Below are 66535 nucleotides of genomic sequence, written 5' to 3' on the forward strand. Positions count from 1 at the left end.
AACACAGGACCACAGCCTCATTAACTCAAGCAAATGTGTCGAAGACAACAAGCACGTTTGTGTCCGAGAACACCTCCTGCCAAGATTGCACGTTACGTTGGGACATCAAACACAGTCATACGCAGAGGTGTAGAGAATACTGATATACCCTACTCAAGTAGATGTACTGTTACTTGATTGAAATTGTACTAAACTACAAGTACAAGTAAGGCATACGTAGAATACTCAAGTACAAGTAAAAAGTAGCTCAATTAAATATTACTTAAAGTAAAAGTTACTAGTTACTTTCACCCCCACGTTGTTTTTGGTAATAAATCTTGCACAACTGGAACTTCTACAAAGGCATTTGTATAAAATAACACCAATGAATTCAATTAAAATTAAAAGATTCTCAGGCTCTAAGTATTGCTACATTTATGAACTGTGAAAATAGCCTGCATTCAAGGCTGTATTGGCGCTAAGCATTACATTAATTCTGGTTGATCGGCTATGATGTGATGCATTTGATTGTTCCAGCGACATTATTTTTGAATAGTATGTTGAATTGAGGTTTTGTTTATTCAGGCAAGGAAATATTTTATCTCCAGGTGTACATCCAAATTCACCAAGATAGTAAATTGTCGCTGGAACTATTACATGAAAGTCAAGTGAAACTTCAAACGAACCATCAAAGGCAATCAGCAGAACTCCTCTGACAAAGACTGGCAGTTGAAACCTCAACTTAACATACTATTCAAAAAGAAGAAAAAATAAATCTCGCTGGAACTATTACATAGAAGTCAAATGAAACTTCAAAGGAACCATCAAAGGCGATCAGTCAAAACATGTCAAGAGATTAAAAAAATCCTGAAAAACCTTGTTTGAATAAACAAAACCTCAATTTAAGATGCATTTGAATGTTGTCTGATCATTTTATTTTTTTGTAGTTTCACAATGTCTGTAGATCATTTTAAAACAAAAAAAAAAAAAAAAAAAAATATTCACTCAGTAGCGTTTAGGTGAAGAAATGTAACAAGTAACTTTACTTCTTTTAAAATGGACTGAGGTACAGGTAAAATGACTTCGAAATATACTCAAAAAAAAGTACAAATACCCAGAAAAGTAACTCAATTACAGTAACACGAGTACTTGTAATACCTTGCTTTTATACCTCTGGTCATACAGGTTTTATAAAGCAGATCTGAAAACTCAGTGCCAGTGTGAAACAAAGAGTTTCCTCATGGGACGACGTTTAGCCCAAGAGCTGATATTTAACACACTTGGAACACACAAAGTACTTCATCATGATGATGAAAAACAATTTATTTCACTGTAACCCGTCCAGAGTGTAATCTTTCAGACAGTAGCCTGAGCGCTCCATGATTTCCATCGCATGTGTCTGAGGCTGGAGGGAAGACGAGATGAATTGTGATATAAATTTGGAAACTTGGTGAGGTGGATCGTAACTGCTTTCTGCTACTCTGACAACCAAATAAATAGTGAGCTGCTCATTCAAAACAAAGTCTGTTGCTTAGGTGAGCAGTTGGTTTCATTGCTGCATCAAAGAAGGACTGTTGTTGGTTAAAGTCCCATTAGTCTCATTGAAATGGGTCGGTTTGCTTTACATAAGTACTTTTAACCACACCTTGATATTTTAATGTCACTTTTTTTTTAACACGGTGGACAACTGATAAACTTCACTGAAAAGGAATTGCGCTTGATTTGCTGCTTTTTTTTTTTCTTTTTTTTTTTTTAATAAAAAACACATTAAAAGTCTTAATTAATGTAAACAAACAGCTAGCAAGCTAGTTACAACCCTATTACAATAAATTGTTTTTGTGTTTGTTATGATTAGGATTGCCAACCCTCCCTTAAGAAACAGAGTTGTCCTGTATTTGAACAGAAGAACTTTCTCCCGTATTTTGGTGAAAATCAAAACAGATTGTTTGAAGACTGGGAATAATGGAGAATTTTTATAAATCCATAGAAATATCCAATTTCTCACTGAATGTGTTGCCGGTGCACTTTAAAATACCGTCACAGAATGAGTACACAAAGAGAGATACAAAGAAAAGTAAAGAAAAGATTCTGAAAGAAACATTTCAGAGGATAGATATTCACTTACCAAATATATTGTTTATTTCTGTTATAACAGAGATTCTCAAGTTGTGGCCCAGGACCCAAAAAGGTAAAAGCAATAAAAAGATTTAAAAAAAAGCATTTTGGTCTTATGATGAATACATTTTTATTTTACATCTTTCTAATATGGTTATTTTATTTTAACATTGATTTTTTTTTTTTAAATTGGAGATAAGAACTTCCCTTTTTGTTTAGTTTATTATTTTTTTTAAAATCTTAAATTCAGGAAAATTTGTGTTGACTGTACTGTAGCATGACTATTCCTTATTTTCTGCTTCCCTGCTGTAATATTCTGTCATTCTGTATTATCTCAGTTACAAACTGCTCCATATTGTCATTTATTGGTTAATTGATTTTTTGAGTTGCAGTTTTGCACTTGTGGCTTGTTATTTGAAGGCAATATTATTTGAGAATCACTTTATTATAATGTATATTTAAATAAATGTTGAATATTTTTAGGTCGGCATACGACATTTGTTGATGCACTAAATTTGAAATGAGTGCAGGAATCCCCCTACGCTCCTAACAAAACTCTTTTATCTTTCTCAAAAAGTTTACTTGACTGTGACACCAGATTATAATTCCTGACATGTTTAAAATGAAAATATTTACATACAACTGTTCATAAAAGAAAACTGTGTTGCAATAATATTAGACTCTCTTTACCTGACATGGACATTTTTCTGTATACTTTACTTCATCCCAAGAGTTCCCAAAAAAGTATTCAAATTGTAATTTTTTGATTGAAATGTAATCTGTCACCCTCCAGTAACTGATGTTTGAGTGTTGGCTGCGTTAATTGCTTTAAGGTGGTTTATTTCAGTCCCTTCTCACAATACAATTTACTCTTCACATTAAAAGTCCTGTCACACTTGGAGGATGGTCCTCGGGGGGGAAATCTTCCAAATTGAGTTAAAATGTTGTCACTTATTTAGGCAACATTGGATTCTAGACTTTTCAACACAGAAACACAACAAAGAGTTTCCCTGCGAAGCCCAAATGAAGAGTCATTGTTTTTCAGATGGGCCTGCCAAAGTCCATCTGTCACAGAATCTGTTCAAATATTCCGCATGCGATTCCATCACCTTTGATCATTACAGATTGTTGCTGCTCGTCTGTCGTCAGCTCTTACCTGCAAGCTGAATAATAAAGCCTTCACTCCGTAAGCGGCATTCGGAGACGAGGTGTGAAGTGAGTTAATGTCAAATGTCAGTGAGCACAGTCGATGTGTGTGTTTGTGTGTTTTAGTCTGGAGCGCGCGCTTTAATCTTTGAACAGCTGGAGTGCGGAGATTTGTGCTTCCTCATGTTGGTGCAAAATGACACGCACACATAAACACATAGAGAATTAAACAATCAATCACATCACGGTTCCCGTTTGTGTCTCCTGAAAACACAGAACAATATGGCTGTTGAATAAACACACAGGTTTATGAGCTTTAGAATGTTGCCATGCATGTGTTTCTATGTTTTGCCACATGTTGCTGACACAGCAAAATTCTGGTGTATGACCCAAATAAACAGTATGGCTATTTTCTCTCAGAAACAGGAAACTGTGTCCTAAACCTGCATGATTTCATCAGAGAGAAAATGTCACTGCTAAAGCTTTTCTGATGGGGGGAAATATGCCTGGACCATTGGAGAACCAGCTGCAAATGGATCATGTAGAGCAGGGGTGTCAAACTCGTTTTAGTTCAAGGGCAACATACAATACAGTTTGATCTCAAGTAGACCGGACCAGAAAAATCCATGTTTTTGTGAAGGTAAAAAAGCACAAATTCAAACTTAATCCAAAATGTTAAAGGAGACATATCATGCATTTAAGTCCTTCGTTTTTTACATATAAATCATACAGTTGTGGTCTAAATAAAACGAAACTGCAATGCTTGGGTCTGAATTCCTCATTATTATAGCTCTCCAGACCCCTTTTCTACCCCTTTTCTGATGTGCTTCTGAGAGCAACTCGTTTTGGTGCTGTCTCTTTAAATGCAAATGAGACACTTCATACCCCGCCCCCTCTCCAGGTTGCAGAGGTGACACTCGGTTCAACTCCACCCTGTTCGGCCATTTTTGTAGTTTGATAGAAGAGATACAATTATTTAGCGGCACAAAAAATGTTTATTCAGAGGTTATTTACAAAATGTCAACAACAGAAGACATGTCCATCCAGCCTTACATGTTTGAGCCAGAATCTGACCCGGTGGAGCAAGATGAAAATGATGATGAACCTGCAGAACCCTAACAAGTGAGCTAACACACGCGCCGAGCTAACGCTAGTGCCAAGCTAACTTCAGAAAATGCATTTTAATACAGTCTTTTCGGAGACAAAAACGGCAAAATGAAATGACTAATGAAAACTTTAGACTTAAATTAAATCACGTAGGCCATATCATCAAGGATCTAAAACGAGCACACAGCGCTAACATATGAAGACGGTGCAACTGCTAATGCTAACAAAACAATGACAGGGACGTCTTATCACACTTTTTAGCGTTATTTACAGCTTACCGAAGTGCTCTGTTCGTCATCTCCAAAGATAGAAGGAATTGACCCCTCAATCAGACAAAGTCTTTCGGCAAATCCTTCTTTATACTGGTGGAGGTTGCAGAAGCAGTCATCATTGAAGTGCTTCGCGCGCACAAAAATGACCTTACCCACAGATGTGGGTACATTTCCGTGAAAAAACTCAACCAGGCACTTCAAAAAGGTTCTGATGCTGGGAGACGGTGTAATGAAGCGTGTGGGTTTCTACATCCAACAACCGAACATTTTGACTTATCCTCTCATAACTTTGGCATCCTTGAGCTTGGACTACAAAATAAAAGCGAGAAATAAAAATGTCGGATTGCTTGAAGTGTTGGACCTGGAGTCGATGTACTAATTTGGCAGTTCTGCTGCAAATACTGTGACGTTATTGTTCAAAAAACGCAATAGGGAATAGACAAATCGAAACAGATTGAAAAATATGACCAAAACAGATTATAAAGATATCTACAGAGCACCTGAAGAGACTAATTCGAACTTTTCTGTACTTCTAAACACTCTGAATATGCAACAAAATGCATTTAAGGGCTAAAAAAATGGATTTAGCATGATATGTCCCCTTTAAGCAATTGTTTAAAATTCTTTTTGACTTTGCAACTAATTTTCTATATTTCTGCAATGTAATTTGACATAATAAGGATCATTTGTGAGAATCTTCCAGCTTTTAAAAAATAATTGTGATTCACTATCACTGTAAATAATGTAGTATTGCAGCCCCCATCATAGTTTAAATACCACTTTTATGGAAATTTACAAAAAGTCCTGTTTTTGCTGTAATTTCTACTTTAAACAAAATCTTCCTGGGGGCCGGACTAGATGATCTAGTGGGCCGAACTTGGCCTGCAGGCCTCGAGTTTGACATATGTGTCGTAGAGAAATGAGTACCAATTCAGTTAAATTGTATTATTTAATCTCTTTGTAATAAAAGTGGCATCAGACTTACATTTCACTGTTCTCATCCAACAACGCAGAAGAAAGAAAGGAACGATCAAGGAACAGCACAAGTATAAAGGAGTGAAAAGATCTACACATCTTTTCTCTGACCTGAGATATTTGAACTACTTTTGAAGGATTTTTATTGCTGAAGTTTAGTCTCCGGCTTCAAATCATCAGATGTGACATAGGGATTTTGCAGTAAGAGCTCTCAGTGATCCTGAGATCTGATGCTGGCAAAAACCATTGGACGGAAAGTGGATTTGGACGGCGCGCAAAGGAATGACCAAGAGCTAGACGATGTGCACATAAAGAGCTTTAGTTTAGGCACAGAGCATGATGGAATGGTAGAATGATGAACGTGTGAGGAGCAGGAGAGCGAAGATGAAAAGTAAGGTCATTGTAATTCCTTGGAGGGATTAGTGCTATCTTTCACAGGGTTAGCCACACGCCGACTAATGCTAATGTAGACCTACAGTGCATAGATACACACAGGATTTAGCCTGATCCAGATATAATCATATCACATATAATGCTGTGCTCATGACTTCTGGCAGCATGTATACTGGTTTCTTTATGATATTGTGTGTATGTGTGTGTCTTAGAGGGAGAGAGAGCAATGGAGACAAAATGAATAAATACGTACAGTATCTGCTGTTAGATCATGCTAATCCTAAAGGAATGAGAGATCTCTCTCTCTTTCATCGCTTTCTTTTCTATCAAACCACAATAAAAGAAAATGTAAAGTTCTGAAGTTTATAGACAAGTAGGAAATGTGGACAGCATGTGTAGAGAGGGTTGACTGAGGTAAATGTAGACATGTGATAAAGGATGAGTCATCAGTGAGTTGGAACAAATGACACTCCCAGGGTATCTATCACCGCTTTGCATTGTTTTATGTTGATTGTAAGAGAAGTTGACCATGCCGCCTCTAGGCTATAAACAGGGATGGACACTACCTTGGTCAGACTGGAGTATTGCTTAAACAGTGTAAAATGTTTTTCCTTGTCTTTTAGCTGCGTTCGGCTGCGTAAAGCTATCTATTGCATCAGAAGGGTTAATGTTTATTTTATTTTTTTATTTTTTATTTATGACTATGAAATTTCTACATTACTGTGCAGGAGTCTTAAAGAGATTATCCACTATTTTTTACAAATCTGGCTTAAAATCTTTGAAATGTAAGATCTATGCTTAACAAAATGCATTATTATGCACCATAATCATTTTATTGCCTTTTAAAAATTGGACTACTTTACAGTTTAAGAGCCTGTGTTCCGTCATCTTGAAATCACATGATTGATGATGTCACAAGGCCCCATTTGCCTGTAAACAGCTCATTGTTTTCTAATGGAGTGAAGCATTCAGCCTGCTTTTTAACTCATTTAGCAGCTTTTTCGGTCAAAACACCAACTCGTGCTGCTTTGGGTTGATCTAAAAAAAACCAGGAAAGGTTAAAGATCCTGATGTAAACCTCTATTGTTTACAGAAAGAGGATAAAAACTGTTGCGACGCGAAAAAAAATTTTGTGAACTAGGGGACGACAGTTCCTTATTAAATGAATATGGTGCATGATAATGCAATTTGTTGGGCATAGACCTTCTAAAAAACTTTTAAAAGATTTTAGGCCAAATTTGAAAAAAACAGTGGATGATCAGAATCATACTTTATTTATCCCAGGAGGAAATAACTTTGTTACAGAGGCTCAAGAAATATAAAAAATTAAAAGACGGAACAATAAACAAAGAAAAAAAAAGAAAAGACAAAAGAAAACATACTTCATTTAAATGGCAATTTGTCTTCACGTCGTATTTCTTATTATCATAACAAAACTCAAAGCTGATGTTTCCCATCACACACGTAAACATTTGTTGTTCTCTAATTTGATTTTTAGAAACGTTTTCTGATTAATGCATGTTTTATTATAAAGTCACAGAGGTGATTCACATTGTTTTTCCTGCTTTCCATTGTCTCTCAGAGGAAAGCATGTTGACATGTGCATCCACTTAGATGTACATTTTACCAAGGGAGGGAAAATGCAACGGTTTAGCTGGAAGGCAGCCGAGACCTAGAAATACATGAACAGATACAGCCTATCAACATCAAATGACCACACACACACACACGCACACACACACACACACACACACACACACAAAACATATACAGAGGCTGCCGACGTGTTGGTGAAGCGACACAAACAGGAAACTCTGCAGGATTTCCCACAGATCTTTCTCTTTATGTGGTTGATAGTTGGTAGTTTAAGCTCAGCCACACACATGTAAACAGACAGAGAGAAGCTGTTTAGGATCTCCATCAGACAAGTATGAACGTTTATTTATCAAGCTACGGTGAAAAATAAGACTCAGATTTTATGTATGTTTACAAAATATGTTTTCAAAGTATCCAAATTAAATTTTCAAGACATATTTGGAATATGGTGATGGGTGGCCAATGGGATTTGGCCCCGTCACCTCAGTTGTGTGCTGATGCCAAAATGGTGATTTGACCCAAGGAGATTAATCAAACTGAATTCATCAAAGTAAACTTGTGCAGGTTTTATGAGATCATCGAAGCTGTGTCCACTGACCCATAGGCCCTATTGCCCGTCTGATGAAGAGCACTCTTTGCTCCAATCTGTTGTCAAAGAATGACCTTTGAGGAACCAGTGGAAAACTCCCTGTGGCCAATGCATGTTTGGATCTCACTAATGCCGTCCGCTCTGACAAACAAGCAACGAGTTCACCCATCTAAGCTCTGTGTTTGGAGAGGAGCAGAAAGAAAACAAGTATTTTCTGTGGAATTTGATTTTGGGGGGGTCAAATAGTTTTTTGTTTTTTTTAAACCCAACAAAAAAGTGTTGTTGACAATTTATTGGGAAATTGAAGACATTTAATCAAGTGTCAGTCTTGTAGTGTGAAGGCTCAGACTAGTCCAGCCCTCACAATGAGATTCTTTGAAGCCAAACTTGGTGTTTCAGTGGCTGAAGAGCTGCCTCACATAGATAGATGGGGATTTGGATTTTATCCAGCTGCTCTGATCTGATGCTACGGTTCAAGACCATTTGTGATGGATTAATTGGTATAAAAAATGCTTAGGGGTCATTCCATGTCATTACTCAAATAACCCACACCATTTCACTACAGTGAAAAACGAATAAACAATAAACGATCATAAGACACAGAGGCAAGTTACAATGGTCTCATGATTTTCAATATCTGCGAGTGGTGAAGTGACCCAAAATTGGGGTCCAAAATAAGTTGTATAAAGAAAAATAGTTATATCCCAAGAAAGAGTAATCTTTATACTATAAGTTAAAACAGAGATTAGATTTTTTTTCTCACATTCCCACATGCAGTTATGGGCCAATGAAAATAGTAAAAAAAAAAAGCATTTTTTATTTTTTTTATTTCAAGAGACTGTCACCCAAGAACCAATGCATATATCTGACTGATTTTAACAGTATATGTACATAGCTGAAAGCTGATCAAATTACAAGGAGCTGAGGCATATGCAAAGTGGTTTACTGAAGGACCAAGCATGTTTCAGCCCCAAACCACGACAAACTTTTTTCCAATTTTGAGGGGCTGGCATGTCCACCAGATAGGATGTATAGCAGATATACTTTGTATATTGAGAGAGTAGGTAGAGTTGTAATACTATACCAAATTTCAGTTTCCTATGTGATGTAGTTCCTGAGATATTGGAAGCTGAAAATGGAAGAAAAATAAGGATGCACGAAATTCAACACTTACCCCCCTCACTAAATTGTCCATATCTTAAAAAGTATTCATCAGATCAGATTTTTTTTAGACAGAAGTGTGTGAGATGTCCTGAAAATGTGTTGAAATTACATGTTAACTTAGTGTAAGTTGGAATAGGCTCCTGGATGAAGATGCGTTTAAGAGCAACCATAACGAAACCATTCACATTTCAATCCCTAATTTGATAATAATCTTAATCCTCACTGACACACATCCCTCAGTCCAAGGATGATAAGCTATACAGTTGCTGAACATGTTACAGCCTCCCTCTCTGTCCAAATCCATAAAGCTTTGACAACTGCTGTGGAAAGGACACGTAAATCTCTGGGCTGGACTCTGGTTATGTAACAAGCCACACTGACTTTCATTTTTCTACCTTTAAAGGATCATATGATTAAACTGAGTCAAAGTGGAAACACAGTTCACAGATGGGTTTTTTTTGGGGATATATTTTGTGGCTTGTGATTCAGCCAACGAGGCATTTCTCTTGATCCCCATTTTTCTGCTAAAAGCCCAAATCACACACAAGGCAGCAGAGACGGAGTAACACTTCTGAAAAGTCAATATAATGTGGTCATGAGGTGTAGCTTTGCATATGTAACAGGATTATTAGTGAAAACATCTGCTTTACACAGATGTAAGTAATGCAGATGTGCAGAAAACACAAACACAAAACAGCAGCACAGTAACACACATAAACAAACAGCTGTCCTCCTCTCCTCATCACAGCACACTGACACTTGGCCAAACAGGTATTAGAGGTCCCCTTTAGCCCCAGTGTGATCACTGACACACGGAAACACTTTTACACTGAAAGAAAGACACACAAATCAAACAAATGTACACATGCAAACAATTTTATAGGCCCCCACACACAGCTCTTCATCACAGCTCTTCCATTATTTGTGCTATTGTTCCTATGGCTATTAATTAGATGGTTATTTGTAGTTTAGTTTGTTTTTTCTGAAATATTGGAGTGAAAACTGAAATATTATGTATGTAATATTCCATATTACATACAAATCAAAGTTACATGACAATGTTTGCATCAGTGAGTTTTTATTTTGGTATTTCCGGTGAATTTGCATATTGGCTAAATATTTAGTTTCACCCTTGACATCTGGATTTAAGATTTAGATTTAGATTTAAGATTTACACTTAACATTTGGAGTTAACATTTAGATTTAAATTTACCATTTAGGATTCAGATTTAGAGTTAACATTTAGATTTAAGATTTAAGATTTAGACTTAACATTGACATTGTATTTTTACGAGAAAAGTAAATATCACAAATTTTACAAATATTGCTGTAAATCAGGTCAAAAGTAACAAAAAACATGGTATGTTACTAAATGTTGCAAAAAGTTGCTGTTTATTTTAGCATGCGCAACTTTACAATCAATGCTCCATAGTCATTGTTATTGTATTTCAATGACTTAATGTGCATGTGTTTTCAAACAGGTTGCTCTTAAGAATTGATCAGTTGATCAGTTTATCACAAAGACAACAAGCTGTGGTTTTGCAGGATTACAACTCTAAAGCTTTAAACATCTCTTTGTATTAACACAGTTGATTAGTGGCCCATCATCACCTCATTTGCAGATGCTGACACATCAAACATTGTAGTGTGTGGATTTCCCTGCTGTGATGTGGTGGCCTAGTGGTTAAGGACAGCGGGTTGGTAATCGGAGAGGTCGCTAATTCGAGTCTCACCCGGGCCAACACTGTGGGATGTTGAGCAAGTCCCTTAACTCCAACTCAACTTCTCCCCAGGTGCCCACAGTTGGCAGCCCACATCTACCCCCCCCCCCCAGGGAAAATTGTTAAAAATGCAGAGAAGAATTTCACTACGGTGATCAATAAAGGTTACATTATTATGTGCATACAACTTTTACTAATCAAAAATTACAATAACATTTTTAAAATGCATATAAGTCTGTATTTTTTTTTTTACTAAAACTCACGTTAGTTGTACACAAAATAAATCTCCTATCTTGCATGTGTGATTGGTTTAACATCTTTTTTTTCCTATGTCTGTAATTGAGGGTTTTACTAATTTATTGCATGTGGATATCTGCAGATGTGGTCTGCAGGCTATTTCATTAAAACGACAATAAAATCATTGGTGGCTCTGGTGATGTTATTCCAAAATATTGCAAGTTAAAGAAACAATTTTGTTGCCACTTATGTAGGGCTACAGCCATTGCTGATTCTTAAGGCCTCGAGTCATATTTCTTTCATCCTGGCAATTCATCCCAAAAGAATACACAGTGCTGGAAGTAATTCAATATACAGTAATGAATACTCTGTTAGAAATAGAACAGAATGTGATAGAGAAAATTGTATCAAAGCATGAATCACATGAATGATCACATAATTACATAAAAGTCACATGAATTTCATAAATGTTTATTCGTTTTTTAAATAAAACTCCACACTAGGTAACATCAACCCAAACTAAAATTAGATTTATTCTGTTGTTTTGGCTTTTTGGGGCAAATCAAAGACACTGTTGGTACAGGTACATACATATATATATATATATGTATATATATATATATATATATATATATACGTATATACCTGTACCAACAGTGTCTCCATAATTGGTTGAGTCATGCTTTGCATTATAAAGTGTGCAGAATGTAATTTTAGTTATGCATTTGCATAAATAAATACTTTTTTTTAAAGCAAACATTATCTTGAAAATTATCTCGGGCTAAATCACACTGACAATCCTGGTATCAAAAACCAGTAAGCCAGTAACTGACTTGAAATTTTAACCGGTTCAGTGGGTGTGAATAATGGCATTATTTTCCAAACTGTGAATAATGTTGTGGAGGCAGTGGCACAGTTCTGCATGTTCTGTGATATTAATGTGGGTTATTGATCCCTTGTGTAATTTACTTCTGAGGTACTTAAAGCTGCTGGATGAGGAGGGTGGATGAACGGCGTGATTGAATTCTGATCTATCTGAATGTGTACGGCTCTCCAAAGGCTATTTGTGTCTCTTTATGATAAAATATTATGAGTAAAGTTTTCCTGACGAAGCAGAGTTGCAGCTCAGCTTCAAAGACTGCAGTGCTTAGGATTGACTGAGTCTGTAAGAGGCATTTCTTCCTCTATACACTCTTATAATCATCTCCTAAAAAAACATTGCATAATATGTAAATGGACTTGATTTTATATAGTGCTTTATCACCACACTGAAGCAGTCTCAAAGCGCTTTACATATCAGCTCATTCACCCAATCACTCTCACATTCACACACCAGTGGGACAGGACCGCCATGCAAGGCACTAGTCGACCACTGGGAGCAACTTAGGGTTCAGTGTCTTGCCCAAGGACACTTCGACACATAGTCAGGTACTGGGATCGAACCCCCAACCACTCGATCAGAAGCGTCTACTGATCGCTTTGATGTTTCCTTTGAAGTTCACTTCTGCGTTATAATTACAGCAAGATTTGTTTATCTTCTTTTTGAATAATATGTTGTGGTTTCATTTATTCATTCAACTGTTCCTCAGAAAATCCACTTTGATCTCCTGACATGTTTTGACTGACAAATGCTAGTCTTCGTCAGAGGCGTCTGCTGATCGCTTTGATGTTTTCTTGACTTCTGCGTGATAATTCCAGCGGGATTCTTTATCTTCTTTCTGAATAATATGTTAAAGTTCCATTTATTCAAACAGCCCTTCCTCAGGAAATCCACTTTAATCTCCTGACAACTATCAGTCTTCTTCAGAGGCATCTGCTGATCACTTTGATGTTTCCAATGAAGTTTTCTTGACTTCCATGTAATAACTCCAACCAGATTCTTGTGTCTTCTTTTTTAAATAATATTATTATTATAAAGTTGAATATTATTATATTACTGAAACCATCGCTTGTTAAAGTGTTTCTCAAGCTATGGAGCATCAAACCTATACCTGAAATCAAGTACTACAGTTTAGAAAGTGAACTGGAGTGAAATAATTGCATGATACGAACAATGATCAGAGTTATGTGTCTTGATTAAAAATTGATGTTAAAATCAAGGTCACATGCACGCACATGTGCAAACGATACTTGAACAGCTTTAAGAAGAACACTGCATTTCTCATCTGGTGACAGGAAACAGAGGGATGCTACACACGCACACACACACACACACACAAGTGTACAGTAAAAGATTTATTGCACAAAGTTTGTGGTTTGAACTTTCAGGTTCACTGAGAGACTTGCCTTTACTGTACTAGTCAAACCTAAAAAACAGCCTCTGCTTGGGCCAGCCTCCACATTGAGAGACATGCACACAAGTAAAGTAAAGGGATTTTTCTTTTTGCATGAACACCTGTTCGTTTATCCATGGCCTTTTAGATTTAGGTGCAATGTGTGCAATGCATGCAAAAGTGTAAAGGGTACATGTGACCGTGGCAGAGGGGTCGTCTTCTGATCAAGAGGTTTGTGGTTCGATCCCAGTCTATACATGTCTATGCGTCGAAGTGTCCTTGGGCAAGACACTGAACCCTAAGTTGCTACCCATGGTTGACCAGTGCCTTGCATGGCATCTCACCCACTGGTGTCTGAATGGGTGGATGAGTTGATATTGCAAAGCGCTTTGGGACTAGTTCGGTGTAGGCATAAAAGCGCCATATAAATATATAAATCAAATAATTATAGATATATAAATCAAGTCCATTTACTATTTTACCATTTTACTGATATGTCCTACTCATATAGAAGTACTGTTACTTGATTGAAATTGTACAAGTACAAGTAAATGTAGCTCAATTAAATAGTACTCAAAGTAAAAGTTACTAGTCACTTTCCCCCTTCTGTTTATTTTTGGTAATAAATCTTGCTATGGTTCCCTTGCATACAGTAAACATCTCATCTATAAACTTAAAAAGAAGAGATGAAATCTGTTAATCAAAATGTACAATTATTTTTGAAAAAAATAACACCAATGAATTCCATTCACAATTAAAAAAAAATGATCAGGCTCTAACTATAGCTACATTTATGAACTCTAAAACTGAGAAAATACCCAGCATTCAATGCTTTTTTGGTGCCGTGCATTACGTTTAATCTGCTTGGTCGGCTATGATATGTGATGCATTTGATTATTGTCTGGTCGTTTTTTGTTTTGTAGTGTGCATGCTGGGGACTGATTGTGCATGAGTAACAAGCACTGAAAGCAAGGACACTTCTCAGAAGTCATTTCTTACTTTGTGAATCCAAAACTCAGTGGGCTGCGAGAAACAGGTCTCTGTTATGCAAATTTAAAAAGAATCTTTGATTACGAGTTAAGAAAAGAGTCTGATATATGTCTGAGCTTTCAGAAAATCAACTAAAAGCTCAAAGACAGTCAGATGGGCAACAAGGAAGAGAACAGAAGACCATTATCCACTCACACTGTGACAGATTCTTATTTAGAGCAGAAAATATTGGTTTTGTGCAACTGTCTGGCAAGAGAGAGAAAGGAAGGGTGATGAGAATGATAGACCGCAGAGAGACTGAGTGAAACAAAGGAAAAAGAAAGTCAGACAGATAGGAAAATAAAAACAAGGCAGACACTGGAGAGGGAGGGAAGATGGGAGATGAAAAAACGCTATTCTGCTGGTGGACTGAGGTTGAGAGGGGTGGGGTGGGGGGTGGGGTGGTGTTGGTAATGGAGACTGTGGGTACTTTAACATCAAAGAAGGAGAAGGGAATATGAGTTTGACCCCTGCGGAAGAGGCCAAATGAGTTCGACCTCCGACATCTGTAAAGATACAGTTACTCCTAAACGTCTTTAATAAATAGTAACACTTACACACAAAGTGAAAGAAGCACTGACAACGTTATCTGTCACTGTCGCTTTCCCTGCTTAATCACTCTGCTGTGCACGTCCTCATCCTCTCCCTATCTCCCCTCTGTCCCCTTGAAACACAATTATTCTGCTCAGCTGTTTAGTGAGAAGAACAGAATCAACGCCATTAAACTGAAACACACAGAAACACTTTGTGTGAACATGTGTAAACATGCGTGACGTGAATAACGTGGTTAAGATTTTAAAGAAACAAATATATGGAGGTAGATTTTAAGCCTTAATTATTTAATCAAAGAAAATTTTTACAATATTAAAAAAAAAAAAGATTCAATCAAAAATTCAGACTCAAATAATTGCATTTGAACACTTTTTTTCTTTGATTGAAAATATAATGGTTTTTGATTTAGGTGATTTTTTTTATTTTGAACATGAACATAACAGTAGTGTATTTACCACAATGAGAAAAGAATATTAACAATATTAATAAAAATCAATAATCAAACAAGGCAAAGAGATAATGAATGGTTACACATTTTGTTTTTAATTGAAAATATATATATTTTTTGATTGAATAATAAAGACACAAATCTACTTCCATACAAATGCTTTTTAAAGCCATCTTGTCATGGAAACACCAAGAAGTTAGTTTAATCTCTGAATGACCATTTAATATGTTGTATTTTATATTATGCTAATTAATTTCACTTTTTCTTGCTGCTTTTTAAGGCTGTCGACAGATTGTTATCATGTCTCATTACCTTTCACAAAAGGATAATTCATTTAATTATTTTTACCTCTTTGAACATTTGTTAATATGTTCTGCTCTATAAAAAAGGTTATTCTTACATATTTTTCCTAATGTGTCCATAGCAGAAATCATTGATGAAGTGTTGTTTTGGTTTTTCCTATAATGACAGTTTTTGGGACACATGAACTTCTGGAGACCAAGTAGCTAATGATTTTCTGATCCACTAAAAGCACACTCACGTGTCACGGGATACTTCAGTTATTTTGTCACAGCTGTGAATACGTTAACCTGAGTTCACAGCTCAGAGAGACAGCTGGAAATACTTGACAAAAACACACAGAAAACACCCCAGAAGAGAAACATGCACTAACATGCACTGTGGACGCATATGCACCAAAGCAAAGGGTCGGCATGCAAACATGTATGCATGTAGTGCAAATAGTTTTACAGATGTCTCGTTGTGGGAAGATGAGTTATTCATCAGTCTGTGCGGTTGTGGCTATAGATCTGTTGAGTGAATCAGCATGGACGGACGGTACCTGGACGGCCTGCTGTATGATTCGGTTCGTCTTCTTTGTCTCGATATGACTAGACTGTATAAACGAGTCATTTGTCCAAGGGAGGCCTGCCACAGTTTAACCTGAGCACTCGCCATCATGAATACATAAGTACGGTGGCTGGGAAGTGTCAGGTGAATGCAAAAAGGTCACAACACAAATACAAAATGGTCACAACACGAATGCAAAATGGCCACAACGGAAGTGTTTCCGACGGACCGGTATTACAGACGGACACGTTTCTGGTGGATGTTTTTAACCCGCCAGAACAGAGAAGAACAGAGAAGAAGACATCGAAACATGTATGAAAGTAAGTGAAAATTGATTAGGATACTCTTATATTTTTCATATTAGCCTATCATATCATAATACCGGTCCGTCGCAAACACGTCCGTTGCGCAAACACTTCCGTTGTGGCCATTTTGCATTCGTGTTTTTCTGTAAATGCATTCACCTGACACTTCCCAGCCACCGTACATAAGAAGCCAAAGCTCTGAACATATCTACAGGAAGTACAGCTTTTTCCTTTTTTGCTCACTTATTTATGTTAAGTTTCTGGAAAAGAAACCAAAAAAGATGAAAAAGAAAAAGCTAAATATATTGTGAGACAACTCTAAATAGGTGGAGTTGTTTGTGTTTGTGTGTGTTTTCTCCCCCTGCAGCACCTGAATGAGCATTGCTCTCAGGTGTGAGGGGGCGGAGTTACATCTATAAAACTGGTGAAGACCATCCGCTCAGTAGCTCCCATCCCTGCCTTGAGATTGGAGCCACTTGTTGCCTTCTTTGTGTCTTCATAGGTTGTGTTAGTCATTTAGATGTTCTGTTAAATAAATGTTGTTTGCCCGCAATTCCCCTTCTTGCATTTTGTCATGAACCTGAACCAGTTGTGACAATATAAAAACAACACTCATTGCATGTTTTTTGTTTTGTTTGTTGTGCTACTTGGAACAGAAATATGCTTCAGATGGATGAAACTCTCACACTGAATACAGTTCTTGTTGCCCTGGTGAAAGACAGAGGACTATATCAAGATATTTATCGTTATCAGTGGCGCGATAAAGTAATGGAGTGACCAAAAAAGCACCACTTGGTGAAAAATAGTAGCAAAAGCCTTAGCTCCATGAGTATATCAGAGCCTGTGGTCACGTGACTGCCGTAAAGTGAAACATTCTTCAGGTCAGATGACCTAGCCAACGACGGTCCGTCTTCTCCAAACTTACATGGGCGATATTTCAAGAGGAAAGCCCTGCTCGGAGCATTGATACCGTCAAGCTCTGTATATTGGCCTGAGGAATCATTTAAAATAACTCATATGGGTCAACTCTTTAGGTCACAAAGTCAACGATGTAGCTTTAAAACATTCTGAATTATTGACAGTCTGAATAGAAAAGAAGTGAGCAGGCTAAAGTTATGAATGACTAAAAATTTACCGAGAGCGATTTATCACTCTTTTCTTTTTTAGCAGATGAAACCTTTAAAAGAAAATCCTTACTCAACTTTTGAAAATCCTTCCTAAACTGACCATTGATGTGCCAATTGGTTGCTAGCATTGTGGCGCTAGCCTCTCACTATAAACATTGCTGACAGTCTGGGAAGGTTCACTGATGCAGTTCAGATCTACCAAGCATCTGCACCTTCTCCACTAAGTGACAGCCGGCTACCATTACAACTTTAACAGTCAATTTAATAGAAAGCCAAACCCTTCTTTAGCCCATGACTGCAGCGCGTTTAGCTCTCAGGATACGCTTGTCTGTATTCACAGAATATACAGCTGAGGCAGCACAAAATGGAAAGATACAACAAACAAAAGGTTGAAGATGAAGCAGGACCAGGAGATACATTTCACTCTGATTCCCTTCACACAGGCCCCTTAGCTTTTTTTTTAACACAGCAAAAGTGCAAAAAAATTAAGAAAATTAGGACCCAGTGGGAATTCAAAGTAGCATAAAATTCTTTTCACACAAGCCTTTGCACAATGACTTTTTAGCACACGGGGTCACATTGCAACCCCAATTAGGCCAGTTTCTTTTGTATTTGAGGGGACGTTGTGACAAGAAGCATGAGACGCTATAGGGAGGAAGCTGATGGTAAAAGGAGACGACCACAGCTTTGTGCCTGCAGCCAATGAGGTTACAGAGTTCAAGATGACCAGCTTTTTTCTTCCGAACATCAGAAACAGTTCACACCCCACAAGGAATCTGTGTGCGTGTGTGTGTGTATGCGTTTGTGTGTCATTTATGCTTCTTATTTTTGCAGGGACACAAATCTGTTGAAGCGATCAGATATTGGGTTAAAAGTATGGGGTGCAGAATGTAAAAACTCGGTCACTGTTTCATAGCTAACGTATTTTGAACATTTAGCTCACTTTCCTCACATTTAGCTCATTTTTTTTTCATTTGAGACAAATTCATTTAAACCAACAGGTCGCGGGGGTTAAATCTAAATGTTAAATGTAAATGCTAAATCTAAACCTAAATGTTAAGTTGGTGGCCGAGTTAGAGCTAAATGTTTAGAAATTATACAGGTCAGTGCCTGTCGATCACGAGGCCCCACAAGCTAACATTTATCTTTACACTTGGCGGCCAAGTGTAGATTGAACATTTAGGTTTAACATTTAGATTTATTTTTTATGTGAACACATTTTACCAATTTTATTGAACATGCTGTTTTACATGAATTTTTGTCTCAAATGAAGAAAAAAAAAAGCTAAATGTGAGGAAAGTGTTCAATTTATGTTGGCTATGAAAAAGTGACTGGGTTTTTTTGTTTGGCACCCCATACAAAAGGGATTCTTCAAAGTGTTGAAAAATAAATGTTTGAATGTGTCAGGGTGCGGTTTTAAATAACACTGCTTATTGTTAGGATTTGGAAACGTTCCTGTAAATCAAAGCTAATTATCGTATCTTCTGAAGTGACAAAATGTGCATGCGTGAGAGTTTGTGTATGAGAAAAATCTTTTGTTGGAGAGCCAAATTTTCTCCCCGTCCAACAAACATCCTTAGCCAACAGTATTTTGCATAATCTCCTTTTCTCTTCTTTTTATCTCTCTCATTCTCACATAGTCGATCTGCTTGAGGAAACTGCTCTCAGATTCAGACACAGATACACACACGCGCACACGCACGCACATACTCAATCGTATCTCGTCTGCACAGCCTTAGAATAACAATTTTGATTTTATCAATCCTTCACCAGGAAAAATGATTTGAAATGAACAGGTTTTGTTGAGCATTAGTGTTGCTCATGTTGTATTTCCTGGAAACAAGTTGATACATCCCTCCGTCTTCTAAACCCAGGTTCAGGGTTGCAGAGCATTGTACTAAATCTCACACAGAATACATCTGTTGGCCCATCAGAGGCATGCAGAGGCTCCTAATGAAATATTTATTTTCAGTCCTGCTGTTCATTCATAGATAGTAAGACCCCATGTTGGTTTGGGCTGAGCTGCAATGGATTTAATCGAAGTTTGACTCTTTTAAACATAATTTAGTTTCATTAACATTTTTGTCAAGCACATCTGAAGACGTTTGGTGAAATATTTCTACTTCCTTTGTTTTAACCGTTACCGTCCTCCATACATCAGGGGGATCCACCCTGTCCCCATTCAGAGATTACTTCTGACCTCATTGAACACCACACCTCATCCTTTGTTTCCACAAAATGCATTTACGCAAATGTATTTCTAAATATATAATATATAGCAAAAAGTTCATTGCTTATTGTTACTAGTTGCATCTCTGAAGACATAGATATTTTGTTGTACAATGACAACATGGAAAAAATGTGTTCTAAATCAGAGCAAACTGTACATATTGACATGTACAAGCTATTGTTGCTCCAGCTGCAGAAGAGCGTTCACAGGCCAACATGTAAACAACATGTAAATAGAACAAGAAGGGAGGAACTGAGTGATGGGTGGTACTTGTAATTCAAAGAGAGGCTCCAGGGGTAACACATGACTGAAAAAGGTTGGAAAACACAGACTATGTCTATCTGCATTTCATACACACTTTTCCTTAAAGGGGTGATAGAGCCTGTCCACACCGACACTCGTACACCCTGGAGAGGTTACTAGTCCACCTCAACTTATTTCATCACTACACCTACCCTTTTTTTTTTATTGTGACAGAAAACCACCGTATGATTCTGTGAGAACAAAGGAAAGAGACTTAATTTAAATGTTTCAAAACTTTAACCATTTGCTGCAGAGACACCTTTTTATGTCATGACAAAAGCATTTGAGACCCCGATATGCAACATGTTAAAACAATACGCAAAGCATCACCTTAGATGATTGGACTATATAATAATAAGATTTAATTACTAATTTGTTTAATAACTGTCATTGAAGTCCTTCATATGAACTTTTAGTCTTCACATACATGTAATATCCCTATATATGGGCATCGCTATTTTGGAGGTTTTAGTCAGTCTTTGAATATCATGTAGTCATCAAGTCAGGATTACTCTTCATATTTCCACTCCCAAAGAGAATCTTTGTAGAAATGTCATTTTAATCCAACATTTTATATTTTAGTTCTTGTTTCTTCCAGTTCCTTGGATGGTATGGAGTTATTCTTAACAAGACCAGGAACCAGTGGATGAATTTGGACATTGCGTTTACCAAAAAAAAGAAATGGAACTTTGAAAATGTTGGCCTGTGCACGTATGGATGCTATTCTCGGCCATCTTACAACAGATAAACACGTCTTCCAGCTGAACAAAGGAGACGCGTTAAAATGGGAAGCTACCTGCGTCCCCCAAATAATCCCGACAAATAACACATTTTCTAATTTAATGAACAAACAGGGAACAAGTAGTAACATATTTCTTGATAAATCAAAAACTAAATTAAACTAATCACCTGCATAAAAAAATAGGTAAAAGTGCAGTAGTTCAAAATACAGAAAATAAAATAACATTGTTTGCAATTTGTGCCAAAAAGCTTAAGAAAATAAAAAAAGGAAATATATTTTTTAAGTTAGCTATTAAGTTTGTCTATTGTTCGGCTTCACTTCACATGACGACGTAAATCATCTAAATAATTGAATCCTCTTCTAATTTCTGCTACATTTTTAGGCTTCTTATCGTTACTTTATTTGTGTGTAGGTGTTTTGTTTAGTGTTAATGATATTTATGGACAATGAAGAAAGGACTTCAACAAGATTGTCATGAAATGTTAAACGCCCTCATGTTTGTCACACCCCACCTGTCATACCTCCATTCCCCACCAAGGGGGCATGCAACACACTTTGAGAAGCACTGCTTTAAACTCGTAAAATAAGTTAGTTATTTGAATGCTGCACTTCCTTGAGTAATAATCACTGTCACAGTTTGTCAAATATGTCAATCTCCACAAGCATGAGTTTAAAGTGCTTTTTATTGCAGTTGTAGCTTTTCATTCCTACTTGTTTAGGTTACATATAATAGTCTTAGAGTTGAGCTGTATTCAAAATTTTACTTGAGCATCCATTTAAGCATTTATAGTGTATATCACACTGTAGATATTTCGGGGAAATTGTTTCCTCCGCTCTTCTGGGTCCAGTTTACTTCTGAAACCAAGGCTAATCAGCACAAACAAACTCACCAAGGCGTTTAAATAATGAAAGTGTTGCCCAAAAGTCTTTCCTGAAGGCAAGGCTTTTGTTTTTAATTAACCAGGAACAATGCTGACCTCAGCTGGACCGAGAGAGTTACTGCTGTTGTTTATGCAGAACAAGAAGAAGTCTGCATCAAAGGCTGAATAATGTAGAAATTCTCTCTCAAAGGGGAGCCCAACACAGCTTAGAGTCTGAGAAAAACAGACGATGCAATGTTTCCACAGGTAGCTACAGAGTAAGTATCATATGGCAAGAGAAAAGAGGCAGAAAGCAAAGGAGACAGATGAGCAATAGACAGACTCCAGCATCCCACGCTTAATTAATTAGAGAGAGAAAACACTGTGCTGCTCTCAGCTGCCAGAGAGAGACATTCAGGCATCTTTCCCCACTATACAACACACCCACACTCAAAAGGCCAGGCACGTGGAAAGAGATGCATGTGCACACACAACTGAGTTCTACTTGTCACAGAATTTTAGATGAGAGAGAAAGGAATGGGCGAAGTAGCCAGAAATTCTAAAAAAACAGGAAGGAATGGCCAAAAAAAAAAAAAGAAGAGGAGTGGAAAGGATGAAGAAGAGTAAGAGTGGCAATGAGATCAGACGAGGTAGAGATAGATGGTTGCAGAGGAGAGGAGAAATGGAGTGTGAGATGGAGAAAAAAAGAGAATTATGCAGAGGGGAGGAGGGGAGTGCTGAAAAAAGACACACGCACACACACACAAAAGTGTAGTGAAGTGTGGTGGAGAGAGGAGAGAGCAGTGCAACAACCGGGCAGATGAGAAACGGAAAGAAAAGAGAGCAGGGACACTGCGACCTCACATGGTCGGCTGCGTTGATTCTTTGAAGATCATCCCAAGGTTGTTAGATAAGAGGGACCCCATCCAGACACAGGCACGCAGGAGAGGAGAGGAAGGGAGGGGAGGGTGAGAGCGAGGGGTGGAGGGGTGGGGGTGGTGGAGGTGGTGGTGGTGGGGGGGTGATAGTGAGTTGACTCACAACAAGAGTAAGTAGAGAAAGGACAGTGCAACAGTGACAGGCAGTGATGAAGACCACAGAGAAGATGATTCAGTGACTCAACACAACATGAGGATTCAGCACTGCAACACATGCATCTAGTGCACACTTGTCAAACTCAAGGCCCGGCCCTTTAGAGCAGGGGTTCTCAACCTTGGGGTCAGTACAAGATACTGGGAGAGGGTCGCCTTCAATCAAGCTAAGAATATTTTTTCACAAAAGGGAGCCATATTTTTGCCCCTTTTAGTGCATTTTTGCTACATTACTCCCGTTTCTGCCACTTCTCCATCCAATTCCAATGCATTTTCCCGCACATTGCACTTTCCAGACATTTTCGGCATTTATAAACCCTTTCCGCCACTTTTCCCACCTAATGACGCATATGTTAACCCATTGTCACTTTTCACCTCTTTTCACCATATTTCATGCTTATTTGTGCCAATTACATTCACCATTTGCCATGCCCATTATTTGCGAGTTTAAAGGAATTGTTCCTATTTTTAAATTACATCGGTCCCTGGCACCTTTATTTTGGGGGTTGCTAGCTGAAAAGGTTGAGAATCACTGCTTTAGAGCATCAAATCCGGCCCGCTTGAGAAAGTGAAAATGACAGGAAAAAAAAACATGAAACATTTTGTAAATTACCAAGTAATTCAGCTATCTCAGCACTTCTGAATACAGAAATTCAATTTATTGCATTTATTACAATATTTGCAGAGCTCAGTTTTCCACTTCTTATATCGTGGCAGTCATTTTTAATCTCAAATTGTTGAAAGAAATCTCAATTTTTCCAAAATCTGGCAAATTTTGTTCAAATAATTCCACAAAATTTCCCCAAATCAGGGAAATTTAAGTGAAGTTCCTGCAGTGACTGATATACTCATATACTTTATCATTTATATATAATTTATAGGTGGAAATGCAATCAATTAGTTTTCATTCCCACCTCAAACCTTTGGCCCCTGAACTAAATGAGTTTGACATGTCCCCCTGATCTAGTGGGTGAAAAGCTGCTGAGCCAGGACCTGCATGCATCGGCTTTATAGGAGACGTGTGGGTTTGCATAGAGGACAGCCAGTGACTGTGGCCTATAGTGATTAAGTGCTGTAAGCCTGCCAGCCAATAAACAAGCAGACAGGCTGTGTCCCATTCCTTGATGAGTTACCCTTATCGGTTACCCTCCTCTACTCCTTCCATTCATCCTTTTCTTTTTTCTTTTTTTTTTACTCCCTACTGCATTATCTACTACATTCTTCCTCCCATACGTCCCATTATCATTCATCTCACATCCTCATATTCTACTCTTGCTTTCAGTATTTCAATACAAGCTGCATTCTCAGCTTATCTCAGCCTCCCTTACCTCCAACCCCACCTCATCATCCTTATATGAGTCCAGGGTAAGAAACAAGCAGGGGGATATGAAATCCTCAGGAATGTTCAGTGAAACACAGAGAAAATTGCTCACACCAGGAATGGTAAAACTCAAGCCAGACAAAGCAATCAGCCATTACAATATGACCATTGATAGTTGAAGTAGCAACAATTTTCAATACACTATTAGGGAATCACTCAGTTAATAACAATTGCAATTATTGTTATTCTGCATGTTCTTTTTCTAAGTAAATCCTACTTCCAATGTGCAAACAATTGGCAAATTTCACACAAAGGTCAAGTCCCATGCCAGATTGCCTCAGCTGCAAAAATAGTCCAATAGTCGGTGCTACAGCAAGCCTCTAAAGTTCGAAATTGTGAAAGTACACAACAAATCAACAATATATGCTACAGATTTGCAACTTTCACCAAAATGTCACCCCGATTTTTCAAAAAATTTTTAAACTTTTTAAATCGATCTCCTCCCACAAATTTTGCACAATTGACACCAAACTTGCTACAGCACATCTTCAGACTGTCCAACGCAAACGATGCACGTAGGTTTGTGATTTGTCAAAAATTGAGTACAGGGCATCAAAATGTTTGACTGTAAACAGTGTTGTAAACATATATTCATAAGTTCTTGCTAAATACAATTTTATTAAAGGGAGAATATATAAAGAGTGGGCAGTATTGCAACTTGGTTAATGGTAGAAAAGAACAGGGAAGAGGGAGTTGTTAATTTTTTTTAAAATTGCTAAATTTTGGAGTCACTGTAGATTGTTTAGAAAACATCGGAATTCAATCTCAAAAACTGAAATTCTTAAAGAATTTTACGTTTTCTCTCATGTGAACAATTGGAGTTAATGTAAGAATGGCCTTTAAACATTGTTTTTCACTTACGAAGCCAATAAATCAATGTTAAAACAAATGACCAACATCTCCATGCTGTCTAGATGCAATACGTCTATTTATTTTTTTTTACATACATGTAATTTTTTCAGCTGCTGTCTGGTTTTGCCTAAAATGGCCCGTCTTTAAAGTTGATGTGAGAGAAGCAGGGGAAACATGAAGATAATAACCTTCATCTAAATGGGGAACACAGGGCGGAGTTAGGTGGGGACATGACTGAGGGATGAACATGAGGTCTTATCCAGCCCATTAGCTACTGAGGATCCAACTGAACAAGTTAATGCTTGTTCTGATAGAAAGTCATCAGAATGCGCCGTGCGTCACTGTTTGTGATTCACAATATCAGTCCGTCTGTTCCCCACTGTTGTCTGCAGCAAAATTACATTCGGATGGACTGCCTTTATTGTTTTTTTCAAACTCTACTGTCCTCCCGGGGAAGGTTAATGAGTTAGTTGATGCTTTGTTTTTGGCCCACAGAGTTGCTAAATATCTGTCTTCCCCCTTCTGTTTTGGTTGTACGCTGTGCCTGGGGCTAATTAGCATGTTATTCTAAGCAAATAAGGCCGTTACCACACTGATTTACCTCAAAGCATCACTGGGTTTAAATACAGCCTCACACAGCTGTCAGCATGGTGTAAGGCTCTCGGTTTTATTTAAACAGTCCATTTGTTCAGTATCTTGAAGGTAAAACATAGGCAATGACGGCGCGTGTAACACAAGAAGAGACAGAAATTCCTTCACCTGTTTCATGTATTATTCAGAATGGAAGCATTCAGACTAAAAAGAACAAAAAAAACAGGAGGAGAACTGGATGTGAAAAATTTAAACTGTGGTAAATTGCTTCGTTGATCAAATTGATGTGCTTGAAATATCAAAATGCTAACATCTCCTATCGCCCTACAGATCAGGGGTGTCAAACTCATTTTAGTTCAGGGGCCGAATACAAAGTAGTTTGATAGTGGGGATGCAGATTTTAGGCGGGAAAATGAGCTATTTCAACATTAATGACAATACTCAAGCAATAACTGACAGATATCAGTTCCTGGAATATTTTCTCTTAAAATTTCATTGATTTTGTGACCAATTTTTTTATTAAAATTGGGGAAATTGTGTGAAATGATTTCAGGAAAATTTAGTTCTTTGAGCAACTTGATATTAAAACTGACTGCAGTCATGATAAAAGCGTTGGAAAAAATGCAATCCTCTAAATATTGTAGTTTCACTGAATTTGTGTATTTAGAACTTAAGGGCTGAGATATTTACATCTGATAAAATTGTCATTTAGATAAAAAAATTGTATTTATTTATTTATTTTTTGTATTCTTTAACTTTCCCCTGTGGGCCGAATTGGATGGTTTCGAGCTTTTCTTTTAACAGACATGCTGTGAAATGCATGTTACACAGGAAAATATATCGATTTATGTTTTAAAAAGGATTATATATGTGTGTTTGGTTGGTTGAACTCTAAAAAAAAAAAAAGTGGGTCGCAATTTCATGACCGCGGCAAAATGTGGGTCCCAGGTGAGTCCAGTTGAGAACCCCTGGTCTAAAGGGCCAGATTTAGCCCCCAGGCCTTGAGTTGATCCCCATCAGCTTCACTCAGCCCTGTGTGCATGTTTGACATTGGACCAAAAAAAATTAAAAAAAAAAAACACCTGGTCATGTCTTGAACTTGTGCTGTCTGATGTGTTGCCTCTTCATAAATCAAATTAACTGCAGTTATACTTAGTTAATGGGATTTGAACGGGGACACAATGTAAGAGACATCAATCTGCTCTGGAAGTCAGCCATGTCTGTGGTTCTTTCCCATTTCACAGGGTTTCTGTGGCCAGCTGGCAGGGGCTGCTGCTGCTCCTTGATTTACAATGACCCCCCCCCCCCCTCCTCCAGGCCCCCCTGTTTTGCTGCAGTAGTGACTTCAGTAATTGTACAACATGCACACAATAGAGCACCACCGATGGCAATCCATAGAAAGCTGGTTTAAAAAACTAATTGTGAAGTTAGAGTAAAAAGCTCATTAGCTTCAGAGAAAGGTTATACACAGGCAAATTAAAAGCAGCCAGCAGTCAAACGGAATAAAGCACGTTTAAAGCAAAGACCTGCAGGTTATTTTTAAATAGATCAAAAAGAGCTCCTTCCTCCTTGTTCACAGTCTTTGTCTGCTTTGTTTTTCGTAATAACAACGAGGACATAAGAGACATTAACAAAATCGTAAATTGTAAAATACTGATATTTTTATTCTTCAAAAAATGCAGCAGAAATGTTTAATGCTTGACACAATCCAGCCACTCACTGAGCAGTTATCTCCATTATGAAAAAATACTCAAACAACCGTCAAAACGTCTTCTTTTTTTGTCTTTTGTAAAAGATATTTGTTCTTCTTTTTTTCTTTTTCTTTTTTTTTTTGCTTGTCATCCACAAAATGTTCAGCTTCTTCTGTATTCTGTTGACAATGAACTTAAGTCTCTGAATATGTTACCTAGGATGAGAGGTTTGTTAAATAGGCCTCTCTGTGACGAAGCTGCATGTAGTCACACGAACGCTAAAGGGTTGAGACACGAGACGGGGGAGAGACGGGGGAGGGGAAGGAGGGACAGGGTCAGGTGGGACGTAAAAAAGTGTTCGAGCTTCAAAGCCGAGCCCAGATTGACTGAAGTCGAAAGTTGAAAATAATTTCCTGAATCATAACATTTTGTAATTCCAGCAAGATTCTTTAGTATGTTAAGGTTTCATTTATTCAGACGACTGTTACTTAGGAAATCCACTTTGATCTCCTGACATGTCTCAACTGGTCGATATATTCTCAGAATCTTGATGGGATTACTACACGGAAGTCAAGGAAACTCCAAAGGAAACATCAAAGTCATCAGCAGACGCCTCTGACAAAGAGTGGCAGTTGACAGTCGAAACATGTCAGGGGATCAAAGTGGATTTCCTAAGTAACAGTCGTCTGAATAAATGAAACCATAACATATTTAACAGATTGTCATTATTGTCTTAGGGATGAAGGCTTTGTTAATTAAACGTTTCCAGCCCGCCTCCGTAATAAACCCAAGGGGTGAAAATGCTTGCTCATGTTAATATTAAGGCTAACAGAGCAGCATGTTTGGAGGCGTGTCGTACCTTCATCGCTAAGCCACTCACTCAATTACAAAGCTGATCGTCTCCTCCTTTTCTCCACTCAGACGACACCTCATTAATCACATCTGAGCCCATGTGATCAACAGTACCAGATTCTGAAAACTGGAACATCACACCTTGGCTTTAAAGAGGTGCAGAAGGCTTTCAGTCAGCATTAGATACTTCAATCATGGGCTGTTGGTGAAATAGTGTTTCCCATGGAAGAACATGAGACATGAAGGTCAGACAGAGAGAGAAGCACATCCTTAATTTTCCTTTTTTTTTTTTTTTTTTTTTAAGGACAAGCTGTGATGTAGGATCCCCTGAATCATCACCACCTGTCTGCCTGTCTTCCTGCCATCACATTTATAGTGGTTAGGTTGGGTTGGTTTGTTCTTTTTTCACATAAACTAAAGGCAGGAACACAAAGGGAAGGACAGTAAGGAAGGGTTAGGCTCAAAGGGCTCAATGTTTTTTTGGCTGGTGCTCAATCATCAAACCGCTATTGTGTTATGGACACAGTACGAGCTTTTCGCTTTGTCATGAAACAGGATAGATTCAAATGCGTCCTCCACGTCAACCACTGCAGAAGTGTGTAAATCATCCATCACGGAAAAGACTATGCAAAGCAAATACAGCTTTCAAGTAAAAGTACTGTGTACTGACTACAAATGTTCATCATAGTTTAAGTTTTATTAACGAGACTATGGCTGTGTTCGAAATGTCATACTAAAGTACTACTCATACTAAGTCTGACGTCAAAATGAGTATGTAGTGCGTTCCCATTTGGTAGCATGGAAAGATTTAATATGCAATAAATACTCGGATGTACACTAAATTGGGACATTTTTCAAGTATGCACGGTAGGCACACTAGTCAATCTCAACCGCCGCCCCATGATGCATTGCGAGCGGAATGTAAAATTGTCATGAGACCGGCTTCAAGCTAAAAATCAAACATCTTTTCAAAATAAAAGTATCTCTTCTTGTCTTTCATTAGTTTTTAATGCTCGCCCTAACCCTAGGAAATGTCATCATGAAATGTGTTTCTGTGAGTTTTATGAATCAAATGACCACATGTTGATATTCTACTTGGCCATTGGTTGCCTAAAATGTTTTCAGAACTTTCAAAAGTGGCAATTTAGTCTCAGTGTGCTTCCGGTTTTTGTCGTTGTAGGTTCGAAATGCATCTTGGGAAACTTGGAAGTATACTTCAGTGGGAACAGTCAGCATCCTAATTTTCCTAACCATACTAATAGACAGTGACATACAGTCAGGGTAAGCAAGGTAGGCAATGCCTACCCAAGGATAAATTGATATTTTGATTATTTGTTTTAATTATTAATTAAAATTAATAATAATTTAGTTTTCAATTTCCAATAGCCTACAGTACTTATAAGTTTGAAAGTGTCAGCATTTTGTGCTTTTCATAGCCCAAATGACTAAACATCACTATTTTCTGGGACGGCACAGACGCTGCACAGTCTCACTCTGCTGTAAGGCAGGAAGAGGCCACGCCCTCTCCCAAAAGCACAAGGCTGCTCTGCCTTTGACCCTCATAGCCTGTGTTTATGTGTTTGCGCATATGCAGTCAGTTCCCCAATATACTTAAAAAGGAAGATCGCTACGCTGCCTTTAGACGTAACCGTACTATGCTAAATGCTATACGTACGTTCACACTGCATTAGTGAAATGATGCAGCGTGGCTGCTGTACGTTCTCTAGCTCAAATCGGAATAACACTAGAGCCAGGATGACAGCACTAGAGACGATAAAGACACTTTCTTTTGAGGAAAAAAGAGAGCTTTTAAAAGATGGGAGACCAACACCTGAGCTACCAGATCTTCAGCAAAGGAAAGGTCAGAAAATTGTTGGTACTTTCCACAGTGAATGGTACAAAAGAAAGGATTGGCTTTGTGAATGAGCCTCACTGAATCGGCGTTGTTGTTGTTGTTGTCATTTTCTCCGTGTTTCTGTGTTTCCAACACAAACAACGGATGCGCTACCGTGTCATGGGATATATTTTGTTGGGAGAGTATGGAGGCTGCTATTAAAAAATTGACTATGTTTCTTTAATGGTGTTTTACGATGTTGATTTTGTTTGATCAACACTTGCCAACCGAAACATACTAAATTGTCATTGGGGTTGACATTGGTGGTCTCGATTTGTAACGCCACGTCACTGCTAATAGAACATAGTAGACAGTATATACTCATTGAGTTATAGTGTATAGTACGGAGTGTGAGATTTCAAACACAGCCTATGACTATTTAAATAAAATTCACCCTAATGAAAACTGAAACAAATTGGTATTTTCATCAATTTAAAAAAAAAAAGCTATAATGTTCACATGAAATGAAATCCAATTAGAACTAAGTTTCTTTTTTTGGTAGGTGTCAAAACTACTTTAGCTGCATGGAAGGCAGGATAAGCCGGTAAGTAATCCAATAGGAAGTAAGCTGATTGTGTTTATGGACGTACACATTAAATCTGTCTGTGTATATATACAAATATTAATAACATCCCATATCAGGTTGTTAAATGATGTTTTAATCTTTAAAAAGAATACATTAACACTTATGCTTTGTATTTTAGTCGACTATATCTGTAACCAATTAGTCGACTAAAATCTTAATGTTTTTTATTTTACTAAAACTAGAATTTAAAGCTGAAATAGTTCAGAATTTTGAGTAAAACCAAGTTGTATTTTAGTGAAAAACACTGACAAAAACAATTAAAATGAACACTGGTACTGTGTGAATACTACAATGGGTAAGAAAGGAACAGCCAGCCTTGCTTCAGGACATCTATACAATTATATAGTAATATTTGAAATGAAAGCATAATGTGGTTAAATAAGTCATGTTTATGCAAGAGCAGTAAATGCTATAAATCATAATATATCGTCTGAATCTTTCCATTCTATTTACAAGAGTTGAAAACACAGCTGGTTAGAGGCCCTTCTTTCAATTAAAATACATTTTGATCTCATTGCTCACTAGTTTTGTCTTTTTTTTTTTAATCCATCTTCCTCACGCTCCAAACTGTTAATCCCTTACATTCGCTCTTATTTTTTTCCCAAAATCCGACTTCCTCTGAAGCTAATATTGCAGTTTGAAATCTATTTTCTTCCCTTTCTGATTTTTAAAAAGCGTCTCTTTTCTAAAATCGAAGTTGTCTCCCCTTGTATTTGCTCGATCCTTGGCAGAGGGGGCCTAGTGATCTTCAAATGGGGAAAAAAAAATTGCTACATTCACATTTCACAGGTTGTTCAAGTTGACATCAACAGTCTGTGTGTGTGTGTAATACTTCTGAGCTGCTAACTCCAGCTGAACCTGCTCTGATGCTCAGTACCTGAACCTTTTCGACACAGTGCTCTTCTCTTCTTCTCCGGAAATAGAAAAAAAGCAGACTTAATATCCATCCAAAGCAGATGCGGGAGACGGCGGAGAGATGTCTTGGCTTGTCGTCTCGATCCGGTGATACTTTGAATTATTGTGTCTCCTTAAATCCACTTTGTCCTTCTTTCTTCCGACATGCAACACACAGCTGTCTGTCTGTTCATCCTGTTACTGGAAAACGTCTTTCTTTTTGTCTCCGTATCGGTAACAATCCTGTAGGGTAATTAGTAGAGGTATTTAGGTCTTTTGCTTTGACTCTTCGTGTGTTTGTGTGTGTGTGTGTGTTTGTGTGTGTGTTAATATGCGTGTTTTTGCTCTATTTCTGTCCCTATGTGTGCAACCTGTTGTGGTTATACGCGTGTAGTGGAGTGTGTGTGCGTGGAGATGTGCGTGTGTGGCAGGTGTGTATTACTGTAGGGGCTGTGATGTGTGTATCCCGGATGAGGGTGCCCCATTCTCATGCCCACCACCGACGCAGGTGTCATGGGTGTCATGGGCGTAGCCGGAGTGACGGGGTGTGACCCGGGGGTGACGGGCAGGGATCCGGGGTTCAGCGAGGTCATGAGGGGGACGTCGTCGGGCGAGCGGCGCAGGGTGAGGGTGTAATCGGGCGGGCAGGTGAGACGCACGGTGTCCAGCGTGCTATAGATGTCCTGAGTGTCTAGGCCGTCCAGGGCGTCCAGGGTGTCCAGGGTGTGGTGGTGATGGGTGTTGTTCCTCTCATCTGCTGAGGCGACATCACACTCCAGCTGCTTCACCTACACAGGTCAAAGGATAAGAAGAGGTTTGTACTCTGGTTGAACTATTTCAGTGGTTCTCAAACTTTTTGGCTCAAGTACCCCCTTCTCTAACGTTTGAATGCAAGCACCCCTTTTGTCCGACTACAACATTTTGCCCTGAATTCTGTGAAAAAACAACAATAGAGCATAATGATGCAATGAAAGAGTGATAACACACATTTGTAAAGAATCTCATTTTGTAAATGAGTGGAATTAAACAGTATTTAGTGTCTCCTGAACACATTTATTGTTTGTCTTTAATTTTTATTGTTATTCAGTATATATTTCTCTTATTTGGTGTGTTTTTGTTGTTGTTTTGTGTGTTGTTGGTATTATTTAAATTATTTTCTCTCAATGTGTGTGTTTTTGGTGTCGTTTGGTTGTTTCTTATGTCATTGTGTATGTTTCTCTGTTATTTTTGTGTATTTTGAAATGATCTTGTGTATTTTTCTCTCATTTAATGTGTCTTTGTTGTCTTTTTGAGTGTTTCTGGTAATAGTAAGTATTTTTCTCTCTGAGTGTGTGTGTTTTTGGTGTCATTTTGTGTATTTTGTTGTTGTCTATTCGTTCTTTTTGTGAGTTGCTGGTAATATTTAGTATGATTAACTAAAAAATAAACATTATAAAGCCCCATATTCTGAATGCTTTCATTGCCGTACCCTCATTTGAGAAACACTGAACTATTTCATTGCACAACTTCTTGTTCTCTGTCAAGCCAAAACCCAAAGATTAAAACATCAAATAAAATCAAGGAGGAAAATTAACCATGGGGGGAAATTCTATTTACTCTTAAACATGTACTGTCATTGTAAGCACTATATATAAGCACTTTGTGTAAGTGGATGCGGTAATGCACTTTATATACCTGTTTTTATTGTACTTTTACTAGCTTAATCTTTTTAATCCCTTCTCCTGCCTGCCACGGAGACTGCAGACGAGAAGTAGCTCCAAAGCTATAATCTGTTGCAGTTCATTTTTGGGCTTCATTGATTTGATAAACAAATAAAAGCACAGAAAACAACAGCTCGGAGGCTGTGCATCCAGATGTTTTCTCTGTTGCACAGGCTGATTGAATCTTTTTTTTTTTTTTTAAATCTATGTCTTTAAACACACTGTTGGAGTTTTGTTTCTGTCGGCAGTCTACGGAGACCGGATGCAAATTCTTTGCCCCTTTTAATTATTCCAGTCAATACAGCTGCGATAATGACGACGGACCTAATTTGCAACTTTTGAAAGAATTTGGGTGAAAGTTGCAAATTAGAGTGGCCAAAGACAGACAGAAAAATTGGTAAAAAGGGTTCAAAGTGTAAATATTGGCTTAAAAGTGGTAAAGATGGGGGGGGTTGGGGTAATGTAATTTAAAAAGTAGGAACAATTACTTTAAACTGGCAAATAACGGGCATGTCAAATGGTGAATGTGGTTAAATTGGCAAAAATAAGCATGAACATGTTAAAGAGGTTAAAGTGACAATAATGGGTTAACGTATGCAACATTAGGTGGGAAAAGGGTTTATAAGTGCCAAAAATGTCTTGTAAGTGGAAAAATGTGCAGAAAGACACTGAAATTTGATGGAGAAGTGTCAGAAATGGTAGTAATGTAGCAAAAATGCATTAAAAGGAGCAAAACTGTGGCAAGAAAAAGTGATGAAAATAGGTTAAAATATGGCAAATTGTTCAAAAGATATCCTTAGTTTCTTGAAGGCATCTGGTGACCCTCTCCCAGGGTCTCGCGACCCCAAATGGAGTCCTGACCTCAAGGTTGTGACCCCTGTTTTAGAAAGTTGTAGAGCTACTAGAACATTCTCTGTCTTTTTGTCTACTTTCAGTCTCAATTTGGGATGAGCATTTACCCTCAAATTGAATCCAGTTCTAATCAAATTCAACATAACGCTACTATTTGTCATCGGAATTGCTCCTGATTGAATTTGAGTGATTTTCCGGCATTGTGCCACAGGCACAGCCAACATTACAAATATATATTTCCAGTATAAATCATCATGGGCCAACAAAAAACCCAATAGCAGATTTTTTTTAAGTGCAAGAACAAACATTCAGACAAAAAGCAAAAGAAGCTAACAACACAAATAGTAAGACATTATTTAAGCAGCTGGAGCACTGAGCTTCATTTCTGTACCTCAAATGCCAATTAACAAGATTCGTCAGCTGTGAAATAAATCAAACATTTAGCACTAACTGTGTGGGATTTCAAAACTGACGCAGTGAAACAGAGTTCAGAGCAGGGAACGTATCCACTGGATGAATTGGAGGCAGTTGGAAGCAATTCAGGCAATTGTGCAACGTTTACACAGGCTTTAAAACACCCACACTAATCACACACACGCACACACACACAGTCACACAAACTGATATCATCTGCTGATGACAGCCTGTGTTTGTAAGGCTCTAATGACGGCTTTTCTACTGGTAAAAGACAGCAGCGTATCATCACATGACCTCAGCTGACTTAAGGTTATTAAAAGTCAAATAACAGAATGGCTGAGTATTGAACACATTTTACCCTTGGGGTCAATCTGACCCCTGGGATATTTGCCTCCAGAAAATGATTTTCAGAAAATTGCTGACCAAGTTTTTTTGTCAGGCACTTTGTTTATTTGTTGAATACATAAATAACGACTTAAAAATTAACCTTGAACTCCACTATCAGGTCAAACTTTTAAATTAGAAATAATTTATCTTGAATAGTTTTCATCCAAATCTTCTCAAATTTACTGACAGCATTGATGACCACAAGAGTATGAACCCTACCGGGTGTGGTGATGATATGAGCTTTCCTGCAGCGCCACCATCAGGTCAAAGAGTTAGTGTTTCGTGAAAATCTTTTATCCACATATTTTCTAATTTGGGGTGCACATTCATGACTCTCACAGAATTCACTATATTGATTGATGTTGGTGACCCCCCGTTCCTTTCATAAACACATTTATTTACTCATTTTGATTTCTTTTCTGTAACATTTAGGGTTATTCATTATTAAGTCCTTTGTCTCACACACACTCCTCTATGTCACTTTCACTGTAAAAGCATTTTACACTGCTAAAACAGCTTGGGGTCAATTTGACCCCAGAGGAACACCAAAGCTTGCAATATGTGTTCAGCATAATGGGGAAAAAAATAACCCTGATAATTTTGTGCTTAATCATATGTACCCATCAAATTAGGAAAAGTCAACTATTATTTTTGAATGAGAAAAATTAAATGGGGTCAAATTGACCCCGAGGATAACAGGATGGTTAAACTATGTAGCTACACGGTCTGCTCTTCTCACCTGTAGCGACATGAGTCCCTCTCCCTGCAGGTGGGCCGCCACATCCGCAGCTGTTATGTCTCGTCTTGGGGGAGGAAGAGGACGTGGGCGGCGGTGCTCCAACCGCCTTTTATCTTTCTTGTAGAGAAGAGCTGCAAATGCGAGTATATTTAGAAACAAGAGCGACGCTCCCACTGCAATGGTCACAGACAGTTCAGTGGAGTAATCTTCAGGGGGGATGCGTACTCCGTCTTCCTCTCCACCTTGGCCCAGGGCGGACTCAGGTGGCTGCTGGGTGCCTCCTTGAGAGCCCGGGTGTCGTGTGCTGCTGGGGGGCCAACCTTTGGATAAGCGCTTGGTGTAAGAGTAGGGGGTGTCGTCCTGTGGAGACGGGCTGTGGGTGAAGGAAGACACCGACTGGAGGAGCTCGTTAACATGATGCAAGTGTGGGACCAGCTGGAGCCAGAAGGAGATCTTAGTGGCTCTGTAGTGATCTCTCACGCGGGGTTTCAGTCCAATGTGGAGGTACAGCTGCTCCTTTGGGGTGTATTTAGACCAGGCCACCTCCTCAAAGCGATTCGGTTTGGTGTGGATGAATTTAGTATCTTGAGGAACTGGCTGATTCGGATCACTAGAAAGAAGAAAAAAGGTCAATTTGTTAACATTTTTGATGCATTTAAATTTCAAATGTATTTATTTAGAAAATAAGCCCCTTGAGATCAATCATCTCATTTTCAAGGGGGTCCTCAAGATTGCAACAAATGACGGATACAGTAAAACAGACAATAAATAATTACAAAATACATAAGGAAAAACAACAAAACACAATATACACACACATACACAAACACACACACACTTGACTGCAGTTCATCATATTATATTTATATATATATACACACATAAATAAAAACATATACACACATACACAACCTATTGTAATTTACTGTGTGGGAAATTCTGAGAGTTTTAGTCCAGGCTTGATACTTTGTTTTATCAGTAATTATTGTTATTTGTCATACTTGTTCAATTTGTCATTCTCTTTGTTTTTAAGGCCTTTTACATTCTCGGTTGCCTTTTAAAATTTGACCAGGAACACCAGATGAAAACTAGCTTATTAACTCTGGCTCATTTACCACATGTCTGTTTAATAATGTTCATTGTCCCTTTTTAATAATCAATAAATCCAAAACTTCAAATTCAACATTTAATCAAAAAAATCAAAAAAAAAAGGAAAAAATTATAAATTGCAGCTTGAAAACATTTTTATGGTCTCCAAAGTATTGCTGCACTCGGAACCCAAAAAAATCGGACAGAACGTATTGGAAAAGTGCAATAAAACGGCCCTTGAGCTCAAGATGCCGACTCTGGATTTCGGGTAGGATGGCGGAGCACACTGTTAAATGTAAACAGTCACTTTCTCCTCAACTTTTACTCGTATGAGTCGTCTAATTTGGTGTTTGTGTAGAATAACTTAGCGGCATTTCCATTCCCACTCTGTTCATTTGAACACCGCTCTGCGTAAGTAGTAAGTGATGCCCATATAGTTCAATGCATTCTTTCTACAGTCTATGGTTCAATGAGGCATGCAGGATTCCCTTCGCTGGTGTGTTCAAATCATACTTAAAGTATATGATGTTTCTCTCTCTCTCTCTCTTAGGAGAAGGCATTTTTGCACCTCAAACAACATAAAAACAAACATCAGCTTGCTGTGGCCAGTCTTGTTTTCCGAGCTTACTGAATGAAACGCATTTACCTCAGAGGTTGAAATTGACAACCCAGATTTTTTCGGGTTCTAAGTGCAATCGAACACAGCATAAACACGACGTTTGTTGAAATTTTTACACATTGCATAGTCCTGTAAACAGTCCTGTACTTCATTCTCACTCTCGTGGTTTCTTGCGTATTTTTCACCATGCAAGGAGGACAAGGATTCTCTTGGCACCAGTTTTGTTCTAGTTTGTTCCCGGTGTTCTCCGTGATATTTGAACGAAGTAAAAACACTTCTTTGCACTGTTGCAATTCCCCATCCCACAATGCAATGTGCGAGAAATTTCAGCAAGTGGAGTATTCACCGTTAACTTTTTCCTTTCTTTTTGAAGTAATAGTATAGTAAACAATAAATAATAATTAAAAAAAAAAAAATATTGGGGGTAGCAGATTTTAAATTACAAAGACATGCTCATAAACATATACCGTACTAATAAACAATGACTTCTTGAAGATGAAGCAAAAACCTGCCAGAACTAGTAGCTCAAATTGCAGTTTGAAATCCTCAAAGCTTGCACTGTAGGTTTTTATCATGTCATAATTTATGTTAAGACCTGACTGCTCTCTTGGTGCTAAAACTGTCAATGTTATGAACCAATTTATGATGACGAATGCGACTTAAGGACTTCCGAAAGAAAAATGCCTGAAGCTCAAAAACAGTCTAAAAACACAGCTATAAAGAAGCAGTTGGCAGGTACTAGCAACATAGTGGCTTATCATTTTGCTTCAGTATTGAAATAGCACTGCGTCAATGAACGTGCCAGACCACACCTAATTTTAAGGTCATCACACACAGGAGCACTTGGCCTGTTTCCTAGTTTGTAGAAGTTGGACGTGCCAGAAAGGCTGATGGGAAACTAGCAAAAAACACCCCAGTTAGGCATGTTTTAGGCATCAAAATATGATGTTAATGTCTTCATTTTTTGTCCTGGTTTTTCGTTCTATGTCATTATTTTTAACTCAAATGTCAAGAGTCTCTAACAGAGGGACTGAGAACTCTCTGAAGATATGTAGTTTTACTCAAACTGGCACATCAAACATCCCCACACATATTTTCCAATCAATATCAAAACGGCACAAATCAAACTGTTAGCAAAAAAAGTTTTTTTTTCTGTGCACGTAGTAGCTTTGAGGTGTTTCAGCTGTAGATCATTGATTTTTGTCTATTTTTCTGTTTCTAAGAAAAACATCCCCAGTAATACGCAGCTTCAACTCCACAAGTCCACACCATGTGTAACCATAAAACTGTTCAACGTCTGCATTAAAGATGAATGTGTGCACCGGGCACGGTGAAAACACCCTGAAAAATCACCTCTCGGACACAGGCGGACAGGCACCGCTCTGTTGATTTACAGACTAAATTTCCATCTGCATCTTAAATTTTGTGAAGTGAAACAGTAGCACATCTTCACACGCTTGCCTGTTACACTCCATGTGCTCACTTGTCAATCAACTCCTTAAGAACATCACAAAAAAAAGCAGCAAGAGGAGCAAAGACTAACTGAGACACACACACGCAGAGATTTTATACACCTACACAGAGACTTACAAAATGTACATCAGGGAGCATCACATCTCCTGCGTTAAATTGAGTTGTTGCAAAGTGCTATAACCATCTTAGGGAGCCTGAGCCAAGAGTGATCTTTCTTCAAAAAAAAGACTTCCGCTTCATAATTAAAGCATATACTGGTGAAATCTGCACCTCCTTCTCCTGGCGTGGTCCTCTTCTGCATCTACATATCTGCTGCAGAAATGGCAAAAAAAAAAGGCATGATGGGCTAGAAAATGCTAACCTAATGCAATGCGGCAGCTTTAATGCATGCTCATTAAAGACAGTTTCTTCACATCACAGTCAAAACACGTGGGAGCACTGTCCTCATTCTTTTTTATGCTGTGAGATTGCAAATAGAGCACTGTGGTGATTTAGATCAAGTCTAAACTGCAGATGTCTCTGCAAATCTGAGGAGGTCTCAGTGGAAAGAGCCTCAATTGGATTAATTACTTGTAATTACTCACTTCCAGCACCGTAGAATAAAGGGTCCACCAACAATTACTGTTATCTTGTATATCATGCCACAGTGGAAAGATAAAAGCTTCTCCCATCAGTGTGATTTGTCAGGTTTGTTGTTTTTCCAGTAAAAAAAAAACAAGATGTTTCTGAGCTCTGTGTTCAGGCACTTGTTTTAATTCTCCAGTAATTAACTTCAAAGTCTTCTTGGTTCATTTTGGTTTCTGCATACTTAACCCGAACAGAGAATTTTATTCTTGTTTCGAGAACAAAGTTTTTATATTGGCTGCAGTACATACTCGTGGGAACTCGTGGTGCAAACCACCTCTTAGCATTTGATTCACGTCGTCCCAATACCTGAGCTGTGGGAACGAGGCGATAACAACAGACGGGGGTTTTTCAGTTGATGGAAGAAAACAAAGCACTTGAAATTTGCTGTCCCCAGGTGCGATGATGCCAGGGAAGAGGGAATGAGTGGTGGGACGAGAGGAGTTTAGGTGTGGGCTGTATCGGGAACACTGGTGATCACTATAATTGGTGATGCATCGTGGCTTTATTGGTGTCATTTGTAGTGGTTGCATTAAACCAAACAGCAAATCAATACAGAGCCACAGACGTGTGCACAAAACACTACTTAATGGACAGGAAATAAGTATAACGTGTGCACAAAATTCTAACTAACAATATAAATATTAATCCTGGTGGTTAGCGTAGTGAGTCACTGTAGCAATGGCAGATGTTAACAAAGAGGACCAGGAGCTGAGCTGCCTTTGCCGATGCCGTGTTGCTTTTATTTTTGTTTTGCAACCGTCAAAAGTGTTACTATGTGTGTGCGAATGTGTCACATGCATAACAGCTGACCTTTCGGTGCAAAGTGGACTCACTGCGGCTGTTGTAAACAGGAAGTTATGAGTTTTCACATGTTGTCTCTCAATGGCTGTGTTCGAAATGACATACCCGGATGTATACTATATCAGGACATTTTTTTAAGTGTGCACAGTGGGCACACTAGTCATACTCAACCACCCCATGAGGATCGCGAGAGGAACATAAAATGGTCCTTGGACCAGCTTCAAGCTAAAAGTCAAACATCCCCTTTTCAAAACAAAAGCATCTTTTCCTGTCTTCCATTCATTTTTTAACGCTTTTTTAAAGAAGGCTCTTGTTTTGAAGTTAACCAGAAGTTTAGTCAGTAGCACAATGGCGGGTCTCCGAAAATCTCCGAAATGTGTATACGCTTTATGTCGCTTTAATGGGGTATCAATCTTTCACCAATGAATAAAAAAAGCTACATGGCATATACCGGTATGTACATCAGGTATTATTAATTACTATTTCATGGCCCTGAATTAGCGTTTTGTGCGCCTGTCATTGCTATTTCGTAGCCACAGTATATAGATTTTTTTTTATCATGTCATGTCTGGGGCTCCGTAAATCACAAACTATCCTGACCATACATTTGTTTATTCAGTTTACAACAACGTGGTTCACAGACTAAAGCCCCGCTTAGAAGATGTGGGAAAAACAAGAAGTAAAACCTTCACATTTTTGAGATTTGATGATGTTTTTGTCAACATTAGAAAGTTTTTGGAGCCGGTTTAAAAAGGAAAGAGAAGACAGAGAAGATTCATCAACCGAGCGCCCTTGGATCTGTTCCTTTTGGATATTGCCTTGGCTATCCCCAAGGACTTTTTCAAGAGTAAGGTCACTTTAACTTTCTCAGCCTGAGTCCAAGAAACTAAAAGCTCTGTCAAGATTTGGACATGACAAAGAACCTGCGTGAACACTAGGCCAAGATTAGTCTGGAGTGCTGCTTCATGTCTGAATGTTTGGTCATTTTTTCTAAGATATCCAGTGATGAAACTGTTGCCATCAAAGTCACTCCACAATTTTCTAGACATAAAACAGAAACTAATTTACATATTGCATAAAATCCAGTTTTATCCACAGAACAAAGTCTGAAACGTTCACAAATGCTGTTCAGTTAATATAAAACAATTATTCATAAATATGTCAGACTTCCATCCACCTGAATTGTCATCAGGTCTAATTGAGGCAAATAGTAAAAATGTGTTTGAGGCTGAGATCTGCCAAGTTTTGTTTTAGGCTCTGAATTAAAGGACATGAATAAATTAGGGTTGTGTCACAAACACAGACGAGTACAGTATGAACACTTGTCATTGATCTAATGTCTCACTCCTTTTGGTTTTTCACACACTTTGTTCAACACTCCAAGTATGTTTAGAAAAAACCTTCAAAATTACAAATTTAACATTAAATCTAAATTCTGTTATCTTAGTGAAAGCAGGGAACAGATGAATAGCTGTCATGATTGGTCAGTCATTTCCAAAACAGCCTGTAAAGATGTCCATGTTGGATTTGGCCAAAAAAACCTCTAAGGGCAAAGACGTAATCCATGTGTTTTACTTTACCAGTTTAAAATCTAATTTACATCATATAATTACAAATTAATTTGGAAAAAAAAAAAAAGATCCTCATTTGTCTAAACTTAGAAAAACAGATTCTGCACATGTTTTTTCGCTTTAAAATAAAGACAAATAACACTTCAAAGAATGTTTTTCAAATGAGATGAATAAAGCTCACCCTGTTTTGGCAAAATTGGTCCAGTACGTCATCACCACTGCACTCAGCATCACGTCATTTTTAGAGAAATTACAGTTGAACAGATCAGTGGGTCCCAGCATAGGCACTCCGAACACGTAGGGCACCTACACACACACACACACACACACACACACACAAACAGAGAAAGGATTGCATTAATAGAAGGCAACAAGAAACCAAACTGCCTCATATGTTTCAGTAGCAAACCTGGCCTTAGCTATCATTTTATCTGCAATTTCCACATCTATGTAATCCAATATCCCTCTCAAATTCAATTAAATGTAAAACATACACCTCATTATAAATGCACAACCAAACCTATATGAACAAGAAAAATAATAGAAAGACCAGAAATGGTCGAAAACATCCCAAAATTGAATATTCATGTCAGACCTTTAAGGAAATTAATTCCAAGAACATTGTGAATAATTTCAGGCACTGGGGGCTTTGCATTGAGCAAGATGAGCCGACCTATATAAAGCAGCCTCTAAACCTAAAGAATTACTGTGACTCATAATTAATTCCCATTTTCCCATTACTCAACTCATAATACTCCATTATTACTCAAATTAGCTCCACTCTTCTGAAGAATATTCCCTGGTTGCTGATCTCATCCCATGAGCCATTGAAAAACATTTTCAGCTGCCACTTCAATCCGTCTCACCTCATCGCCGTGTGCCGAGTCTGCCCATGGTGGTGTGGCATCACTTTGGCAGTGATGGTAAAAAGAGTAAAAGTAGGTGGGAGATCCATACTGGGCGTGAAGGTCGGCCGTGGCAACGGCCGGCGCCACCCACTGGTGGTCGGTGAAAAGCGCAACCAGCGTCTTTCGGCGAGTTTCTGCGTTGTCGCGATCTGCCCAGTCTGTGTACATAAACCTTTAAAGAATACAGCAAGGTTAGCCAGGAAATTGGTTATCAAGTTTATTATTTTTTATACAATAAGCCAATTATTACAATGGCTTATTAAGGCCACATTAAAATAAAATAAAAAATCTGGCCACTACGAGATTAAAGTTGTAATATTTTGAGGAAAAAAAGTTATAATTTTTAGGAGAATAAAGTTGTATCTTAATAAAATCGTAATTTCATGAGATTAAAGTTTGAAGGGTTATAGGTGTTAGTTGCGTTCACTTCAACACGGAATTCTGAGCGCTATACAATTACGAGTTTTTTTAAGATACAGGTTTCTTCTCATAATATTACGACTCTATCCTCAAAATATTACATCTTTAGTTTCCAAATATTATTACCTTAATCTAATAAAATTACGTCTTTATTCTCCTAAAATGTAAACTTTAATCTCCAAATATTACAACTTTAATCTCCAAATATTATTACCGTAATCTAATAAAATTCTGACTTTTTTCTCATAGAATTACGACTTTATTCTCATAAAATTACGACTTTAGTCTCATAAAATTACGACTTTAGTCTCAAAATATTACGACTTAATCTCCAAATAATATTACCTTAATCTAATAAAATTACGACTTTATTCTCAGAAAATTACAACTTCTTTTTCAAAATATTACGACTTGAATCTCCAGATATTATGACCTTTAATAAAATTACGACTTTATTCTCAGAAAATTACGATTTTAATCCCGAAATATTACGACTTTAATCTTGTAGTACTCAGATTTATTTTAATTTTATTGTGGCCCTAATACGCCGTTGTAAAATAAGGATATTTATTCCATACAAATCAGTACGAACATTAAAAAAATGTTGCTAAATAGATGTTTCACTAACACAATGCTTTTTTTAGACACACATCTCTTGCTGAATACAAGTAAGCGCTTCACATTATTATCAATATCAAAACAGAAAACAAAACAATTGGTATTGATTTTTTTTTTTTTTTTTTGGCTACAGATAAAGCAACACTCAAACACCTTTCTGTGCAACACTCTTTGTACTCATTCTGTCACCACGGCTGCAAAAGTGACTTGGAACCTTGAAATATGCAAAATGGTAAATGGTGCATTTGCATAAAACCATCCTCTCAAAGGGGTTAGGGTTAGAACTGAAATCAGGTTACACGAAAATACGTAATTACAGTAATTTATTGCACCACCTGGTTGACACACTGTGTAATTAGACAAACAGGTGCATGTTAGATTCAGGCTCAATGACAACGTCTATATGCTATACGTGTTTGGGTGGAGCATGCAGCCACGCTGAATTCAGCTAAAACATGGATGTGTTTTGTTTCACATTCATCTATAGAGGATGAATTATCATTAACAATACATTTTTAGCTGTAATGTCAGCGAAATTAGCTGCTCACTTGATGAGACAACAAAATTTTACAGCGTCAAATCTGCAAAGGAGGAAGTTTGTGGATACGTTTATAGCAAAACATGAAGGAGCTGCATTGGATTAGTTCATGTTTAGGAATGAGCTGCAAAAATGGTGTTTGTTACCGTTCATTGTGGATGTTATCTAACATCAGCTCACCTGGGATCAGTGTTATAAAAGTCCTTTTTGTGATTTGGTATAATAATACTATTCCCTGCACTTTAGTATGAAATGCACCTCAAAAAACCCTTCTTTGAATCTCAAATCTCTGTTTTAAAAAATATAACGTGTCCAATACAACTACCACCACAACCCATATATTCTATGCTTTGTATTTAGCATTAAATACCATTTTCTTGTAGGTTTTGCTTACAGTTATCGTGCACTATTCTGGCATACAGGGTACAATTAGCATAAATTATCCATTGGGGCTGTGACTTCCAACCAGGGGTCTATTAAACATTTATCAATTTATTCACATAATAATAGGAGAATTTAAATTCCCACCTATTACAGATGCCTATTTTTTAAAAAGTAAACATGCACCACACAATTAATTCTAGCCATCTGACAATGAACTGAGTCACGATACTGTAAACACACTTTAAAAGGCGAAGCTAGAAATCTAAAATACAGCTGAAAAACATCTGGAAAACATGCATAATGGCTGCAACGCCTCATTACTGTTCATGTAACTCCAGTGATTCCCAACTGTGGATACACATACCTTGTCAGCAGGGGTTTGTAAAAAATGCAATATGCATGTATCAGGGGTCTCCCTGCTCCTCGCATTTGAAATTAATGAAGGTGTCATTGTGCAGCTTTGCAAAAAGCTTGTAAAGAGCCTTTTCTCACAATCAGGCGTGTTAGGGCTAAACAAGGAGGTACTTTTGGTGTCCCAAAAAGGATTAGGAGCTACAAAAATATTAATAATGGCTGAAAAACACTACTTTAGTGCACAAATGACAGAGAAAGGTTTCTCTTTTGTGTGCCTTCACTTAAGCTATCACAAAGGTTAATATTAATCCTGTGTAGCACATGCCAAACTCAAGGTTCGGGGGCCAAAGCCGGCCCTTTAGCGCATCCAATTCAGCCCGCAGGAGAAAGTAAACAGTTGTAGATATCTTAGTTTCTCCAAATACACAAATTCAAATATAACTCCACCATTTTTTTGCAGGGATCACAGTTTTCCATGCTTGTATCACATGATAGAAGTCATGTATAATCTGAAGTTAACAAAACAAGTACTAGGTGTCCCGATCCGATATCAATATCGGTCCTATATTAGCCTGAAAACGAATATCGGATATTGGATTCAAATTTCTGGATTTTCTGATTTTTTTATTTATTTTATTCAATTCACTATTCAATAGAATACTGTAGATATTGTGTTGAAGGTTAAAAATTATGCAACCAGATGGTTAATAATAAATGGGTCAGTTTTTCTCATACCCACTGTTGCTGACTATTGTTCTCTGTTTGAGTAACATCACTTGATCAAGCCTTTTCTAACATTCCACACTACAAAATAAGTAATTATTTTTTATTTTTTTTAATTAAAGAAAAAAGAGAGGAAAAAAAAAAAGTATGTATGATTCATGCTGATATCGGATCAATATGTATCGGTCGATACGCAAGGTTGTAAAATCGGTATCATATCAGAAATGAAATCCACAAATTATTCCATCAAATTTCCAGGAATAAATCTAATGTGGTCACACAATCAAGGAAATGTAAGTGACGATCCTGCAGGGATTGACATATCTGTCACTTATTGCTTGGATATCGTCCATGCCTTACGTACATGAGTTTGACACCCCTGCTGTACATGGTATCTGGGGTCTGCTGGTTCTCATCATATCGGTAACACTTTGCTTGAAGTTTTATACATAAGACGGACATTATGCTGTCATTATCTGTCATTACCATGAACAATGTGTCATGAAGGCGTTAAGCAGTCATTAAGTGTCATTCGTTAAATGATGACACCTTTGGAGCTAGGCATTTTTTGGGTTAGGTGGAGGGATCTAGTGGGGTTAGAGTTAGGTAGGAATAGAAATGTTTAAAGGCATGGGCTACAGGAACCTCTCCCCCTCCCTATAACAGTAGATTTAAAATAGTAAAATAAAAATTTAAAAAAACAAAATATCTAAACCAGGAATTAAAATACAAAAGTTTAAAAAAAAAAAAACCCTCCAATAAAACAGGTCTAGAACTCAATAAAAGAGGAGAGGGTCTGCAGCTTCCTGTAAGAATAAAAATCAGATTATCGACCCACCCAATTGAAACATAAATAATTTAAATATGATATAAAAGATAAAGTGCTTATACCAAGATGTGCAGGAGGGGGTTGGGGAAGACCAGGGTTCGGGAGTATCTGATGTTAGCATTAGGCATGGGGAAGAGAAGGTTAGGGTAAGTAAAAATGGGTTAGGGTTAGGGTAAAGAAGAATGGGTTTGGGTCGTGGGGAAGGGTAGTTTAGGGTAATGGAAAATGGGTTAGGGTTTAGAAAGAATGGGTAAGGTGTGGGAACCTGGGTAATTAAAGGTGGGGATGGGGTGCTTGCATCATACGTTAAGGTTAAGGTTAAGGTTAGGGTTAGGGTTAGGTGTAAGGGTAACAAGGGTTAGGTTTCGGGTAACGAACAACACTTAATGCCAGCCTTAATGAAACCATATTCATACTAATGACAGGTGTCATGTCATAATAATGACAGCATAATGTCAGCCTTTATGTTTAAAACTTTAAGTAAAGTGTTACCATCATATCTTACATCTTGGGTGAACTGTGCTCACAATGTCAGTCTATTTCACCAAATTGTTATTTCACACATTCCCACAGCCACTCACCTGATGCTCTCTCTCAGCGTGTCTCTTCCTTCAGGGTATCCATACAAGCTATCAACAAAGTCCGACACAGCAAAATCAAAGTCTTCGGCAGTAACGCCGTCCTCTGAGTCCACGATGCCCTCCACAAACTTCACGCCCTCGCCCTGGTTAACCCCGAGCATCACGTCGTAGTTCAGAAACTCTCCTTGCTCCATCAGAATCTGGGGGTCGTCAGGTATAACGTCGCCATCGATCACCGGGGCGAAGGCGGTGTGATACTTGGCCGGGGTGATGTTCTGCTCCACGAGCTCACGATAACTGCGTCCCTGGAGGCAGCCGACGAGTTGAGCGCTGTCGTCGATGCCACAGCCCACCCTCTCACCAAGCTGCCTGGCATACTTGCTTGGCTGGTAGTTGACAGCCCAACTAGCTAAAGCGCTGCCGCTTTGGATGATGGCTCTGTGAAATAGGTCTGACACACATGAACACACAAACATGAATACAAATGTGTTTGTATAAACTATACATACATACACAGAGGCAGTCAAATGCATTTATGAATCTGCCACGCACCCACACACACATATGCATGGATGCACACAACCATATGATTGCACACTGGAAGGTTACACAACACATTTGCACTTATAAACAAATGCAGAGGCACAGGAATGCGCTGAAGTCAGAGACATGCATTATTTAAATATGTGATGGGTCAACGTTTGGGCCTCAGGTTGAAGTGGAAAAGGGTGAAAAGTAAAAAAAATAAATAAAATAAAAACAGATCTGCTCTTAGCCGCATGAATCACTAACTGGCTCCATTATCACACAACAACATTTTAAGCTAAAGCCAATAAATTAAATATCAGCTCACTGGAGAAAGTGAAATGCATTAAATGTTGGTGCTTTCAAGACCTTCATCTGCATGTATAAAATCTGATCCATATAAACCTATCGCTCCAATGTTTTGATGATTAAATCATTTAATTAACTCTCCTATTATCCTTGTGGTCAATTTGACCCATTCAGTGTTTATCATTCAAACAATATTAGTTGACTTTGTTATTTGCTTCATATTCCATGACCGTTCCGAATCAGATGGGTACAATTGATTATGCATAACATTGGTGTTCCTCTGGGGTCAATTTGACCCCAAGCAGTTTTAGCTGTGTAAAACGTGTCTGTCTGTGAGTGGTCCATGTGTGACCTTACATCTCTACACCTGCAGGTGTAGATTTGATACTTTTGAGTAGGTACATGGCAGGGGTAGAGTAGGGGGGGGATGGGGATATTCTCATGATAACTTTCCCACACCATAACCCCAAATAGATCAAGATATGTAATTAAACATGTTTATGATAGGAAAGGGGGGTCACCAACATCATTCAATGGGGTTCATTCTGTGAGAGTCATGTAAGTGCACCTCAAATTAGAAAATATTTGGTTGAAAGATTTTTTTTGGCCTGATGGTGGCACTTAGAGAACAGGTCAATGTTTCATTATCAATGGGTTATTTATGTATTCAAGAAATAAACAAAGTGCCTGACACAAAAACTTGGTCAACAATTTTTTGAAAATCATTTTTTCTGGAGGCAAATATATGTGGGGTCAGATTGATCCCAAGGGTAAAGTCTGTTAGTGATATTTTAGGGAATATTAGGAGGGTTAAAAACAAGGATGTCATTGCATTTAAAAAGACCAAGAAATCCTGAGCTTTTAAGATATGCCAATAAAACACATTTACAGAAAACTCCAATGGCTTATTAGCTCATTTGAATAAATGGAAAAACAACTTACCCTCTGAGTAATGAGACAAGGTTAGAAGGCTCACACAAGAAGCTCCAGCACCAGAGCCAAACACTGTCACCCTGCCTGGATCCCCACCAAAGGCTCCAATGTTCTCCTTCACCCAGCGCAGAGCCTGGATCTGATCAAGCAAGCCATAGTTCCCTTTGGCTGCCTGGTCTCCTGTACTCAGAAATCCTGCAAGCCCAAAGAAAAAGAAACAGAAGTAGAGTTGGAAAACAAAAAAGTAAAAAAAAAATTAAAATTGCTTTAATCACAAAATAAATGTACAAATATGCAAAGCTAGGGAATGGTTTAACTTTGTGGTTCCCAAACATTTTCTTGTCGTGATCCCATTTTTAAATCACAAATTTCTGGTGACCCACACTTTTTTTTCTCTAAAATTAGTTTACATTCATATTTGAGAAAGTGAAAGTATAGGATACAGTTGTTTGAGATTGTATGTGGTAATTTAATTGGGAAAAAAAACCCCTATAATGATAGTTAAGCTTTCTACCTCATCCTTCTCTGTATATATATTTCTATGTATTGTCTTTTTAAATGTGCAAAATAGATAAAGAAAAATAAAAAAGTAAATACAATTTTAAACATTTAAAAAAAAATTTAAAATTTTTTTTTTAAATGTAGAAATTTAAAAATATAATTTTAATCTTTTTGTGAAACAAAATTATTACTAGTAAAAGAAATGTTTTTTAAATTTACTGTATTTTATTTTTTAAATGTAGAAATTTAAAAATATAATTTTAATCATTTAAAATATATTATTACTAGAAAAAAAAAATATTCTTTAAAGTTAGATTTTTTTTAATATAGATATTCAAAAATATAATTTCAATCATTTTTTTTGTGTGTATTATTACTAGACATTTCAGGCAGCCTCATTTTATTTCCAGACGACCCCACATGGGGTCACAACCCTAAGGTTGGAAAGCCCTGGTTAGAATGCAAGGTATGTATTAGCAGTTTTATTTTGCACCTAACTTCATCGGTTTCTTAACATAGACCAAATGTAAAAGCACATCTTATACACAGAGACACACAGGCCTTAGTAATGCATTAAAAGTTCCCACTGCAGCTGTCCGTGATTGCCTTTACCACAGGCAGCATGTAAACACTGAGAACACTAATGGCTCACTTGAGCACAAAATATCTCATTACTGCACAAGTTCATTTCTATGAACCCCAGACATCAGACTATAATGAGCAAGACAGGCATAAGTAAGATAGTGTATTTCATTAGTTTGGGGCCTTTTGTCAGGAAGCAAAAAGAAAAAGAAAAAAAAACATCCTTAGGAGGATGACATTTGGATCAGACCCAGGATGTCTTCATACACTTATTAGTGTATCATGTCCAATCCTGTTATTTTAGTGTTTAAATTATCATGCAGTGTTACTTGTGCTCCAGTTTGAAATTGTGTTACACTAAAATTAGCTGAAAAATGTTTATATGCCTAACTGTACATATATGAGCTCACCTTATGCATCTGAACAATGACGATGGAGGCGATGATGATGGTGAAGAGGAGGCGGAGGAGGAGAAGGAAGAAAGCACCTCTTGAGAATGCGTGATGACCATGATGATGATGATGGTGATTATAGAGATGAGGAGGAGGAGGGGGAGGAGGAGGAGGAGGAGGATGGCATCAGCATTCAGTAACAAATGTGTGGGAATGGCTATTATTTGAATCATAATGGGGATTTTTTTGGCTGCTCTTCCTTCTTCAAGGTCATCGCTCTATAGAAAAGTGTCTCACTTTTTGACGGCCACTATATGTGTGCCATTCCACATAATTAGGGTTTAATAAAAGCCTTGGGAAACTAATTAAAGGCGTCTTTTTTTTTTTTTTTTTATCTTTCAGTGTGCATTTAACATTCCTGCACCCCATTTTCTAAAAACCTCCTTTTTCTTTTAATCAAAAACTGAACCTCATCTAAAATTAATGCCTTTTTCCCAAGAAGAGAAATAACTTTTAGAATTTTGATGTCGTGTGTATTTAGAGCAGTGGTTCTCAACCTTTTCAGCCGGTGACCTCCAAAATAAAGGTGCCAGAAAGACAGAGCCATCTTTAAGAGGGAATAAAGGGGAGAGATTTTTGGGGGCCATCCACAAAGTCATCAAAATGATGGTTCATTGTTCTATGAATCTGTGATAATCACATTTATTTATTTATCTGAATAATATCCACTGTTATCCAGGAAGTGTATTATTATTTGGGCCACAGTATATAGTCATCTAAAGGATGTAAATCCTTGTTTTAATCAGAAACAAAATGGATTAAAATTGACCAAAAATGGTGGAAAAGGTGGTGAAATTGGGTTTTAAAACCACAGAAAATGGTTAAAAGTTGCAAGTTAGAGTGGACAAAAAGTGGTAAAAAGGGTTCAAAGTGTCAATATTGGCATAAATGTGGCAGAAATGGGGGAGAGAGAGTTGGGGTAATGTAATTTAAAATGTAAGAACAATTACTTTAAACTGGCAAATAATGGGCATGACCAATCGTACATGTGGTTATTTTGGCAAAAATAATCATGAAATATGGTGAAAAGAGGTTAAAACTGACAATAATAGGTCAACATATGTGACATTAGGTGGGAAAAAGTGGTGGAAAGGGTTTATAAGTGCCAAAAATGTCTTGAAAATGGAAAAAAAATGTGCAGAAAAGGCATTGAAATTTGATGGAGAAGTGGCATGAATAGGAGTAATGAAGCAAAAATGTCTTAAAAAGAGCAAATATGACAAGAAAAGTGACGAAAACGGGCAAAAATGTAGCAAGTTTGGTGTAGTTACAGGAAAAGGCAAAAAATAAGCAAAAATAGGCTTAAATTGTTCAGAAAAAATATTCTTAGTTCTTGAAGGGATCTGACGAGCCTTTCCCAGTGTCTCGCAACCCCAAACGGGGTCCTCACCCCAAGGTTGAGAACCCCTAATTTAGAGAACAACAAAGCAAATGCAACTAAATCAAAAATAATTATCCAAACTGTGCCATACTTTCCATATATAAATAATTTGCATGCATTAGTCTATTCCACAAATTCATGAAGGTCCGACAGCACATCAGCATTAACTCAGACCACTAATGATATAAACACACTTTTCCTAACCTGATGGCATATTTGAGTGAATTACATCATATGAATCAGTGAAGAGTGGACGACTTTATGCCACTTCTTCCCCAGACCAATGAAATATGTATCCAGTGGACTTAATCAATATGAGGACAAACTGCACAAATGAGTCCCTTCCCATCCTCTCAGCAGCTGATTGTTCATAATATACAGTAAACCAGGAAAGGCTTTAGTGATTATTAATGTATTTTTATGTTTTTTTCAACCCTTGAACTTTGCATAGCTGTTAATAAAAGAAACCCATGGGGATCAGATTTTCACTGTGCGGAGAGTCATGGAGGTAAAAAGGATCAGATTAGAGGCTATTCTAGTAGAAGCGGGGGAAATGGCCTCAGGGTGTTTATTTCCAAAGGGAAACCCATAGCAAGGATGTTTTTATCCCAAGGAAGAAAAAAAAACATCATCCAGGCACAGAAAAACAGAAATGCACTTTGGGTAAATAAACAACTCGTTAATAACTTCCCCCGTTTGTAGCTCTTCCGAGGATCAAAAAATCCAGAGAACAAAAGCAATGTGTATGCGTTTTTTTTTTTTTTTTCTTTAAATGACCAGAATAAAGATGAAATGTTTTGTTGGAAAATAAAAACGTTGTGTTTTGGAACACTGTTGTATGCTGAGGGAAAAGATTGGAAATAAAGATGAGAAGCAAGAAGCTGGATATTTTAGAAGTTCAAAGACAATTGCATTTACACAGCACAAATTGCATCACCTTGTACTGTAAACCTTATGATACCAAGCCCAACAAACAAATAGCAGCAGAGAGAAAACACTAAATATAATTTATCGTTTGTAGAATCATTAGTTTTTTGACAATATTCATCCAACTGAATCAATTAAAGAATAAGATACCCATGTTTTAACAGGGAATGCAATTGATAATCAGCATTTAAAGCCTTTGTAACATTTTGTAACGACACAAACAATGACATGCTGATGTGATCACATCATGATTGCATTTCTCCTCTCTGTAAGCCACGACATAAATGAAATACTGTACGGTTGTTCTGTGACACAGTCGTGATATCAGATCAAAATGGCAGTAATTAGAACTGATGCTGTTTTTGCCCAAGGCCAGATCATGGGAACGAGTCATTTTAGATGTTTTCCACTATATACAAACCCGATGGCTACATACAGTGTATATGGCTTTCTAAGTAAGGGTGTAATAAAAAATCAATTTGGGGATACATCGCGATATTTCACCGCACAATTATCATATCGATCCAAAAACTGTCAAAATAGATTTTTTTCATCCTGGTTTTAAGCAAAAATAATTTAACATTTTTCTAATATATGCATTAAGGGTATAAGAAAAAATAAATTTGGCAATATATTGTGATATTTCACCACGCGATTATTGCATCGATCCAAAAGATGTCCAACTTAATTTTTTATTTTTTTACCATGGTTTTCAACAAAAAAAAAAAAAGATTTAATCACGCTAACATATGCATAGCACGTCAACGCCCGGTCACTAGATGTCAGTGAACCACATTAAACCTTGTTAAACTACCTCACTCCTCTATGCATTTTAGCTTGGAAGTTAATTGCACTTTATTTCTATAAAAAAGACTGGGCTCTTTGATAGATGTTAAAAAGAACCTTTAATTACATGTTTTGGGACCATATCAATCATACATTTCCATGGTATTTTTGTAGCAAATGGACGTAATCGTGGGCTTCCCTAACTCATCTAAAGTGTATAAAATATAAAACTACTAACAGTAGTTGACTCTATTAACTAAAGGTGTAAGAAAAAACTGATTCTGCATTATATCGCAATGTTTCACTGCACAATTATTGTATTGATCCAAAGAATGTCCATAACCATTAGATTGCAAACATAACCTGCAAATGCCCAGTCACTAGGTGTCAGCGAACCACATCAGACCTTGTTAAACTACTCACTCCTCAATGCATTTTAGCTTGGACGCACTTTATTTTCACAAACCATACTGGGCACTTTTATGGACGTTTCTTTTTTCTTAAAAAGGATTTAAGAACTTAACAGAAGAACTGTTGTAGAAGCAAAAGTTAAAGCTTTTTGAAAAATGGAATTTGACAGTTTGATAAACACACCACCTGTTTTTGATATTCGTACTTGAATTACAGTTTGTCACCATTTATTTGTTCTCGCCAGTTTAAAATACATGAAATAAATTGTATTTCATACAATTTTTTATTTCTAAAGGTGAAATTTGTAATTATAGATATCACGACATATCACAATGTATACTGTATTGTATAGTATCAGGATATGTCGTATCCTGAATCGAATCGTATCGTCAGATTCCTAGTAATGCACACCCCTATTACTGGGATAAAAAGGACCATACGTCCACTTTTACTGCACACTTGGGGTGATGCCAGTAGAAACCAGTAAAATACAACAGCTTTCCAATGGCAGATAGAACCGATATGCAACATATATTACTTTACCGAGCACTCCGAGGCGGTAGTTGAGGGTTATGACAATGACATTGCCGTAGCTTGCTAGCACGCTGCCATCCATCATGTTCCCTGTGCCTTCTGTATATGAGCCACCGTGGACATAGACCATCACAGGCCGCTGACCCCCCTCCTCATGGATGTCTGAAAAAGAGAGGGGAAGATGGATTGGGTTACAAGGACGGACAAACTGACAGTGTTCAAACCATCAAGGTTATTATAACACGGACCACTGCGTTTATATGTGACTATATATGCACACACTGTATTCCTGGTTATGTACACGTTTGCATCTAAATAACCACATGCCCTATTTTTATTATGAGATCTTTCACCAAGCGTACAAACACACACACACACACACTCAGAGAGAGAGAGAGAGAGAGAGAGCAGGAAAAGTCTGCAGCTCTCCTTCTTCCCTATATTTCATATCCCCTCACCATCCTTTTTCTGCAGGTGGATATATATTGAAGATGTGGGAGTGTTCATTGCCATGCTGTGTGTGTGAGACTATATGTGAGCTTAGGGTCACATGTATGTGTATGAACCGATATGTATGCATGACTGAATCTGTGTCTTTCCCACTTTCCTCCACACGTAAAGACGTAAAACCCCGTAGCGGAGGACGCAGGTGTCTGCATATTAATTGGTGGCTGAACCGCAGAGGTGCAGAGGTGATGAAGGTGGATTTTTAAAGCAACTGTTATTTTTGTATCAACATGGTGTGTGTGGTGGATGGATGGGTTGACTATTGAAAATATCCCTGAAAGCCTCCTCCAGGTGTCACTATCCAATATAAAGTTAAAAAACAAACTACACATGATTTAACTTTATATAAATATTGCCTCAATATGTGGAATATATAGGGCTGGGCGATATATCAAGATTGAAGTTCGCATTTTCTATGAATTTCTTTTAATATTGCCTACATTGATATAAACTACATGTGCATATATGTGCATATATTGCTTATTTTGTTTTAAAACACTTGTTTTAGGAGTCACTGCCTTCACTACTTCTCAGAACAGCATTAAAAAGTACAGTTAGATGTATTTCAGAGTGCGTCCTGACCCAGACCCTCCCCTAAACAAGCCACACTACAGAGCTCACTCACACGTGCTGTCATTTAGATGAGAGAAAGCCAAAAGTGGCACATTTTGTGCAACCGTTTGTTCATAAATGTTCAGGTCAGTTCAGTTTGTTTGTTTCAGTCTAACAAGAAAATATTCAAAAACATACAAGACTGAAACAGGAAGAAGCAAAAGTGCTTATGTGCCCAACATAAATCGTTACATTCAAGTTATCTTTCTCAAATAATACACACAAAAGAAATGCAAGCATTTCACAAAGTACATTTGAGTTGCTTTTTCAAATAATGCAATGGCTGATGCAAAATGTGCCTATGTGGCATTTTGCATCAGCAAATTTAACACAGAATTGTCTTTCTGGTCAGACTTCATTTGAATGTAAATGATTGAAATTTATATTGTATGTTGCCATTTTGAGAAAAAATATCAAGATATGAGTTTTGGTCCATATCGCCCAGCCATAATACAATGTAAAGCACTTGAAATGTCTATGAAATGCACTATATAAAATCCAATGCATTATTATTGTTATTATTCACTCACCGTCTTCTGTTGGCACATAGATATTGAGGTAGAGACAATCCTCGCTCTGGTGAGTAAGATACGTCGCTGCTATATCCAGGTTAGCAGTGAGCCAGGATGGCATCATATCTCCCAGCATGCTCCGCTCGTCCAATGACTGCGGGCACACAGGAGCAAACTGCGTCACATTTCGTATTCCTGGCCAAGGAAGAGGTGGCTCAGGCGCCTGAAAGCGTCGATCCCCCGTTGGCGGCCTGGCATAGGGGACTCCCAGGTACTGGACCACAGGCCCAAGGAGGTCTGAGGGCAGTGGGATCAGGATGCCTCGGATCCGGCCCTGGGCCGTGGAAATAACAGGCACAGTGTGTTGGGCCAATGAGGCGGTGAAATAGCCCAAGATGGAAACCAAGAGGGATAAAAAGCCAAAGGAGCTGGAAAGGGATCCAGCAGGAGAGTGAACTCTGCAGGTCCTCCACTCAGACATGATGGTGTGTTTAGGAGCCTCTATAATAAGTGAAGATGGAACCTGTGCAGGTTTCAATGAGGAATCCAACTTTCCATAAAACACCCACTCCATCCACTTCTGGCTCCTACATTCAACGATCTTTTCCTCCTTGTATGTATGTGTGTATGTGTGCGTGTGCGTTTGTTTTGGTGTGAGTCAGTGATTATATATTTGTGAGTGGGCACTGGGCAGTGACTCAGTCAGTTAGTGCCTTGAATTGCATGTAAGTGTGGAAGTATTTAGGAGCGTGTGTGCGACCTGGACCGACAATCTGAGCATGGGTGCACGTCTGTGTGTGTGTGTGTGTGTGTGGGTGTGCGTGTGTGTGAGTGGGTGAGTGAGTGAGTGAGTGAGTGAGTGAGTGAGTGTGAGCTTCCTGTTATGTAAACAGTAGCATCACTGTTCCTCTGTCAGTCTTTCCTTCCGGTCATCCCCATAACAAGTCAAAACTGTCGCCTGTAAAAGAGAGACAGAGGAAGATTAAGAAAAGACACATTTATTTAGGCTTCATCACAACATCCACAGAGCAAAAACCCAACAAAAATGTCATAATGACTATTTCTCACACATCAGTGCTGATTTTGACAACAAATTTGTAGTTGTAGTCATAGTCTTTTGACTAAAACTATAGTGATTATGACTATCTCAACAACAGTATATTTTTAATCAACTAAATAACATTAAGATTTTAGTCGACTAAATCTGTTACAGATATAGTCGACTAAAATGTAAAGCAGTTTATGCATTTTTTTTTTTTTTTTAAGATTCAATTACCATTGAAGAACCTGATATGGGAGGGTATTGAAATGTTTGTAAATACATAACACACAGATTTAATGTGATCAATGCATATGACCACATGATCACATGAGATCTAATTGGATTTCATCCCATGTGACAAAATCATAGATTAGTTTTTATTAGTCAAAGAAAAGATAAATGTATTTCTTTACTTCACATCTGTCAAACTCAAGGCCCGCTGGCCAAATCCGGCCCTTTAAAGCATCCAATTCGGCCCGCAGTAGAAAGTAAAAAGTAACAGAGAAAATGTGAATTTATGTGTAAATTACCAAATAATCCATTTGTAGATATCTCAAATTTACCAATTTAAATGAAAATGTTTCGGGGCTTGTATTTTTCCTTTGTTTACATCACATTAATGTATTAATCTTGCAATTTCTCACACAAAATTTCTCTAAATTACACAAAAATTGGTAACAAATTCAGGTGAATTAAACTGATATTGAATACTAGGGCACAATGATGATTTTTTTTCCCGCTCCACCTAAAATCTGTGGCCCATGAGATCAAACTGGTCCGTATTTGGCCCCTGAACTAAAAGGAGTTTGACACCCCTGCTTTAATTAGTTATAGTTTCGTTATTGTCAATTTAAAAAAAAAAATTGTAGTCGATGAGAAAATATGACAGAATTTTTTTTTAGTCAACAAAAATGAGACACACGTGCCACTGCCTTGGTAGGACAGGCTGGGTGTTTTTTTATTTTTTTTATTTTACCATGCTATCGATAAAAATAGATATGGGAGTGATAGATGGGCGGGGGGGGGGGGGGGGGGGTTCCTCTCAGCTTAACTTGGTGTCAGACTGTCAGGGCTGCTGTATCACATCCCCACTACACACTGTTTCACAGATCACAAGAACCCTGTGGGGGGATGGGGGGAGGGCTGTCACGTCACACGCTTAATTAAACCCTGAATGCACCACAGGGCTCCTGACCTGCATGTAGCATAAGGTAGGAAGCAGCAGCAGTACACGCACGCGCACAGTTCTCTGTGCTATTTCTTTTCCACACGTGCACTTTCTTACACGCATGCACTTTCTTGATCATCATGCGCACGCACACACGCGCGCGCGCGCGCACACACACAGGAGCATCAATCTCAGTATGATCACACACGCGCACATCCACTTTAGGCTGCACAGATCTATTACTAATATTAGAGTGGGAGAGAGTCGCTCCTCCCTGTTGGATTGTATTGGTGTCGCTGTCCAAGGTGCTAGTTAACATTCCAGTGGTGATCACACACATGCTGACGAATAACGCTCCATTTATCAAGGCAAAAGCCCCGCCTTCCACCCCAATTCCCTTTGGTTATATATTCATACAGAGAGAGCCGCTGTATCCTCAATTCAATGACAGGAAGCAAGAAGAAATGACAAGGAGGGGAAAAAACACTTGTGAGGTGCTATTCTCTGTCTAAATCTGGAGCTGACTTAAGCAAAACACACACACACACACGCGCGCACACACTACAGAAAAACCCGCAGCATAAAACCCATAATGACAGTAGAATAGAATGAGATGTGCCGTACGTACCCAACCTGGGTGTAAGGTGTGAGATGCTCCGGAGCATGGCTGCTTCCTCACATCACCGCAATAACTGCTGCTGCTGCTGCTGCGGCTGATCCGACGTGCCTGGGATGGGATATGGGGAGATATTCCTGCTGCTGCTGTAGTGCAGAGTGGTGACAACGTCTTCTGTGTGTGTGTGTGTGTGTGTGTGTGCGAGAGAGAGAAAGAGAGAGAGCGAGAGAGAGAGAGAGAGGAGAGGAGAGAGAGAAGAAGAAGAGAGAGAGAGAGAGAGAGTGTGTGTATGTGTGGTGGGGGGGAGGAAAAAAATCCAAAATAAAGAAGAAAGCAGAAGGGAAAGAAAACAGCTACCGAGCCGGAACATGGCCGTGAAAGAGGAAAAGACGTGTATTGGATGGTGTAGGGGAAAAATTAAGTGTTCCTCCGAGGGACATAAAAAGGGGCCCAGGACGTCCCAAGTGATCAATCTCTCTCTCTCTCTCTCTCTCTCATCTCTCTCTCTCTCTCTCTTCTCTCTCTCTCTCTCTCTGATTGGACAGTGTGGCAGGCAGCAGCTACTGATCCAATGATACGCACCTCACTGTGCACTGACTGGAGCAGGAGTGGAGGGGTGGGGGGGTTGGGTTGGTGGGGGGTGGGGGGATATGATGGAGGAAAGGAACGCACACACACACACACACACACTGGCCCAACACACACCTGTAAACACGGATTAAAGACAGTTGAATAAATAAACAATAGAGTTGAGACGATACATTGAGTTCACAATACGATACGATATTGGGTTATACAAAAAAAAAATTGTGACTGTGGTTAAATTGGCAAAAAAAAAATAAGCACGAAATATGGTGAAAAGAGGTTAAGTGACAATTATGGGTCAACATATGCGACATTAGGTGGTAAAAGTGGTAGAAAGGGTTTATAAGTAGAAAAAATGTGTAGAAGATGCATTGAAAGGTGAAGGAGAAGTAGAGTTTAGATTCTTGGCCCGAGCCCGAGTTCGGGCCGGACTGGGCTCACGTCATATAATACCTTTTGGGCTGCAGTGAGTGTGTGCGAGCCCCCCTTCTCTCCCCCCTCGCTATGCGAGGCACCGCACTATTAATCTACCGGCTGCAATACGTTCAATAAAATAATAATTTACGTCGGGTTTGCTTCGGGCTCGGGCCTACAATTTAAGTTAACGGGTCGGGCTTTATGACCGCAGGCCCTGGTTGGGTCGGACTGGATTTTTTGGGCCCGATCTAAACTCTAAGGAGAAGTGGCAGAAATGGAACAAATTTGTGACAAAAATGGCTTCAAAATTCTAAAAAATAATATCAGTTTCTTGAAGGCATCTGGCGACAGGCTGTAATATCACCACTGGTTGTTAGAGAGTTGTTTTTTTCTTTTTGTGCAGTTGGAAAAATCCAAACATAGCCTGCTTACACACTAACTCCAAGTATCCCCTTTTCAACTCAATAAAAAATAAAACAATTAAAAACAAACCATATTAAATCTGGTTTTTATGGTTTGTTATCCCCGATATCCCCAATATCTTGTCGCACAATACATAGTCCCACCTTTAATAACCACACATGCATGCATACGTAGCGCGTCAGCTTGCACACATAACCGTGAATCTCACGTGCGCACGAGCCACATAAGTGATTCTTTAAGGTTGTTTTATTTTCCTTGTTCACACATGCAGGGACATTAGTTACACACAGCTGTTCATTCATGGTCTGACACACACACACACACACACACACACGCACACATACACACACACCACCCTAAGTTGATCTTTCTTAGGGCTATTTATTTTTTCCACAAATGACACACGTGCACAGAGGCACATCTGTTGTGTTACACACACCTTTTTGTTCATCACACTTTACACACAAAGTCCCTGTGGCAGTCATGGTGCTTTTGACGCAGGTGGTAAAATGTGTTGTCTTTTAACCGTGAAGTTGGTGATTGGATTACTGATGATTATCGTTTGCATGTTGAAAGCTCTTTGGAGGAAAAAAAAAACCCTGAAGTCAAAGTTGCTCCAAGGACAATGTATGCCTTGTAAAACGGTTTTGTGTGCAGCTGTGTGTGTGTTTTTGCATCGATGTGAACATGAAAACATTCAACTCTTTCGATGATAACCAAGCCTCATATTATTCTAGAATAATCTGCCCTTATTCTTTTCAGCTATGCTTTCTTACAGCCTTCTCTTCTCCCCAAGGCCTCACGTCAGCAAACCCTGCCGCAGCAACACTTCAGGACTTTCCATTCCTTTTGTTTTACAATCTTCAAGTCCAGCCATCCATCTCCTTGGTTTACCTCCTCATCTTCCTCTGCATTTGTTTCTTCATTTCTGTTTGCAGCTCTGTGCTTATATGAGCTTACTCTGCCATCCCTTCCATATCCCTCCCTTATAGAATGTGCATGTATTAAATGAGGGCAGTAGATGGTTAAGAAGAACAACGGTGCCATATTTATTTAATTCAACAAAACTACCATCAAAATGTTGGTCTCAAAAGATTTGTATGCATTGATGATATCCAAAGTTAACAACGTAGAAAACAAGTTTTACGTTGTAAATCCCCCAAACCATCATCAGACACCTAAATTCCCCTTTTAAAGACTAACTAAACCCAGAGGATTTTGTTGATGTGCATCGAGGCTGGAAATTCAAAAAATGCCTTGATTACAGGCAAGACTCCTGGAGGAATTAGGACACACTCTATACCATAAAATCTCCATAGAACAATCTATGTTATGCTAACTTCCGACTCAATACTCACTATACCTCTCTATTGACAATTATCTCAGTCCAACCAAGGTCACAGGTGCTAGTTTTTATAGGAGGGGGATACGTAACTGCTGCATAACAGCAACGGAGCTAAAACATTTTCATTCTAGTGTCTATGTGTCAATTTTCAGTGCATGCGTATGCGGTCGGTCGGTGCTGCGTAACTCCTCAGTCAGTCCAGAGTCCTGAGTCCTTGCCGCAACAGATACGCATCACAGACAGAGGGGGTGGGGGATACAGATTATGCAGCAGAGATGTTAAGGAGTAGTTACGAAATCCGGTGTCAGTCTATTATAAAACCTCCAAAGAACAATCTATGCTATGCTAACTACCTGCTCATTTCTCACTATTCCTTTTTATTTACAATTGTCTCAATCCAACGACTCGCCACAAAATGCAGTCGGCAGGTGTTTGTTGTTATAGGGGGGCAGGGCCAATAGTAGTGGTTCGTGATGTAGGAATCCACTAAAACATCACAAACCACCATTTTCAGCCAATAGCAAAATTTAAAGAAAAAGAAAAAAGCCAACGGTAAAATGTGCTGTTACTCTTGCAGTTTTTACAACAAAATTAGCCAAATAGAAATACTTTCACTAAAATGTCAAGAAATGGTCTACAATCAATTAACACCCCTATTTCATACCCAAATACATTTGTTTTGGGGTTTAGTTACTCCTTAAAGGTCAGAGTAGCTACGTTTCCGAGTCTTTAAATTTTGTTGTTGTTTTTTAACTTTAAAATGTCATTTTGGATCTGATTTGAACTGCTCTGTCAGTCACGTCCTATCAGTTTTTAGTTCGCTAGTGAGGTTTCTTTGCTATGAATTGGTGACATTGTAGCCTGGAGGTTTGCAGCGTAGCATCACAGCAGGTTTAGATATGAGCAGCTTTAGATCGGCGCAAACATGGAGCCTTTCATTGTGCTCGTGTGGCTTTTCATTCTACTTAAGATTTCCTCCCACATTCTAAAGATATTACAATGTGGGAATAGTTTAGAGATGATGATATGTGTTTACTGCATCAGGATAGAGGGACACTGCAGACACCACTGCACCCTGTGTTGCTCCCAATAGTAGATTAGCGCCCTGTATGGTAGTAACTCCATCCCATTGGTCTGTCAGTGGGTGAATGTGGCTGATACTATAAAGCGCTATGGGACTACAGTACTTCAGTGGTGATTAAGGCGCTTTATAAATCACCTCCATCTACCATTTACAGTATGGATTAAAGCAAATGTAGGAGATGAATGGAGAGCGATCTCAATTTGTGCACTTCCTAGTCTGTTCATTGATAACAGGAAATGCTTCTGACAATGGCTAATTGAAGGAAATGTGTACAGCATTTTGTGGGAACTATGTGATCATTAACTATAAATGACCTAAAATATTCTAATATCAAAGACTATTTGAAATCTTAGAGCATTAAAACAATGATATAGATTTATGGCCCACAGCGCTTTTAAATTGATTATATCTTTATCGTATTTTTTAAGATGGTTGTTGTTGTGCTCATTCAATCATTTTTAGGGACAGCACCTTACAGTAAAAAAGTGAAAACCTCCATAAAGGTCAACTGTCTGTCTTCTATGCATGCAGTCCTTTAGTCCTGAGACCTTCAGTCTCCTCAGTAATCAAACCTTCAATATTTTTTTTTCAGTCTGACATGGAGTTATAGCGTCTTTTTGTTTAGTAGAGATAAATAAGATGTGGACAGAATTCCAGACAACGAGCCAAGGAAGCCCACTTGGTTCTGAGTTATGAACTACGCCGCAAACATAATTAGCCATCTGAAGTAAACATGATTTGGAAGAGTTTCTCAAAGGTCACACGGAATGAATTATGATCCGAGAAAGTCTTTTTAATGGCTCGAGGATCGACATCTGCCTGGGTTTTGTAATGGCTTCAGATGTCCTATGAAGGTGTAAGAATAAAAAATACACTTCAGGATAGAACCAAAACAATAACTGCATCGTAAAACAGATTTATTCTTCTTCAGTAATTTGTAACTGAGGCAAAGACAAATGGTGGTGCCCTACTCATCCTGCACATCCGTGTCTTCCAGAAAGTCACAAACCTAAAAAAAACAAAAATAAAAAACTGATTTATCTTTTCATACAGAGCCCTCCTTGTGTGGTGAGGGGTTTATGCACTGCAGCCTCGCAATAATAGTCTTGCATTAACATTCGCAGCTACATTAGGGGGAGGTTTTCTTTTGCTTTTCTCACTTGTCACACGAGAGCACACACATCAGTGCTGTTGAATGTGTGCTGTCACCCAAAACCCCCATTTAATATCTTGATTCCCAGAGATATGCTACTGTGATGAATCCATCCTTTCTGCTTATCTTTGTCATTCCCTGCTCATTTAAACTAGAAAGTATTTCCTAACTGTCAGCTAAGTTGGGATTTCTTACACTTAAACTTATTTTTCGAGTTATTTGTTCAAGTTTCTTTCTGCACATGGAAATGATAAAGTAGAGGTTACACACATTTTACTCCAGTCAAGGAGGTACCATAATTTATTAATTTGTTTCTTTGTGTGTTAGCAGGATCGCGATAAATGTACTTAACGAATATTAGCATTTTAACCAAAAAATAGACCTTACACGATGGAGGATTCCATATAATTTCGGAGAGGATTTGATCAATATAATGATTATGGATTTGTTTCAAAAACAGAAAAATCACTATTTCTCATCATTGGCAAAATTTCGATATATCAGGTTTATTTAGGATCAGAATTAAATTGCAAATTTCATTGTGATTTTTCAAAAAATACCATAAATGGCGGTGTCCAGATACTGACCATAGTGAATTCTTAGATTACACAAATTAATCCATTTTTATTTAGTTAGTTATGCACTTTTGTCTCAGCTAATGTGGTTGGAAATATGTGGAAAAGATGTACCCGGTGGGTATGTGACTGTGACTGTGGACAGGTCTGTGTTAGTGACCCTGATAACAGTCTGATGGCTATGTTGTGCACAACAATACAAAACAAGCATGTCTTGACAGGTGTAATCTAGACCTGTCTCCTTGTTCTTATACAGCTAGCACTTTGCAAACAAAGCTTCTGACAAAACCTCATTTTAAGAAAACCACACACTGGAGCAGAGAGGGCGAGTGTGCTCGATTCGTGTTTTGTTCTGTCAAAATAAAGGCTTGATATCAATGAGTAGTTGCCATATGAGATGGCAGTATCAGACACTAACATACTGAGACACGGGCAACAACACTACAACGATGACTACAATCTAACAATAGCGCTCACATTTCAGTCAACTTATATTTACAAAGGAACAAAGGATGATGGAGAAAAACATAATCAAGGATGGAGAAATTTCATGGAGACGGCAGGAGACGACGGTCAGAACAGAAACTATAACCAAATATTTTTTCAAAAATTGTGTAATTCGAAAACCAACTGAAAGGTTTTGTTTGGTTAAAATGTGACTTAGATACTTGTGAAAGAAGCTCTCAGCACTTTTTTTTTTTTTGTTTTTCATTAAAGCTGCTGATGAGAATAATGTTTTTATCAGATAAAAACAATGTGTGCTGGCCTCATCAATGAAAAACTGTGCCAAAGTGACTTTTCAACACATTTCTGCTGTTTTCATGGACTGAAAGTGGTGGCAAAAACATGATGCTTATTTTAGGTTTTACACAGAAAGATCTGAATCTGGACTAAAGTGAATGTCTCAGTGAGTTGATATTAAGGGAATTACGGGAACAATGAATGTGAATGAACTTTGGCAGAATCAGAATAAATGATAAATGTGTATAATTGTCCAATATCTTCTCATTATCCAAATTCTCTGTTACATCACACTGATGAAGACAATATGATAGAACACAGTCATCAGCATAAAGAGAGAGTTTAGTGTCAGTTTTGAAAGGTTGTGCGTATTGTTTACCTATTTTGATATGATTTGGACATAAAAGCCTAAAAAGAACTGCTCAGCGAATGTACTCCACACATGCTCCCCGGTCATCCCTTAAGTCACGTGTCAAAGTCAAGGCTCGGGGGCCAACTCCGGCCAATTCAGATATATATTCAGTAGATGGTAAATGGACTTGATTTATATAGCGCTTTATAACCACACTGAAGCAGTCCCAAAGCGCATATCAGCTCATTCACCCAATCACTCTCACATTCACATTCACACACCAATGGGACAGGACTGCCATGCAAGGCGCTAGTCAACCACTGGGAGCAACTTAGGGTTCAGTGTCTTGCCCAAGGACACTTCGACACATAGTCAGGTACTGGGATCGAACCCCCAACCTCTCGATCAGAAGACGACCTTCTACCACCTGAGCCACGGTCGCCCATATATGATATATAGATATGTTGGCCCTTCCAATTACACAAATTCAAACAAACTCACTGTTCAGAAGCGTATATCACAAGTCAAAATTTTTGCAAAATCCTGCAATTTTCCTCAAAGTGTTCCAAACGATTTCCCCTCGTTAAA

The 66535-nt window shown here is 38.2% G+C and overlaps 1 protein-coding gene across 1 annotated transcript; it reads right to left on the reverse strand.

Moving 5' to 3' along the window:
- Window positions 1-31482: 31482 nt before the first annotated feature.
- On the reverse strand, window positions 31483-59466 carry LOC114454651 (neuroligin-4, X-linked-like). Its single transcript, XM_028435264.1, has 9 exons — window positions 59285-59466; window positions 56465-57404; window positions 54825-54977; window positions 49251-49436; window positions 47475-47925; window positions 42986-43199; window positions 42301-42425; window positions 35940-36549; window positions 31483-32632 (listed from the first exon to the last, which is right to left on the reverse strand). The coding sequence occupies exons 2-9, from the start codon at window positions 57018-57020 to the stop codon at window positions 32225-32227; spliced, it is 2703 nt and encodes a 900-aa protein (XP_028291065.1). The 5' UTR covers window positions 57021-57404; window positions 59285-59466; the 3' UTR covers window positions 31483-32224.
- Window positions 59467-66535: the final 7069 nt, after the last annotated feature.

The sequence above is a fragment of the Gouania willdenowi genome, chromosome 21 (genome assembly GCF_900634775.1).
Source record: "Gouania willdenowi chromosome 21, fGouWil2.1, whole genome shotgun sequence".
NCBI classification, from domain to species: Eukaryota; Metazoa; Chordata; class Actinopteri; order Blenniiformes; family Gobiesocidae; genus Gouania; species Gouania willdenowi.

Coding starts and splice junctions, on each gene's coding strand:
- LOC114454651 (XM_028435264.1), bottom strand. CDS start 57,020: ATGGAGTGGGTGTTTTATGGAAAGTTGGATTCCTCATTGAAACCTGCA. Junction 49,437..54,824: donor CTACCGCCTCGGAGTGCTCG/GTAAAGTAATAT, acceptor TTGGGCTTGCAG/GATTTCTGAGTACAGGAGAC. Junction 42,426..42,985: donor ACTCGGCACACGGCGATGAG/GTGAGACGGATT, acceptor GTGTGTGTGTAG/GTGCCCTACGTGTTCGGAGT.